The following is a 72,089-nucleotide window of genomic DNA, read 5'->3' on the forward strand; positions in this document are numbered from 1 at the left end:
TATGTTAGGGAAGTAAATTTTTAGCTTGTGTCACTGCTAATTGGTAATTAAGTTACTAGTTAACTAAAATAATTATTGCCAACCACATATTCCCAATAAATTTGCTGATTGGCTATAGTTCTTCTAGCTCCAGTGCTTCGTTTAAACTGTATCATACACACACTGACCCAGAGTCAGTGTAAAATAAAATTGTAGATGTCTAAACAAAGTCTGGCTCCTTTAATCCTGCATGAGAAACCTCAGGATGCAGGTTTATTAGACCTGCTTTCCTACTGGCACACCTCCCACACCTGAGAGTCTGCTTACAGCTCGTACATCATGCAAAGACTGACAGACTCTTGGGGATAATGTAAATGATCAGTGAATTAGGTCAACACTAAACATTTTCTGTCCTTACCTCTATACAGCAGATCAACAAAACCAAAGAGATTTCTGTCTGTGTATCAGAGGCGGAGCCAGACATTTGAAACACCCGGGGCTTAGCCCTAAAGGGTGGTATGCATGTGGGATTATTATTTTAGAAATGAATGAAAGACTGAAAGATTAATTGGCTCTGTTTTGAGTTTTGTTCAAAAAAGAATGACTTCATATAGGGAAAAATATATATCACATATACAGGACACCATAAACTAGTTTTTTAATTAAGCAGCAAGACAGAACAAAATCAGGGCTGTATCAAGACACGAGGACTAAACCCCAATTCAACCAGACCCAGAACTGATCCTGAATTAAAACAGGACTACAACAGTTCAAAATCAGGACTACTGAGGACTTAACCAAGACAGAACCAGAATCAGAACTAGATGATAGTAGCACTAAAAATCATCATAGACCTGGACTACACTTATTTTTTAGTTCTACCAAAGTCCACTATTTAGATTGAGAAAAGTTTATATAATTATTTATCCTTGTTGTGCAAACAAGCCTGCAAAACTTAATATAGAATTTGAAAAATAACAAACCTAAAAAGAAACACTAGGTACGAGATACATGAGGACCTGTGATACGGTGATACTTTTGGTAAACAACCATTTGACTAACATGTGTGTCTCACCTGCTCTTGTTCATCTCTGTTCTGTCCTCATTCTCCCTCTCTCTCTCTGTTCCTCTCTCTCTCTTTGTGCTGACAATCATCAAATATACAGATATTTACAAACTCTTCAGATAAAAACACTTTTTTAATTGTAACATCAAATCAGACTAAATGTTTATTTTTTTTAGATTGATAAATATAAAAAACATATTTGTTAACTTTGAGAGTAAAGAGAGAAACTATCTGTATTTCTTAATTGCAAATGGCACCAAATTGTATTCAAACTTGAGCCACACTTATGGAGCTCCACAATTCTTTTCCTGGTGTTTTGGTTGACATCTCTTGATTTTCCCATTTCAAAGAAACAGGCTCTGTGTTTTGCCTTATATGCATCCACAGCTGTGCCACCAATTTACTCACATGGACTCTACTAACCAATCAGAAGCTTCTTCAGCTCAGAATGGAATCGTCTGGAGTTTTCTTATTAATTAACAATAAACTTAGTGTATATGTACTCCTAAATTTGATGAAAGTGATAAAAAATAGAAGCTCTGTCTCTCTTTATTCTGACATTTAACTAATTCAAAAGATATTTCAATATTTATTTAACCAAAACAAAACAAGTTTACTCTAAATTGATGTTGTACAGTAAAAAAATGTTCTTGTATTTTCCCTAAAGTGTAAATATCTGGTTTAAACTGTGAATATCCTGCTGTGTACTGAAATCCCTCTTGTTTTGCAGAGAAATATACTGAACAACATACAAAGCATAATATGCTGGCAGCATGCTCTTTGTTCATTACGTCCGTCCGTCTGTAATTAGTTGTTTTTAAAAGATTTTTTCGTATTTTTTAATGCATCTCTTAACGTATCTCTTAACTATTTTTTAACGTATTTCTTAACCTGACAGTTAATATTGCATGGATTGTTTGGAAAAATGTGTGGTTGGTAGATGCTTTGGAATTTGATGGATGCATCTTCCTGGAGCTAACAGGCCTAGCCTGGCCCTGTACCGTCCTCCTGGAGTTAACTGGCCTAGACCCGGCTCTACACCATCCTCCAGGAGCTAACTGGCTAAGGTCTGGCCCTGCACCATCCTCCAGGAGCCAATTGGCTTAGGCCTGGCCCTGTGCCATCCTTGTGGAGCTAACAGGCTTAGGACCAGCCTCGCATTATCCTTGTGGAGCTAACTGGCTTAGGTCCGGCCTTGTACCATCTCCCATGAGTTAACTGGCTTAGGCCTGGCCCTGCACCGTCCTTCAGGAGCTAATTGGCTTAGGCCCGGTCCAGCATCTTCCCACAGGAGCAAACTGGCTAAGATCTGGCCCTGCACTGTCCTCCAGGAGTTAACTGGCTTAGGCCTGGCCCAGCGCTATCCTTCTGGAGTTAACTGGCTAAGGTCTGGCCCTGTGCCATTTTCCTGGAGCTAACTGGTTTGCTTCACCCAGAGGTCTGTACTGTTCACTTCTGTTAAGTACTAAAATTGTGGATGATGGCAGTATTTACTATTCTTATATGCCTCTTGGCCTTTTTGGACCCTCGGATAAGCAATTGCTTATGGACACATAGCAGGGGAACCTCTGAAAATGATCTTTATCTGCAAGAGAATTCTGAAAAAGGCACATGCTCTATAATGTTGCAAAAATCAGAGCAGTTACCAACTCAGTTGGATCATGACATTAGTTTCATGCCTGTTTTGCCCAGAGACTTACCTAAACTTCAGTCTATTCTGGCCTTGCATACTTATTTCATTTGCCCATTTAATGGAGGTTTCAGCTCGGGTTCAACATATCAAAGCATTGAACCCAAATCAAAGGTGAAACAGAGGTTGTTGATTGTCTTGCTTTTACTTTTGTCAGGAAATGTGCAACCAAATCCTGGCCCTGAACTGCAATATTCCCAGACTCCTTCTGATTTTAAAATAATGTCTGGTGTCAAATATATTCATCTTAATGTGCGCAGCCTACTACCGAAGATGGACATGGTAAAAATTTGGGTTAAATCTACAGATGCAGATGTTGTTATAATTTCTGAAACTTGGTTAACTAAATCTATTACTAATGAAGACATTAACATATATGGGTACAATGTATATCGCACTGATAGGCCAAAAAAAGGAGTAGCTATTTACAGTGGGGCAAAAAAGTATTTAGTCAGCCACCGATTGTGCAAGTTCCCCCACCTAAAATGATGACAGAGGTCAGTAATGTGCACCAGAGGTACACTTCAACTGTGAGAGACAGAATGTGAAAAAAAAAATCCATGAATCCACATGGTAGGATTTGTAAAGAATTTATTCATAAATCAGGGTGGAAAATAAGTATCTGTCAATAACAAAAATACAACTCAATACTTTGTAACATAACCTTTGTTGGCAATAACAGAGGTCAAACGTTCACTATAGGTCTTTACCAGGTTTGCACACACAGTAGCTGGTATTTTGGCCCATTCCTCCATGCAGATCTTCTCGAGAGCAGTGATGTTTTGGGGCTGTCGCCGAGCAACACGGACTTTCAACTCCCGCCACAGATTTTCTATGGGGTTGAGGTCTGGAGACTGGCTAGGCCACTCCAGGACTTTCAAATGCTTCTTACGGAGCCACTCCTTTGTTGCCCGGGCGGTGTGTTTTGGATCATTGTCATGTTGGAAGACCCAGCCTCGTTTCATCTTCAAAGTTCTCACTGATGGAAGGAGGTTTTGGCTCAAAATGTCACGATACATGGCCCCATTCATTCTGTCCTTAACACGGATCAGTCGTCCTGTCCCCTTGGCAGAAAAACAGCCCCATAGCATGATGTTTCCACCCCCATGCTTCACAGTAGGTATGGTGTTCTTGGGATGCAACTCAGTATTCTTCGTCCTCCAAGCACGAGGAGTTGAGTTTATACCAAAAAGTTCTACTTTGGTTCCATCTGACCACATGACATTCTCCCAATCCTCTGCTGTATCATCCATGTGCTCTCTGGCAAACTTCAGACGGGCCTGGACATGCACTGGCTTCAGCAGCGGAACACGTCTGGCACTGCGGGATTTGATTCCCTGCCGTTGTAGTGTGTTACTGATGGTGACCTTTGTTACTTTGGTCCCAGCTCTCTGCAGGTCATTCACCAGGTCCCCCCGTGTGGTTCTGGGATCTTTGCTCACCGTTCTCATGATCATTTTGACCCCACGGGATGAGATCTTGCGTGGAGCCCCAGATCGAGGGAGATTATCAGTGGTCTTGTATGTCTTCCATTTTCTGATGATTGCTCCCACAGTTGATTTTTTCACACCAAGCTGCTTGCCTATTGTAGATTCACTCTTCCCAGTCTGGTGCAGGTCTACAATACTTTTCCTGGTGTCCTTCGAAAGCTCTTTGGTCTTGGCCATGGCGGAGTTTGGAGTCTGACTGTTTGAGGCTGTGGACAGGTGTCTTTTATACAGATGATGAGTTCAAACAGGTGCCATTCATACAGGTAACGAGTGGGGGACAGAAAAGCTTCTTACAGAAGACGTTACAGGTCTGTGAGAGCCAGAGATTTTCCTTGTTTGAGGTGACCAAATACTTATTTTCCACCCTAATTTACGAATAAATTCTTTACAAATCCTACCATGTGAATTCATGGATTTTTTTTTCACATTCTGTCTCTCACAGTTGAAGTGTACCTCTGGTGCAAATTACTGACCTCTGTCATCATTTTAAGTGGGGGAACTTGCACAATCGGTGGCTGACTAAATACTTTTTTGCCCCACTGTATGTTAAATCAAGATTTAATGCTTCGATTGTTCTGTCCCAATCGATATGCAAACAAATGGAGTTTTTGGCCTTGAATGTAGATATTGCTAATACTCTTTCGATAACCATTGCTGGGTGTTACAGGCCCCCATCTGCTTCAAAAGAGGCATTATCTTCATTAAAGCACCTTTTGGCTAAATTAAATTACACTGAACTACTAATGGCTGGAGATTTGAACTGGGACTGGCTAAATGCAACTTCTGGTGAATTTAAAGAATTTTGCGATTCAATTAATCTTATCCAGCTAGTCTATCTTCCTACCAGGCCAAATCTTAAATGCCCTGAAAAGTCCACATTAATTGATTTGGTTTTAACAAATGTACCTCATAAATTCTCTTCTCTTGGTGTCTTCTGTAATGACCTAAGTGATCACTGTGTTGTTGCTGTTTGTAGAAATGCTAAAATTCCAAAATGTAAGCCACGCATAGTGTGTAAAAGGAATCTTAAACAATTTAATGAACAGGCTTTTCATCATGATTTGTCAGTAGTTGATTGGGAAAAAATCGGACTATTACCAGATGTAGAGCTAGCTTGGACATATTTTAAGGAAAGTTTTATGGAAATTGTTAATAAACATGCCCCCTTACGGAAAGTTAGAATTAAAGGTCGAGAAAATCCCTGGTTTTCGCAGACACTCGCAGATAGCATACACAAGCGTAATAGAGCATGGGACAAGGCGAGACAAACAGATACTTCCACTGATTGGTCTGTTTTCAAACAGCTTAGAAATAAATGCACTTCTCTTATTAAAAAGGCCAAATCTGAATACTTTTTGTCAGTCACCACTGAGAACCTCAATGATCCACAGAAATTTTGGAAAGTAATCAAGTCTTTTTCTGCCAATAAAATGACTCAAACCTTTCCTAAATTTGTTGTAAAAGATTCAGTCTCAATTAATGATAAAACTGAAATTTTGAATTGCTTTAATGAGCACTTTTTATCAGTGGGTTCCTTGTTTGATTCTGCAGAAACTTTTTTAACAAATTCTTGCCCAGAATTCTCTATGTTTTCTGGAGACCGTTTTAACTTTGTACCTTTTAGTGTTTATGAAGTGCATAAAGCTTTAAAGGCTTTGGATCACAGAAAACCTCCTGGTCCAGACTTGATGGAACCTTATTTTTTGAAGCTGGCAGCGGATTTTATTGCAGAACCACTCTCAATTCTATTTAATTTTTCAATTAAAACCAAAGAAATTCCATCGGTTTGGAAATCAGCTTTTGTTTTGCCTTTATTGAAAGGAGGTGATCCATCGGTGTTGACTAATTATAGGCCAATATCAAATTTGTGTGTTTTATCTAAAATCCTGGAATCTCTAGTTTGTGACCAGCTGAAAGAGTTTTTGTACTCTAATGATATTGTCTCCAAATTTCAGTCAGGCTTCAGGAAAAAACACAGTACTAACACTGCCACTATGAAAGTGATAAATGATATTATTGTGGCACTTGATAAGAAATTGTACTGTGCGTCACTCTTTATTGACCTCTCAAAAGCTCTTGACACTGTTGATCATGCTGTCCTAAAAAACAGACTGCTCAGCCTTGGATTGTCAGAACATGCAATAGCGTGGTTCTCAAATTATCTGAATAATAGAACCCAGTGCATTAAACTTGAAGGTCTTTGTTCTAAATTTGTTGCTGTCCACAAGGGGGTGCCACAGGGCTCAGTTTTGGGTCCCCTTCTGTTCCTTTTATATATCAATGACTTGGGTCAAAATGTCTCAGACACAAATTTGCATTTTTATGCTGACGACACAGTTATTTACTGTTATGGATCATCTCTTGCTCAGGCCATTGAAACCCTACAGAAAGCCTTTGTTGCTTTCCAGCATTCACTTATTCAGCTAAAATTAGTTCTCAATGCTGACAAGACTAAGCTAATGTTGTTTTCTAAGTCAAAGAAGGTCCCGGAGCCTATTCCAGTGGTGTCCACCCTTGAAGGAAATTTCATAGAGATAGTTCAGGAATATAAATACCTTGGTGTCTGGATTGATGACTCCTTCACCTTTAAACCACATATAGAGAGACTTGTAAAGAAACTGAGACTTAAACTTCGTTTTTTCTTCCATAATAAACAGTGCTTTTCTTTTGCAGTAAAAAAACGTCTTGTCACTGCAACCTTTTTATCAGTGTTAGATTATGGTGACATTCTGTATATGAACGCTTCTTCTTCATGTCTTCTAATGTTGGACACAATGTATCATGCTTCCTTGAGGTTTATTACCAACTGTAGATATCTGACCCATCACTGTGACTTGTACTTAAGAGTAAAATGGCCTTCTTTGGCCATTAGAAGACAGGGGCATTGGTACACTTTTATTTACAAAGCTATGCTTGGATTGCTGCCTCCTTATATTTGTACTTTGGTCACAAGGACAAATAGTGGTTCTTACTCCTTGCGTTCAAATGATCAGCTGCTGCTGTCTGTTCCCCTTGTCCGCACAGAGTTGGGTAAGAAAGCCTTTGTCCACTCTGCGCCTTTTTCGTGGAACCTGTTACAGAAAGACTGGAAACTGACTGAACTGTTGTCTTTAAATGTTTTTAAAACTAAACTCAAAGGCCTACAGACTGCCTCAATAATGTGTAATTGTTTTGTGTAATTTTTTAACTTTGTTTGTTCATATGTATTTGTTTGGAAATGTGCTGCCTCTTGGCCAGGACTCCCTTGAAAAAGAGGTTTTTGATCTCAACGGGACATTCCTGGTTAAATAAAGGTTAAATTAAAAAAATATATATATATATAAAATAACATTTACCTGAGTTTTTTCTTCGAAAGAAGCCTCTAATGTCCATTCTTATATTTCAGTAGGCTACATAACTGAAACCGATTTAGTCGGGGAGGGTAAGAACTGAAAATATGAAATAAACACACGTAAGCTAAGACTCTAAAAAAATAGCATTTGTTCAGCTTTTCATTTCGCCATTTGTTGATTCACTTGAAGAGCAAGTAACGTAATATTGGTCAAGTGATCAGTTTGACATCAATCTTTCGTGGTACACCGTCATATTTACATTATTTGTACGGTACGAATGATTTGCTTTGGTACCTGGTCAAACTTAAGCTCTCCTTAGTATGGCTGGCTCCGTTTCTCCAACAGCGCACTCACAGGCAGCAGCTGCCCCGCCCTCTCGCTCAGTCGCTTAGTGCCTGAGCTCGGATCATACCAATATCAGGGGGGATTCACGCACAGTCGTAAATTCCCACAGTGTGCACTATGTGCTTCGAATATTGTGTGTACTTTTTGTTTTATACAGTTGTCAGCCAGGCATCTAACTATGAAAAAATTACACTCCAAAATACCCCGGGCTTCTGACAAAACAACCCGGGCTTAAGCCCAGTAAGCCACCCCCAGGCTCCGCCCCTGCTGTGTATGCTTAAATTAGACTTTGCTCTCCTCTCTTTGTTGTGTCCCTGTCTCAACAGCACTATTTTTACAATTAGCTGAATCTGTTATTTGTAAACATATCTTTTATTCAGGTGTAGGAAAAATACGTAAGAGTACGCACTCCAGGACCGCTAAAATGAAGGCGGTGGAGGGGATTGTACTGGAATAATGGCTGATCAAAGGTACCCTACTTAATTTGGACTACTGGACCAGCCACATCAGCCTTTTGTGAGGTCTGTCTAAAAGGGACTTACAAAAATTAAGTGCAGCTTCCTGAGAAGTGGACTATACACACAGAAACACGTGGTCAGTCATACAGTTGTTGAAAACTTGCTGTAATTTTAAACAGATTTGCAACTCTAACTAATGTCTGTCTCTCTGTTAGCCCTGCGAAAGACGTGACCTGTCCAGGCTGACTCTACCTATGACGACTGGGACAGGCTGTAGCCCCCCCACCCTCCCGCTGTGACCCTGAATTAAATAGGCAGAAGACAGTAGATGCATAGACTGACTTTTTTTAAATGGCTCTAGAAATCTGAGGTATTAACTGTTATTGTGTTCTTGGATTTTATGGCATTAATATTAGAGCCAGCAATCTTTCTACAGAATCCCTACTATAAGCCATCTTCCCAGTGTTATGTGTGTCCCACCTAACACTGGGACAGAGGCAGGGTACATTCTGTCATTACTGATTCTAAGATGGTCTTTATAGAAATCCTGTTTGGTTTTTTACATTTTCTGTCCCTTTTACAGTTTGCCAGAGCAGCTCTTCACAGTCACTGTCCACATGGGTCAGTGGGAACAACAAATGCTCTGCTAATGTGTGATTCAGACCAGCAGCATCCAGCAAGGTCCGGACCACTGTTCCTTCTCCCTGCTAGAGTTTTTTGTTTGTCTGTAACTGGAGAATCTGATTTTTGTTGAGGGTTTTTGAAGCTCTCTGTGCTGGAGGAACAGCCTCACACTTGCAGAGGTAAGCCAGTTTGCAGAGGTCATCTAAACACCCTCCCACCCTTGCTTTTATGTGGTAGATTTCAATGACTGCTGTTATACTACAACTTAACACACTCTACAGATCCCTGATTCATTTATGAAGGCTGTTTGAATCAGTCATATTTTAGGTATTACCTTTCAACAAAGACGTTTGGTGGATGTTTCTTTACAGTTCGATAATGGACCACATGCTCAGCATCTTCTTTCTTGTTTATTATTCATACACCGTAGTAGAGAGATAGAGATAACTCTATTGTCATTGCACAGTCATAACTAGTACAATAGCACAACGAATATGGAAACTGACCCATGTCGGCACTACACACAACACAACATAACACAGCACTGTAACTTTGCTTAATAAAGAAAAAGAATGAGTGTGTGTTTTTTACTGCACATTGTCATTATTATTATTTTCATTGTTGTTTGTCCATTCAGTCCTTGTACAACTGTAGCAAGAGCTTGGTCTGTATTGCCAGCAGTATTCGGACTTGTTTCTGTTGGATGTCCACGTTCAGAGCTGCCTTTGTTTGTTGTTTGGGCATAGTCATAGTTTTTTTTTTGTTGTTGTTGTTTTTTTAAGGTGTAGCTAGATGGTGTGGGGCTTCCACTTGGGTGGCCTCAGGATTTCATCTTTGCTTTTTATTAAAAAGCTGGCTGACCATACGTTAAGGAGACTGGTAGAATTGTTATGTACACAGAATTTACTGAATGTGAATTCTAAAAGATGATAAAATGATTACTTCGAGTAAATATCATGACTTGATAATTAAAATATCATGACTGTAATTCATGTTTTGAGCACAGTGTATGAAAGTGGACAAAGTATCAAGTACATGTATTTGTTACACTACAGTACTTCATTGAATGTAATGTGTTTAAGGCTTCTTGTAACATAAGAACTTCCTTTTGAGCTGGCAATTTCTTATACCAAAGGATGCAGCACCGTTCTTCTCAAGGACACCACAGAAGCTTTCAATTGGGCAGCGTGGGATATCCACATATTGCATCTCTTCTCCACCCACCCACAGCCACTCACCTGCGAGGTAATGTAGGCCTGTCCACACCTATCAGACAGATACATATAAAAACTTATAAACTAGTATGAGTTCTCAAAAATATGAACAGGGTACAGAAAACTACCCAACCTCATCAGTGTTAGCCTCTTGTGCTCTCTCTTGTGCTCTCTCTTGTGCGAAGGTGTGGTCATCTGGACTGATCAGGGTGACCAGGTTGTAGCGGTGGTTCCAGTATGAAGAGGCTGGATCGTCTGTCTCCGCTGCATCCAGAGACCTGCAGTGGTCTAATGCCTCTTCCCATGTTTTATTCTCCTTCACCAGAACCAAAAGGTCAAAATAACATGTGAAATACAGTCTGTCATCACAGTTATTGGTTCTCCATTTACCGTTAAACTCCCTAACACAGTCACTGTGGCTTTGGTTCTGCAAGAATAAGAAGAATAGTAGAGTAAAGCGCATTTGGATGGATTTCAGAGAAGGCTTTTTTGGACCTCTTGAGCTTTAAGTGTTAGAAAAATAAACCTAATTCCAAAAAACACGAGTCAGCAACGTGACTGGGTATCTTAGAGAGGCAGAATTTCACAAAGATGAACAGAGTTTTACAAATCTGCAAAAAACTGCAACTCCAAATTTATCATCAACAGTGCATAATATCATCCAAAGATTCTAAAAATCAGGAGAAATCAGTATTTGATAGCAATGTTCTTTGGGTCTTCAGGTGGCATTGCGTTAAATGCAGAAATGATTCTGTCATGGAAACCACTGCATATACGTAGCAACAGTGCTTCTACTGCTTCTATTCACCAGTAACCTTTGAAGCTTCTTAACCTCACACTTCTACATTCAATTCAATGTCCTTCTGTGCAGATGCAAAATTGCACCTTCAACAGCAAAAGCTACTGTGTACCTTGTAGCTCCACTTACCTGCTCAGCGCCAAACTCAGTTCTGTGCACCTGCCTTCTACCACCATTTAAATATGCAATATGCAGCAGCATTCTTTTGGGCACCACAATTCACTGATCACATTAACTTGGTAGACCAAGACGTCAAGTTCACCAGGGAGAATATAAAAAACGAAAGGCTAGCATTCTTAGACTGTGAGATTTTCATCACTAATAGGTGACATTTAAAAGCTGAAACCAATTCTCATTGAGCAGTATTTAAGGTTTGTCTCTCATAGGCTACGTTCACACTGCAGGTCTTAATGCTCAATTCCGATTTTTTTTTTTTTTGTATGGTTGTTCACACTACAAATAAAATGTGACAGCAAACGCGCTCTAGTGTGAACGGTTCATGGCCCTTAAAGTGGCCCACATGCGCAAAAGCAGAAGTCACACACAACGCGCTCTGTTTACGGACGTAAAAATGGCAGCTACAGAGCTAGTAGGAGTTGTTGCAGCAGTCTATCAATTTCTGCACAGTCGTAACCGACAGAATTTATTAGAGAAAGAAGGACACTGAGAAAAAAAAAGAGAACCCGTCATTTAACAATTTAACAATGGCCTTGTTTGGAGCAGTGGCTGCTGCCTCCGTGCAAAGGGCATATATGGATGCTTTCTCGCTTGTCTTCTCCGGCGCTGATAATTGGCGTCTGTCCTGTGTCAGTGACGTAAAAGATGGATTTAATGCGACATGACCATTCAAACAGCAGTCACTTTCTGAAATATCAGATATGTATCGGATTCAGTACCACATACGAAAGTGACCCAGATCGGATTTGAAAATATCGGATTTGTGCTGTTCAAACTGTCATAGCATGATCGGATATGGATCGCATAGGGTCAAAAAAGTCAGATTTGATGCGCTTTCGCCTGCAGTGTGAACATAGCCATAATCCACTGGATCACAAAATAGGTGTCATCAGGACATTACAACAAAATCCAGGGTGTTCTGGATGTGGTGTTCAGAGCTGCCCACCAGCGGGTTGAGGATCGAAGCCAGAAACTTGGAGATGTTATAGGTGACCGAGTTGATCATGCAGACAATCGGTCTTAAAGGTGCACCCTGTTTATGTATTTTTGGTAAACCATACAGGCTTGGTGTAGACTCCCCTGGGTCAGCTGAGACTGAAGAAGTCACTTGGATGAGTGACGAAACGTTTCTCCCACAAAACGCTACGTCCAGATGAACAGAATCAACTTTTGGAACTTCTGTATTTCACAGGGAGAGAAAAGAAAAAGAACTACTGTATTTATTCATATTATTTAATATTGTGAATTCTTGACCCTGATGTGCTATGAATCCCCCAAAATATTTAACATACTTAAAGCAACTTTTTTGTTATTGTTTTTTATTTTTTTATTTTGTTACCTTATGCTGATTACACATGTTAACTTCAGTACTGTTTTAAATGAAGAACGTTTTAATTTTTATGTTGTGATATTTTTTTTAAACACAAGGCCTGACCATTTCTGTCAAGCCAGTGAACTTGCATAAGTGGTTGGGAGACTGAATACAGTATCCTTCGCTATGTCCCATGACAACGTCTATTAAGTATTTTTATTCATCTTTAAATGCCTAAAGATGACTAAAAATGCTTAAGAAGAAAATTAAGGTTGTCATAATTCATGCATGACAGGGTTAACTGAGTTAGAAGTTAGCAGGGAGTTAGCTCGCTAGCTTCCAGCTAAAGGGATTTATGAAACAAATTCAAACGTACAGCTCTGCTATCACTTCGAACATAAATGAAGACAGGAAAGTAAACAGCAGTGATGTTTGTAGGGTTACTGAAGTTGGACTAGCTGGTATATAATGATGTGCTACGTGATCGCTAGCACGACAAAGCCATGTTAGCATAACATAAACAGTAAAGCTGGAGGACGAACGCTAATGAACGGAGGACTTTTTTCAATTCTATAAAAGTTAATATGAGGGTTCCCAATGGTTAGGGGCAAATGTAATCGCGTGGCAGGATCCTGTAAACAGACCAAACATCAGTCAGGAGAACCACCGAGATAATCCATCCACGATACAAGGTTAGTCACACTGCGGCATGGGCTGGGCTGTAGGTACATCGTAAGGGTTTAAAAACTGAGCTTTAAAGTGATTAGCAGTAATAAAAGCCGAGAGAAGCTGACAGTGATCACTGACTGTTTTTAGGGGCTTGTTGAGATTAAATTGAACAAGATACAAAGCATTAAAACATGTTAAAAACACAACAGTCTTATTAAATGCAGACTGGGCCCGGAAGCAGGATTCATAATGTTATCACTTAAAGACCAGACACCGGTCATGGAGGCTAACAACTGCTGCCCAAAGAACATCTGGATTAAGCCATACGGCTTCAAAGTTTTAGTGCTTTACAACAAACGCTCTCAGTCGCTGTTGCCATTGTCAAGCATTAGCCGCATAGACACCAGTAGTTTTCCGTCACTCTCTCGTCCTCGTGTCACGGATTGTTTTCATCTTCAACTAAACTAAGTGCTGGTTGACTATTTGCAACGATGCAACTGTATGACGTCACTACCCAGAGTGCATCTTTGCTTTTAACTTAGCGTATAACAGGTATTTGTACAAATTTAGGTCATATACAATCATAGACTGTACCTTTCCTTTCCATACTGCAGCTCCTCTTGGTTCAGGTCTTGAATCTGTGTGGGGTTAACACAGAAAAAGAGGAATAATCTGATTAAACTTAAGAGTTCCTCATTTAAAGTTAGTTCTTTATTCATACAGTACTGCATGTAGTTACACATTTGTCCCTATTTACAACAAGCAAATATTTAACCATACAGAAAGAAGTTATGTTCTTTACCTCTTACTAGATTTAGTGTGTTTGGTGCTGAACAGGCCATGTTTTAGAACACAAAACAGCTTCGTGCTGTAGCCAAAATCCTGTTGTGAACATGACGGGTGAACCACAGTTGGGGACAGAATAGCGAATGAACTGAAACTCGATATGTGACTGTTAAACTGAGCAGAATTACAGATTTAAATGATAACTCCATTCAGTATCACCGTAATGTCACAGTTTCCCCCCCAATGCAGTTACTTATATATCGTTTTTATAAATGTCAGCTAATCATGATTCATAATTGAAAGAGGTAATATTTTGAGCTCAAATAATGGTTTTCTTATTACCTTCTTCAGAATGAGCACTACAACTTCATTTTATGAAACCAGTGCAAAGTGGACTTAAATCACCATATCTTTAAACAGAGCTGTTTTTCTGGCCATCTGAATGTATTGGCTCTCTTTTAGCTGTGATTTTGTTCTCTCCCAACTCTTAAGGGGAGTATCTGGATCTATACATGTCATCGTGTTTGGTGAGCAGGCCATGCTTTAGAACTGGAAGCAGCTTCCTGTTGTAGCCAAAATCATCAACATGGTGAGTCAACCACAGTTGGGAACAGGTAACAATCACAATATGAAACTCTGGTAATCTGAGCAAAGCTGCAGAGTTAAGTGATAACTGTCACGGGGTGGGAATAATGTGGACCCAAAGAAAAACCTGTACTTTGGCTTTGAGGATGTCCACAAAGGCTGCAGAAGACAAAGTCCATGAATAGAAACAGGTGTTGAGTAAGAATAACAGGTGCTGAGACAGAAAGGCAAAGAGAAAACTGAGGCAGTAAATACACACACGTTTATTTGGGTAGTGGGGAACACATGCGTAAAAAAAACCAAACAGGTGCAACAAATCAATGGAAACAAGCTAAATGAAGTAAAAATAAACACAAAGCACAAGAGCCAACAGAGGGAAGCAGTTCCAATATGTTTCTGAAACGTGCACTGAAATGAACTTAAGCTGTTTGAGCCTTTTGTACCACATATCTTTAAATTGTTATTTTAAAAAAAACATATTACATAACTTATAACAATACATGACATGTGAGTTAGGGTTTTTCTTTCTGCTTAACAAATAATAGATGGGTCCAAAAGCTTTTTATAGGGCACTCAGGTGTCTGTGTGAGGTCAAGATACACACCTGTTTGGATAAATCTTTGACCTATGCATCTCAGACTAGTGGGTTGTCTGTAAAAGACTGAACAAAAAACCAATTGAACTCATTCAACAAACCAGCATCTAAAGCTCACTGACAACCACCCCCTCTCAGTAAACATTGCTTCTATAAAAGTGAACTCTTTAGCCCATTTACACCAGGATTCAAACATGTGGTTAGAAGGGAAATTATGGCATCTGATCACATCTGTGTAAACTATCATAAGTATAAATTTTAAGGAACAGCTGACCAGCTCCCAAGCAGGATTTCAACACCTGTGGGATGGAGTAGTGCATTTGTTTGTTTTTGTATAATATGATATTCTTCAGTGTGTTATGGCTATATGAATTGGGTTTTTTGCTTTTTAATTCAATTCAATTCAATTTTATTTATACAGCACCAAATTACTATAACAGTCACCTCAAGAAACTTTATATTGTAAGGTAGAGCCTACAATAATACATACAGAGAAAAACCCAACAATGATATGACCCCAGTGAGCAAGCACTTTGGCGAAAGTGGGAAGGAAAGGAAGGAGGAACAAATAAACTGGTGATAAATGACAAGAAGTGATCACTGAACATAACAGAAAAAAAACACGAGAATAGATTAAAAAAATAATAAATAATGCGAATGAAAACAACCAACAACCACGAGATATTACAAATTAGTAGAATAAAGGTGGAATCTGGCTTGGCAAATTTAACTATTACTGTTACGACACTGTTCATTCTTGTGCAGTATGTATATTTATTTCTTTGGTTTTATTAAATATAAACATAGGTGACATAGATAAATGAATCACAACATCTATTAGTCATGTTGATTTTAGCGTGTTTTGTACTTCTGTGAAGATATATAAAGTTTTAAAGTTCAGTGTATTAGATTTACAATGAAAACATGAGTGAAAACACAGGATGACAAAACAGCAAAAGAAAATAAGTAAAAACAGAATTCAGTGTCACCAACATCACAAGATATTAAACTCTATAAGAATAATAAAGAAAAAAAAATCTTGATGAATAAAATCCAAACAGAGAGCCAAACTCGGCTATATTCACTGAGAATCCTAAACTCAGATAACCCTGGGACCATGACAAAACAATATGACACTACAAGTGACGCTGATGTTCTTTGAATGAATCTTCTATCCATATGTAATGCACTTAAGGTTGTTTTTGTAAAAGTGAAGCTGCAGTTTGAATTCTTCATCATTTTCTCCCGGGTTTCTATATTTGTCGTATATAGAACTTTGGCTGTCGGCTGTTTTGGGTTGATGACCAATGGATACGTGACTACATGATGCAACCAGCAAAGAGCCCAGACCATCCATAAAAAACTCTAGAGTTAGAAATTGGAATTTAATATTTAACACAAAATGCTCTTGCTGTCATTTGTAATATAAACTTCTTTGAGATCTGGACCTACCTGAATGTGCTACTCGCTGTAGCTTAGGGTCAAAACCAACTTTCTGTACAGCATCTGTACGAGCCAGGAAGAAGTTGACCACTCCATTAGCCAAAAAGCATTGTGGGTAGCCAGGAAGTGAGTGGAATTTCCCCTGAGACTTTCTGTATAGGCAACCACCTTCATTTTCCTTTCCTTCCTCATATATAAGAGTAAAATAAAACTGGTTCTCTTCTACAGCCCCACCAACCTAATACGAATAAAGAAACACAACATCTTGTTACAAAATGGCTAGTGTTTCACTGCAAGCTCCAATATTGTTCAGTCGATGTTCAGGTAGACACTACTTGTCATGCTTGTTTTTGAAAAGCAAATCTAGAAATGAGACTAGTCTTTCAGGTGACCTATGCATCTGTCCAGAAGCTGGTTCCACCAACTTTACTTTATTGTGCCTGGTCATAACTGCTCATCTGATCTTTGTTAATAATAGATGTTACAGTAAACCCAAAAATCTAGAATAAGCTTTGTCTTCATTGATTATAAAGGATCTGCTCCATGCAAGTTATTGTGAAGTTAAGACCCCAAACGTTGGCATGCTACATGGTCCAAAAGGCCTAACTAGATCAGATGTAATAAAGGAAAAAAGGATTACATCAGTCTAACATGTGTATTTTATGGGTGTATTATATTTACCTTTTAATGTTCTATTCAAATTATTTTAAATAAACTGCAAAAGCTTTATGTGAGCTATTTCATTCTCACCACATCCAGTTCAGGGTTCGCCTCCATCACCTCCACAAGCTTCTCTATCTTTGTCTTCTCTGTAAACACAAAATCATCATCCACCCACAGGAAGTACTTGGTGGTTACCTGGGAAACAGCCAGATTTCTGCCTGCAAACCAGCCCTGAGGAAGGAAACATCTTTCACATCTTAATCTTAACATTTTAATCTTTTACACTGGTGTAATGGTGCTCTCAAGTGATCAATACAATAAAAGTCATTGTAAAGCAACACTTGTTTTTTGTTTTATTAGCAAAAAACAAATTTCATCCATCCATCCACCTTCTTCTGCTTATCCGGGGCTGTGTCACGAAAGAAGCAGCCCAAGCCTCCCTCTCCCGAGCCACCTCCTCCATGTGAAGGAGCCCTACTCTACTCTGAGCCCCTCCCGGGTGGCTGAACTCCTTACCCTACCTATCTCAGTGAGAGGCTAGCCACCCTTCAGAGGAAGCCTATTTCTCATTCTTTTACTCACTACCCACTGCTCGCGACCATAGGTGAGGGTAGGGATGTAGATCGACTGGTAAATTGAAAGCTTCGCTTCTACACTCAGCTCACCCTTCACCACAACAGACCAGTACAGCGTCAGCGGAGTGGCACTCCACCCTTTTCCTGCTGAGGATCATGGTCCCAGATTTGGAGGTGCTCATTCCCACCGCTTCACACTCGGCTGTGAACCGTTCCACCATAGGTCAGACTTATTTTAAATTCATACATACAAGAATCTGAATTATATCTGAGATTTATCTGGTTTTGTAGAAAATTCAAACTGACAGTTTGTACCAACATTGCATATTTAGTAAACACAACTGTGGTTCCAATTCTTGGATCTACCACACATACCTGTGCTGGAGGCATGATGTAATGTAAGATGTTTTCTCTATGAATTGGCTCTGGTTCCAAGCTGTCATCTGCAATAATCACTTTTATGTTGTTGTAGAATTTTCGGATGCTGTCCAACAACACCTTCAGTTCTCTGTAGCGCAGGAAAGTCTTTGTGGTGATGGTGACTTGAGAACTAATGTCTAAAAGGCAAAAGAAAGCAAATTATTTTCACTTTTCTTCAGTCAATAGAAAAATTAAACAGCAGAACAGAAAAAGGTCAGAAGAAAAGGATACACACTGATCTTTCCTCTTCTCTCTGTAAGATTTCAGTCATAAGTTTTACCTGCCCACACACCTAGAGCAGGCTGTATCTGGTACTTACAAATAATAAGCATTTCATGACTGAATCTTGGTAAAAAGCGCACTCCTACCTGTCCCCATGTCGTACAGGACTGGTATATGAGGCTGTTTGATGGCAATGGGGAACACCACTTCATGGTTTTCAAACTGGAATGTGGCTATAGAAAAAGTGGAGAAAACAAAAGTAAATTAAGAAAACACTTTTCACTGTTACCTGAATCCGCTTGCATTTAATGTTAAAGATGTTAGAAGTTTACATTCAGAGCAAAGAGAAAGCTCATAAACAAAAGAACATACAGATATCAAAATTTGAAATTGTAGGTCATTTATCATTTCTTAGACATATACCAAGGTCTCCAGTGTTTATATGGTAGATAGTGCTGGTATACGACACTTTGGCCAGCAGGCTGTTGAGGATTACCAGGTTACTGGATTCAATTATCAGTTTGTTCTCACCAGAACCTGTGAATTAATAAAAAAAACAAGAATTTCACAACAGTCTTACAATAACTTGGTTAATATGTTAATGTGTAAGAGCCAATGTAGCAACTTCGTTTTGTGTTGTAATGATCGTATAACACAGTATGACTATCATACATGATGCTCAATTTTTACGTTTCTAAAGCAGTGTGAAAGTTTGCTTAGCCAGATCAGCTTTACCCATATTTGCTTGACGACCACTAGGAAAAGGAAACATTTTTACTGACTCTTCCATGAAACAGGAGAGTTGGGCTAAAAAGAACACATCATCAAATGCCCCATACACCTTAGAATTTAAACTATTTGATTTTTTCACCAGTTTATAAATAAACTTTAGTTCTGACAGTCAATTCTCACCTTTAACTGTCACGTATTGATGTTGTATTTCAGTTGTGAGGATGCCTTTAGACACACTTAAGACCACCTACAACAAAAAGACCTCAATAATGTGAAGCAGAATATTGATACCTATACAATCATCTAAACAATAATAGCTACACTAAGCTGTATATGAAACAGGCTTAAGTTACTCTGATTTTCTTAGGTATTGCAGATGGAACTATGTCTTAACTATATACCCTTACTGGTACAGTGTGCAGATAGTGCAGAACACAGGTTTCACAATCAGGTTTCACAATCAGAAAGCATTTCAATGAAAATCATGTTTGTTATGAAATATTTGATGACAATGGAATGCCTTTGGCTATGGAGGTACAGAAGGTCATCTGCTAATTGGAAGGTTGGTGGGTTGATCCATGGCTGTTCCTGTTTGCATGCCAAATATCCTTGGGCAAAAGACTGACCCCAAGGTGCTCTCCAACTCTCTCGGAGTGTGAACGTTAAAGCATAGCGTTCTTGTGTGAATGGGCAGATTAGGCATGTTTTATAAAGAACTTTGAGTGCTCTAGAAGAGTAGAAGGTGCTACATAAGAAACACTACAAATGCCTATGGGAATATCTACTAATTTGATATAGGTGTCAAGCTAACTGTCAAGCAGCAAAATGAGGAAAATAGCATGGAAACTGATGCTAGTTTTTTTAAATGACACTACTGCTAAATATCCTTTATGATCACTGAGATTGAACTAAAATCACATGACATGTTTATGTTTTTAAGACCAGGGCCCGTATCCCTAAAGATTCTGAGAATCCTCTCAGAGAGCTCCTAACTTAACCTAAAAATTCCTTGCCAGGAGTTTTAGCTTAGAAGTGATTCCAGAACATTTTCAGTGAACTCTGAGCAAGGAATGGATGGAAAATCCTATCTTAGTGAGGAGGTGTGGTTGACCCCGTTGCTAGGTATGAGTCATCATTTCAAAAGCCGTGATTGGTTGATCCTACAAGTTTGATGGAAATGAGCTTTTGGTGATAATGAGCAAAGGATGTACCCTCAAATCAGTAAACATAATTATACACTCTAATCTTATGCTGACTGTAATTGTAAATAATATTTCACATTCAAAAAAATATCTGGAAAATGAATAGTAAGCTGTAGGGGTTATAGCCTAACATTAGAATCTAAAATATGTGAAAACTTAAACTCATTACACCCTGTTCAAATAATGATTCGTGTCTTATTTGCTCATATTAATATCCTAGCTGGCATATTTTGTACTTTCACTCCCACATGGACCCCGTTGAAAACAAGATGGCCTATCTCAAGGGGCTGTCCTTAATGAAGTAGAAATCACAACGTTACAAGTCCAGTGTGGTCTTAATGAGGGTAACACGGCTCAGCTTTTAGCAATGTCTGTGATTGCAGACCCGAGTCATCACTGCTGCATTGTTGCATTTTCCCGGTTGCCAAATACCTCAGGGTTGTGATTACTTTCGTCTCCGGTGTAATAGTGTTGTGGCGTCGAGTTGGTGAAGTAATTGCATCTCTAAGGAGATCCACCACAAACATGATTCCTGCACGATCCAGTCTGTAGCGTCTCAATAATTCCCTGTCATCCAGTGTTTGCAGGACATCTCTCCTGCCTCTTCTGTTGGCCATTTTGTGCAGCTGCTTAGGGGAACTCCTAAGCCACTAAAAGTCCTCTTCCCTGCTCTTAGCAGATCTCGCCTTAGGAGCCCTTTTAAGCGCTAGGAATCTTGAGGAATAGCTTTTATATTAACTGGGATTGTCGTGTCACTTTTAGGGGAAATTCTAAGAAAACGTCATGACTCTGAGAATTTTCTTAGAATTTGGCCGCTAGGAGCCACTTTTTGCACAAAAATTCTTTAGGGTTACGGGCCCTGGTGTGGGCAGGCCTTTTTAGAAAGCTGTTTCTGATTTTGCTGATTATGTATACCAATCTATTTGCTACAAAGGTACCAAGTTATTTGAATAATAGTATGCAATATTTTATGTAGTCCATGCCATAAAATCAATCTTGGCAAACTGAGATTAATATATTAGATTAGCAAGATTAACACCAAGATGGCTGCTGTAAAATAATAATGATATAAAAAAAAAACATGTGTCTTGTCCATAATCATTTTTCCAAATTTATCAATGTAATTTTTTTCTGTCCTTGTTTCACAAAGAGAAGGATCAAGCTAGCTTCAGCTGTAGGATCACAATCGTTGCATTTAATGACATTTAGGGATTTGAAAGTTAAATACATCAGAATCCCCCTTGAAGTATGAACTTTACACTTTCAGCAGCCATCTTGATTAGACCAGGCAACATCTACTATGCTTTACCATCAGTTAGACGTGAAAGCTTGTTTCCACCACTGAAAAAAGTATTAATGAATTGATACTTTTTGGCAACTGACTGGCAAAAATGATACAATTTTGAGTTATCTCAGAATTGTGACTTTTTCTCAGAAGTTAATACGATGAAAATGCCTAACTTGAAATTTTGAGATAATAACACAAAATTTTAAGATGACCAATTTGACTTTAAGACCATCATTCTTACTCATAGATGATCATTTTTTGTTTGTTTTTTGTTTTGTGGTGGAAATAAGCTTCCATAGTGGCATCAGTGTAAGAAATCCCCAACTCATCTGTGATGTCACACCAACCTTGTAGCTCTTTCTTTTTTCTGCATGCAGCCCTAAAGCTGGAAATGAAATCCGTTCTTTTATGAGAAGACACATAATTAACTCAAATTTAGAGTTTACAAAAAGACTAAACTTTGCAAAGCAAGTAGATTAGGTAAGGCAAATGGTTTGGGGTATCCAGATTTATGTTTTCTAAAAAGTGTTTCACACATTCATACAGTGCTTTAGACTCTATAGTTTAAACACTTTACCTCGCATGCATGTTCACTTAAGAACCACCTGGTAATCTAATAAGCATTTTTTTGGGCTGTGGGAAGGAGCCAAAAAAATCATGAGAAAACCTACACAGGCCCAGGGTACAGCAAGGCTGGACTGGGACAAAAAATCGGCCCGGGCATTTTGACTAGAGACCGGCCCACCAGGATAAAGATTGAAAATGTGACGTCATTCAGGGGTAAAACCGCAAAGGATTCTGGGAATTTGTGGCAAGAGGTACTAGCGCACGCAGGCTTTCAATTGAACTCAGTTACCCAGCGATAAGAAGAAACCCAAAAAATGGCAAGAAGCTGTTGTATTATTAACTGCAATAGCTGGTCGCATGACAGCCACGGGAAGCCGACGGGTAAAGAGATCGTTTTATTTTTATCGGATTACGTCGTTGAAGAGAAATTTTTTTAAGCCATGTTTCCGAAGTAAGAGCCGACGGATGGTCTGAATATACCAAATATAACGTCCCAGAACACTCCAGCTCACAGGTTAGTCTGCTCCAAGCATTCCCACAAAGGTCAGAGTTTTGTAGTAGTTAATACGTCATTTTTCTTAACATAATTGGTGATATAGGTTACAAGCAAGTCTGGCGCTGAACAGAAATTGTCGCGCTATGCTCCTTTGTTTATTGTGCATAAATAGTGAATTGTCCTGACACAATATTGCGCTTCGCTTCTGTTATTATGGTACATTGACAAAAACATATACTTTTATTCACAGGATAAAACAGTTGTTTTGTATCACTAATTGCCCAGTACGATTACAGCATACAATATTATTGTCACTGCTACATTTCTGTAATGAACCAGAAATTATTTCCACTACTAATTAATTACCGTTGAGCTCAAAGGACCTATTAATAAACGGTTAACAAATGTGTATTTATGACGACGATTTGTGAGACTGGTAAACTTATGATACGTACGATGGTCTTTCGTTCTACACGGTCATTTCAAGGTCCTGCACCAGTGGCGGCTGGCCCATAGGGGGCGCTCGGGCTCCGCCCCCCCAAATGTGGAGGAGTAAAAATATATATTTTTAAAAAATTCATCAATGATAGTTTTACTATGTGTGTGCCCATATACAGCCAGGCGTATTTTAACATTTTCACCAGCTGACTCATTAAAGTTCAACCAACAAACGGTGTTTTTCTTCTTCTGGGGCGCTCGTCAAAGCGCCCTTGATATGCAGCGAAATAGCCTATCATTAAATGGTTGCCAGGGGAAAATAATAAATATTTGACCTATCAGCGTCGCTGAATTAAATGGTTTGGGGGCGCTTAAAATTGCGCCCCTGCAGAAAACGCGCGAAGATTTGCTGTTCTAGAATTTTACCTCAGTCAGTAGCCTAAGTGAGCTATAAGGTCAGAGAGAGACGATGGCAGCGGTATTGTTAACGGTTGAGGCACAGCCTCCCCCAAATTCGGTTAGATCGCTTCTAACCTACCCTTTTGCCAGAAGGACAATGGCAGAAAAACTGCAAGTTAAAGAGTTGGGACCTGACAAGCCCGAAATTCAACTAACCCAGGCAACGAAGGAGAAGTCAAAAGCATACAACAGGACTTTTTGTCGGAGTTGGTTCCAGCGCAAGTCGTGGCTGACAGGCTGTGCATATTGATTTATATGATGCAGCCGGCTTTATATTGTTGCTTGATTACACCACACAACATTGGATTGATGTAGCCTAAGTAATGAGTAAGTGGACACATTCATTTTTGCTTAAAGGCTACTGGATGCTAATTTCTTTCGCTTTCTACCTGTAACTTATGTAGCTAGAGGAAAGCTTTCTGTTGTGTGTTGCCATCTAGTGGGCATGAGGTATCACTGTATGAGTTAATCACCTAGCAACAAATTAAAATTGTGTTGTTTGATGTACTCATTAAATGGGTCATTTTAGTCGATATCATAAAAATTGCCCCCCCTGAGATTTTTTTCAGGAGCCGCCACTGTCCTGCACCCATCCGTCGGTAAACTGTACCTGGGCTTGTTGCAGTGACCTGAAGTTACTAAACTTCATGAGTGCATGCACTCACTCCAAGAACCGTATGATTATAAATATGAGCGTGGTGAAAGTTGGGCAGCACGCTAACGTCTTTTGTCCACTCTGTGTGCTCGTAAGGGTCTGACCCTTTCACTCCTTTGATTTTTTCCTCGTATCTTTTCTTTGTCTTTTCGTCGAGTCTGTCTTTGTACGGACCGGCATTGCTCTCCTTTTGTTTTGTACATTCCTTTTTTGTGCGGCAAAGAAAAAACAAGAAGGTATTGGAACCGGAGAATGAACGTTTTGCGGTGCTGCAAATGCTTGCATTTGATGCGGTACTTCGATTGTTTTGCCACGAGTTCCCGGCATGCAATGCGTGAAAATCACGTGATTGCTAAACAAGGGGGCGGGTGCATCCGGCCTCCTCGGCTGTAATTGGTCCAGCCCAGAGTCGATCATGACCAATTGGCCAATCCAACACCTTTCATTATATATACCCTTCCTAAAAAAAAAAAAAATCCATCGGCCCATAAAAACAAAAAATCGCCAGCGGCCCACCGGGCAAATGCCCGGTATGCCCGATGGCCAGTCCAGCTATGGGGTACAGTGAACATTCTAGGAGAACATGGAAAACCCCACGATCCTCTATATAGAAATCACTTAAGCCACAGATCAAAGTGAGATTAATTTGATGGTGTGACGTTGTAGCCATGCTAACCACACCTTCCCTAGCTATTTCAGTAGCTGCCAGTGCGAAGAAGAGGTGTGCAGGGTACAGCCACACAAATGCAATAAATATGTGGGGGAGCACAATAAACATGAGCTTCCCATGTTTGATCGTGCACACAGGGATTATTTTGTGCACGATCATTTCATTCAATTTAATAACAGTAAACAGTAACAAAGTGCTCTGTATATTAAGCCCAGTATACCTGGTATGACAGTGGAGGTCAAAGGCTGCACTGTGTAACCCTGGATAGGATACTGCAGAGGAGAGTTAGGCAAGGCAAACAACAGTCTGGACAGTACTGAAGTTGTCCTGTTGAAGAGACGAGGTGTGAGCAGAGGAAAAGACAGATTACCTTCTTGACTTATAACATGAAATACAATTGTTCAATTTCTGTTATTTATATTTGACACACACACACACACACACACACACACACACACACACACACACACACACAGTATACGATTAAATGGTCAAAACCCACAAGTTTTATACTGCTGTTCTATTCATGACATGCTGATGTTTTGGAAAATAAAATTTTCCAGCATTCTATCCACGGCGCTGGTACCTGTTTTTGTTCAGCTGAAACTCCCTAGCTCGTCGCTGCTTTAGCTCCTCACTTTGCTCCTTAGGGAGGTGATCTTTTAGGATATATGAGTCTTGAGGACAGGTGCAGGAACCAGGTAGAGGTCTGGTCACAGATGACCTGGAAACATGGCTGTAGAATAAAGATGCTGAAGAATGGCTGTTATATAGAAGTCCTGTATGGTTACCACTCCATTCTTTAATACATTCAGTGTTTGATTAGTTTGCTGTTCAGTTTCTAAAGACCCAACCTAGGGAAGTTCAACCTGATCTCTTCTCTAACTCCAAATCATAATGTCATCTGCAATCATCCAAATCCATGTAAACTCCTGGCAGGCCTCATCCATCAGACTATCCATCACCATTGCAAACAGTGGAAGGAGCTCAGAGCTCATCCCTGATATATTCCTATCCCAACATTGAACGCTTCAGTCACTCCAATCGCACACCTCACAGGTGTCTGTGGGATTATAATATTATTTTATGCCATGTTAGACCCTTAATTAAAGATTGTGAATTATTATGTAGTTTTAGTTTGCATTATTCTCCTGAATTAGAAGAAGGTGGTAACTATTGCATTTGTTAAACTGATTTGCATTACATTAGACTGCTGATTTATTGTGAATGAATGATATTGTTTTATGATGCATTATACTGCTGAGTTATAAGAAATGCTGTTCGCAGAAAGTCATCGCCTTATTTGTCTGATTAGAAGAGAACAGAATATACTGGAGAGGTTTTCTGCCCCATCTCAGCAGGAGCAGATAAACAGGGAGCCAAGGTCGTAGCTTAGGCGCTGTGTGAGAGAAAAGCATGTGAATGTTTAGGCTTTTATGATAAGGTGGAGGCACCAGAGGCTATAAGAGGTTGATCAATGCTCCACCATTTTGAGATCTGATGCTGTCTGCGTACGGTGTCCATCTCCCACGCGTGTGATCATTAAAATCATCGTTTGACTCAACCCGGCCGGACCAGTGTTGTTATTGTGGTTTTTCCTCTTGTATCCATCCCCAATATTTGAATCCGTAACAGTTTGGGGGCTCGTCCTGTGGTATTGGGGTGGAAGTTGGAGGTTTGGACGGTCCGAGGTTGTCGAACGGACAGGCACGAGCAAGTGGTCTGACGTGAGTGGGCATAAGCCGACTTATACAAAGGTAAGGCACTACCTGTTGAATCTATTTCCAAAGTGTGCCAAATTGGACATGATTAAATTAAAGTCTACTCACTGAAATTACTGGTAGATGTCTGTTTTGATTTTGATGAAAAATCTCATGAGAACTGAAGCTGAAGTAATGATAATGAAACGTTGAAAGTGACAGTACTGAGTATTTAAAGCAGTTGGACTGCTGAGTGAATTTAGTTTGATAGGGAATTGGTCATTTTGTGGGTTAGACTCCCCATTGGTCAGACAGGTTGGACCTGCGTCAGTCATACTCTTGTTTTGGGGTGTTGACTGTTGTTTCAAAGTATTATAAATTATTATAGAACGGCGGTTGGACCGCTAAGAAGCGCAGTGCTCAGAGGTAACGCTTGCCAAGGCCGGGGACGCCTAGGCCTTGTCCTCTTTGAGGGATAGTCAGTTGGTCACTGTGGAGCTTGGGGCACTCCAGAATAACTAGTGGTTGGACCACTTTACTGTTTGGAACGGTGATCTGTGCTTTTTTGAGCAGCAAAGGTTGGACCTTGGGTGTCGGACACTTTTAAATTGAGTTAGGGACTTTAGAGATGAGGCCAGAAACTGTTGGACAGATACTGGTTAATTGATCACAAAAAAGTTGGACTTTTTCGGTTGGACCGTTAACTTAAATTTGTCGAAATTGTGTAGACGGTAAAGCTGCCAGGCCTGAGAGTGATTGTAAATATAGGACGTCTTTGTAATATAAAATAATAGAGCTTTGTGTGAGACTGTGTGTGACGTCAGCGCGCTGCAGCGCTGCCAGCTATTTTTAGACTGTGTGTGAACATGCAAATGAGGTGGCTGCTGTGAAGCGCACAGAGGACTTTTGCTTCCTGTTTAGCGTGTTTTTGAGTTTTATAATTATGATTTGCAAACAATGGTACATGCCTGTAATTAAAACGCTGATTTTGCTGATTATAATATTACAAATAAGGTTTTGAATGACTACGGTGAATGTTTGATGTTTGGCTGGGTTTTGATATAGAAGAGACAAATCGTGCATGATTTAGACCGGCACTTCAGTCGGCAGAGTAAGATTGAGTGATAAATACAGCTGTGATTTGTTTCAGTTTTGTGGTGTGAAGCAGGATTTATAAGATTTTTAAGTGACTCTTGCTTCAGCTCAATAATATAGGCAGTTACATTTGATTTACTTTTAGTTTTATCATAATATAGGGTGTGATCAAGCACGAATTTCAGCACAAGATGTGGTGTAGTAATTTCATTTTACTTAGATAAAAGGCACGCCTATTTCGGGGTCGTGCCGAATTGAAATTTCACCTATAGAGGATCTTCTTTACATGAATTGCATTGGTCACAGTGAGTACGAATAGATGATTAAATACAACGAATTTTCTTGAGGGTGTGTTTCTAGGGATAATTATTACTGGTTTTATACATTCATATTAATGGAGGATTGTGGCGGAGAGTGTGGAGAGAGGACGTGAAGACGGCTTTGCAGCTGCTGGGTGGAGTAGCTGTGTGTGTGACAGGAACTCTGCATGCCCATAGAAGGCAACTGCCTGACTGTGTGAAGTATGCACCGAGAGAGAGTAAAATCTAGGCAGATGAAGCGAATGGATGTTTTCAGAAAAGAAATATTAAGTGGATGTTTTAGTGTGTTAATACAGGTGGATTTCTCTCAACCTGGAAACCTGAGTACAGCGGCAAAAGGATAAACAGAATTGGGACGACAGACAGGCCAGGCTTTGGCTCAAAAGTTTACAGCTTGACCTCATTTTGTCCCCACCCGTAAAAGAAGCTTAAAGGACATCTTCTCCTCCAGTTATCGGTTACCATCACTGGAAATTTTCAGGCAAGTTTTTGGCTGAATTGTTGTTGGCACCATGTGTCCCTGAATCTCACAAGCAAGCTCTAACTCCTGGCTGAAGACATGGAGTGCTGTTATTTAAGGTGGGAAATCAAAATTTGGGAAACAAAATAAAAACACACACAAGCAGAGAAATGTATGAGAAAGGCACGTGTTAGAGGAATGCCTCGTTTGAGAAAAAAATTAAATTAACCCACCTACAAACGCACACACACGCAATGAAGAAACAGCTTACATTCATGAACACGTGAAGATTTTCCAGCAAGGCTAAAGCAGCGAAACTTAACATACACCTGTTGTTAAAGGATAAAGTTTATCCACTACTAACAAATAAACTCTCTGGGTTGCAGGACAACAACTTAACTTAAAAAAAAAAAGACACTGGTCTGACCAACCAGTGATGACACGACAAATTTAGTGGTTAAAAGATTCAAATTGTGACATGTTTTCTGCTGATTGATTAATACAAGTGATTACTGAATGAAAGAAAATTCCTTTTTTTGGGCTCTTAAACATGATCTTAAGAATTTTAACATGTACCTGTGTTGTCCTGTCAGCTTGGTGGGTTATGAGTGGATTATATGGTAAGAAAAAACAAAAAAAGGGGGAGAGAAGGCTGACACAGGGCCTGGCCCCGTTGTTTCTCCCCTCTCTGACTAACGCAGCCAACACAACATCATTTTCCTGTTCGTCTGTTTTTGTTTTGTTTTTGTTTTTTCTCTTTATGCTTGATTACTACAGGCTGCTTTGTCGGCCTGGAAAGCCGAGGACTCCTGCTCTCCCCTCTACCATCTTTGCTCTCCCCTCTACCATCTTTGATGTGACCCTGACCAAATGCTACAGCAGCTGGACACACAACAACAACCTGAAAATGTCAACAGCGCTGCAGGAAAACGATCTCATGCAGCAGAGACGGAGAGCGTTAAATCCAAGGCCCGTTTCACTACACGGGGGAGATTTCAGACAGCTTCAGCTGACAGAGCTGTGACGAGACGCCCATTAAGCCCGGATGAAAAGTGAGGCTGAGCAAAAGACCTTAACAACTCTGCATTAAAACTGTGCAGGACAGTGACAGACCAACACGGATGATCGGGCAGCAAAAAGGGCGTGCCAGAGACAGGAGGAGTAACTGAGGTCAGGAGGCACCTCAGAATGAACAAAAGCACCAGGAGAAAATAAGCTGAAGGCACAGGTGTCGGGGCTCGGCCAGGAGCTGACCTCTGAGAAGAGCCGAACAGCAGAGATGCAGAAGGCCGTGGAGCAAAGCAAGGAAAACATCAATGGACTTCAATCTGACGTGTACGGAAAAGACTCTGAGGTTTCTGCCCTCAGTAAGAGCTCAAGGCATCAGAGCAGAAACTGAGCATGGCTCAGGAGGAGCTGGCTGATAATCGAACCCATCAGTCAGGCTTGGAGTCCCAGACACAGGGCTTGAAATCAGGCTGGAGCTTGCTGGAGCAGGAGGTCGCCAAACCTGACGAAAAAGCTCCAACAGCAGGAGCAAGCCCTGAAGGAGCTACAGAAGCAAAAGGGTCAAGTTAAGGAGGAGCGGAACAAGGAGAAGATGCAGGACACTGGAGAAAAGGACTGCCTCAATTGGGGCCAGAACCAGTATGGACTGAACTTTGAGCAGCAACAATGGTCACAAACAGACTGAAAAGGAGGAGGGCAGGACCCCAGGGCAGGGTTTACCCAGAACACCAGAACAGGAAAGTGATGAACACAAACACACAAACACACACATCTACATGCACTGACTCAGAATGAAGTGAAACACACACACAAACACACACATCTACATACACTGACTCAGAATGAAGAGAAACACACATATGCACATATGCACTCGTTGATTGAGTGAGAAATGACACACACACACACACACAAATCGAAATGCTGATTCAATTCACTGAGAAGTGATCCACACACACACACATGCACACGCTTGTGCAATGAAGAGTGATACACACACGCTGATGCAATGAAGAATGCTTTGCTAACAAATGCTGCACACAAACATCCAAATACGGAATCTGTTACAACAACAAGAAGCCATTGATTGTTTATTGCTTAAATGCAGTTCATGTCACCCAGAAGGCATTTGTGTAGATTTGGGGGACAAGGTCCAAGGCAGTTTGGTTATGAAAACAATGTCTGTGCGTGACGTCTGTTTGTGGCTTAAGGCCTCGACTGAATTGTTTCCAGTGCCTTCACACAAGCTGATAGGAAGCATTGTGGTTACAGAGTGAACATGATGAATTACCGTTTGTGAGTTTTATTTCGGTTTAGCGCCGCATTGTTGTGATTGAGATTTAATTGAGGAAGAACACACTGAAGAAAAAAAAAAGAAAAAAAAAAAGGGCAGCCTTGGATTTACGTAAGCATCTAGCCCGTGTGGAAAAAACTCAAAATGTTAGAAAATATTCCAGTGTAGAAAACAAGCACTGCTCCCCCAGTGTTAGCCATGTTAATCTTTAAAACGACTCGGTTATTTTTAAACAATATTAACAGCTGTCAAAAGTGTTAATTTAACACTCAACAGTGTTGTATTTAACACTCAGAGGTGTGGACCCATATAGACACTCTCTAGTGTTAATTTAACACTGGAGATTTTGCTGTATATGGGACATTGATCACATGAGAAGTCCTGAGCCTAAAAGGATTGCAGCGAGTCAATCCAGTCCAAAAAACAAGGAACTGTTTTCCTTTAAAATGATGACGTCATCTTGCTGGTGAGGGAGGCTCGAATAGGTTGCGCATGAGACTCCATTATCAGCAATATCTGGTATGAATGTGTGTGGATGTATGCATGTGACTGGACTGTGATGGACTGACGACTAAAAGTTTTAACGGACTTGATACTGAGACAAAAACGGTGCCGACTTTAGGATTAGTAAATGTCCACAAACAAGAGAAGGGTGGATGTTTTGTCTTGCTTTGTTTTGTTTTTACAGGAGCAGAAGGATGACAGAGACTAATGGGGGAGGCTGTAGCTTCACATGAGTGTGAACTGCAGACTGAACCCTTTGGTTGCTAATTTTGAGTTTCTGATGTTTGCATTAAGAAAATTGTGTTTTAGTAGCTGTGTTTTAATTAAGGTATCACATTATATTGTTGGGAATGTTAAATGCTAAAGTGAAGAAAAGGTTTGATTTCACTCATGACTGAGCATGTTATTATTAACCATAGCGGGCCACTGTAAAGAGTCAATTAACTTTTATGGAGACTGATAACTGTTCTGTCCTGAGCTTTTGTTTTTACAGCACCCACTTGACCACACCAACAGTTTCTCGCCACCAACAGGGGGTACTTGCAAAGAATAGGGAGGAATATCATCAAAACTGGGAAAGGTAAGCCCCGAAGGGGGTGATAACACCATAACTTTCACTTATGGTCAAATTCTCAAAATTTGACCCCAAACTTGAAAAATTCTTCAAACATTTAGAGACAGAGTGGATAAACATAATGTCGCAAACCACATGCGGATGGAGCATTGGAATCGATAAGATGGTGAAATAACACGCAGGAAAAATATTGACCATGTTGATTATGTTTTTTCCAGTGTGCAGAGATTGGCTAATCTGACCAGGAAATGTTATAAAATGGATTGTCGGAACAGTCAGCGTTAAAGTCACCTTTGACAGTCCAGACCAAGGTTATTATCGTTAACGAAAACTAACGAAATAACGAAAACTAGAAGTGAAAAAACATTTTTGTTAACGGAAATAAAAAGAAAAACAAAAAAGGAAAACTAACTAAAACTGTAATGAGTGTTCACAAAACTAACTAAAATTAACTGAATTTATAGCAAAAATGTGTTTAGTTTTCATTGATGTGTGCGTGTCATACAAGAGTCAAGGGTGAAGATGAAGTTTAGTTTCCAGATTTTTTTCTTGCTGTCTCATTATGCCAGCAGGTGGCAGCACGTTAGTCGAGTTGTCTGTGTTGCTGCTCCGTCCACGCGCAGAATCATGTCAGGAAAAGTCGGGAGAAAGCGCCAGAGTCCAATTTGGGATTACTTTGAGTATGACTGTGCTTTGCTTAAAGCAAGTGTCTTGTAGTGGAAAGAGACAAATTGAGGGGCAAATGAGGGACATTTCTAAAGGGAAAAATCCCACAAACCTTAAAGTGCACTTGAAAAGTTCACACCAGAAGGCTAACCTAGCTTACCTTGAGAAGGTAAGGGAGCACACTCAACCCTCATCCCCAGAAAACAGAAGCTAACCCCAGGCAAGGCAGCGTGATGCATCCCGAGACAACAGGACGGGGATATCTACATGACTGTGTGAGTCAATTGCCTTCAAAAAGTTTATCAATTCATTTGAACCAAAATTACGAACACCCGGTGCTGCAAGAGTTAATAGTCTCAATACCCAAGGATAAGCAGAAGAGCATGACTGATATGATGAAACTGGGATTTTGTTAGACTTAATTTTTGCAAACACAACCAAAACTAAACTGAAACTAAGGATTTTCAAAAAATAAATAAATAAATAAAGACTAAACTAAACTAGCAAACAATTTGTAAAAACTAATTACAACTGATATAAAATTTAAAATCTGAAGTCGAAACTAAATAAAAATAAAAACTAATGAAAATTGCAAAACTATTAAAACCCTGGTCCAGACTAAGATGGCGTTGGACATCTTCAGGGCGGAAAAGGGTTGGTGTGACCAAGGTGTGGTTTGGCTTGTTGTATGTATATTTCAAGATCATATGGCTCTGGATGGACCAGTTACCAGGGCATGGAAGGAGGACAGACTCATTAAATGAGGAGAAGGAATTTTCTGGAATTGGAGATCCTCGGGGTGAGTGGTTGACTAAAAGCATGCATAAAATATAAGCTATTTTTTGTTATTGATTGGTAATAGATTGATAATTGGCCACATTTACAGCTGTATTGACTTGTTGTGGACGTAGTCTACTTCATGTTTAAGCACTCTAATTAACAGATTGAAAATAGTGACATTAAAGAAAGAATATGCAGCGCCACCCTGTCAGACGCCAGTGACGGTGGGGCTCAGTGATGAATCGGGTGAGCTGCATTCATGGCTGATTCAAAACTAAGATCCCCCTGCTGTGGTCAGTGAGGGGAGAACAGGGGGAAATAAAGTTTAAAAGAGGCATTTATAAACGTTTATGTGTCAAGTTTATAAACGGGATAAAAAGGGGGTGTTTTACTGTTATTTCAGCATCAGCATTATCGTTACATCAGAATCATATAACAAGCATTGCATTAAACATTTCTTGAAGCTTCTGACATTATATTAACATTTGTGTTCCAGTGATTGTTATAACCTCAGGTTAATCTTCTATTTACAGGTGTCGGGATAATCATATGATCTTTCATTGCAGGTGTAACCATGATCATCTTTATACATATTGTAGTTTGTTGCTCATTATAGAGTTGTGCTCAAGTTAATGAGGGTTAAAAGCTACAGTCAACGCGATGTTTGGCTGATCTATGGCGTGGAGTGACTTCGAGCATAGAAGGCCGCACGCGCTTACATAACACTGATATCATGCTTTTCTTTGTGATCTTTTATTCAGTTGTGTCTTTTGCTAAGTTTTAAGTAGTGGCAGTTAATTAAACGACATTCATTTAATATTACATATCTGATTCAGAGCTTTACACACAGATCAACTTAACAATCTGCAAAACCTTGTAGCTGCAATGTTGTGTCTCCATAAGGGACAGTTGGCTCCAGGAGATAAGTGGGAGTCAGTGCCTGTCCTCGAGAAGGAGAGCATGTTCCTTTGCCGTGTCTAAAATAGTCAACAGGTCCATATTGAAGTGAATTTCATATTATTACAGGTTTTGTTTCTTGGCAATTCTAAGGACGCAGGCTCTGGGCGGAGCCAGAAGTTGAACAGATCTAACATGACAATTAAATGGATTTCATTCCCTGGCACAGGATGACAGGACTGGAGCAACGACACTGGGTAGGAGAAAGTCTGATACTTTCTAAGATATGAGGTCACTAACCTTTTCTTTTAATTTTCTAGCTCCGTTGATTTGACACATGGGAATGTGTCAAAAAAGGGGGGGAAGTTGAGTTTTAACATCAAACAAGGGTTATATGAACATTTTTATGACTTCATTTGTGTTTTAATAACTTAGGTATGGTAGAACTTAAGCTAATAGTGACCCAAGAGGTTTCTGGAGTTTTTTAGAGAACCAGTGAGAAGCATAAATCATTATTTCCATGTTTAAGCGTTAATCATTGAAATGAACTGAATAGCGTTTAGATGATAAAATGCCTGTGTTCATGAGAAGCTGAGTACCACACTGGAGAGGAAACTGTGGGACAGTAGGCGGAAGCAAACACATGATTTTTGTGAAAACGGGGGGCAAATGTTAGAATTAAAAATGGCTAATTTGTTTTTGATGTCTTTTGTTAAAATGAGTGGTTTTAATCATTTTCAGACACACCTTGCAAATGTGCTTATAATGAGTTGGCACTCGGTCTTTTGAAGGTCATAAGCTTCGTTCAGCGTGATGGTCCGGACTGATAAAGTGTAGGAAATGCCTTGAGTGCAGAGGGCATAATGCAAACACGCTTACACACACACAGGATATGATTAGAATAAGTCCCTGGGACATTCTGAATATTCTAAACCAATACTGAATCACTAGAAGGTCAGTAGATAACAACATTAGATTATTGGGGCTAGGAAGAGAGGTGTTTTGGTTTTCTGTCTCTTACAGAGAAAGGAACAGACACCAGACGAGGTCACAGATATACGAGGATCCTTCGCAGCAGAGACAGACACAGTGACTGCCGAGACACCAACTGGGTTAAGTGTCATGGCGTTTTGGGCTCCAATTAGTCACCTCAAAGGATGGATCCCATAAACACAGCAATAACCATGAAGGGGTTGGTGGAACACCAGGGACACCAGACCAACGAGGTTCGAGAGGCTCTTGGTCAAAAGGGGGACACGTTCGTGTTCCTTTTTCTGGAGGACACACAGGACCCGAGGATACACAGATCGTTGTTTGAAATCGGGGCAGAATAATCCCCTGATCTGTGCAACGACTGAAGGGTTGTCTAACCCCTGAGGTTGAAGAAAGAAGAGCAGAGGATCACCCAACTGGACGACACTGGTAGCTGCAGCAATAAAATAAAGACTAAAAGCTCCTTGGACAGAGGCTCTAGTCTGAGTACATCTGAAGGGTATAAGGTAGCACCAAATAAAGCTGTGGGAGAACTGGGGAGTGTCATATGTGCCTGCTATTGTTGTAATAATAGTTTTTCTTGCATCTGAACTGCGCAAACACAGAGGTCATCTCACATATGGTTCACCCAACGGGGGGACAAAGGACCTGAGGAGTGAGAAGAAATGAACCCGGCCACACTGGATTGCAGGGTGTTGGTGAGCTCTTTATTCTAAAGAGCTCATCAGGGGGAGTGTTAGATTATAATATTATTTTATGCCATGTTAGACCCTTAATTAAAGATTGTGAATTATTATGTAGTTTTAGTTTGCATTATTCTCCTGAATTAGAAGAAGGTGGTAACTATTGCATTTGTTAAACTGATTTGCATTACATTAGACTGCTGATTTATTGTGGATGAATGATATTGTTTTATGATGCATTATACTGCTGAGTTATAAGAAATACTGTTCGCAGAAAGTCATCGCCTTATTTGTCTGATTAGAAGAGAACAGAATATACTGGAGAGGTTTTCTGCCCCATCTCAGCAGGAGCAGATAAACAGGGAGCCAAGGTCGTAGCTTAGGCGCCGTGTGAGAGAAAAGCATGTGAATGTTTAGGCTTTTATGATAAGGTGGGGGCCACTAGAGACTATAAGAGGTTGATCAATGCTCCACCATTTTGAGATCTGATGCTGTCTGCATACAGTGTCCATCTCCCACGCGTGTGATCATTAAAATCATCGTTTGACTCAACCCGGCCGGACCAGTGTTGTTATTGTGGTTTTTCCTCTTGTATCCATCCCCAATATTTGAATCCGTAACATGTCCCACTGTCTTCATACACATGCTTCTCTGTCCTCATTAAATACAAAACTTTCTCTCTCAGCATCCTATCATGTTTTCTTTCACATCATAAAAGACACAGTGCAACTCTTTGACAGATTGACCTCCTATATAATTCTCCATCATCAACCATGCAAATACTTTTTGAGGCACTTGATATAGTTTGCAGGTATATTTGAATGGACATGCAAGACAAAGCAGGTTATAAAAAATGTGTTTCATGGTATTGATATTGACTACCTGTGCCTGCCTGTCATTGCTTTCATTATTGTTGAAACTACTAATATGAATATGAAAAAGGATGGTATTTCTTTGATCATTCTAAACAATTTATTTTAGAAATACTGCTAAAAAATATCAAATGTTACATAGAATGAATTAGAAGCAGGCAGAATTCATATCCACACACAGAGAGTTGGTTTCCAAAAGTTGATTCTGTTCATCTGGACGTAGCGTTTTGTGGGAGAAACATTTTGTCACTCATCCAAGTGACTTCTTCAGTCTCAGCTGACTGCAGGTTGGGGAAACCTGCAGTTTAGTTACCTGGATGATTGAGCATGCATCAAGACAGAGAGTTTGTTATACCTTCGTTCTGGTGTAGTGGGAGTGATGTTGGGTGGCTCTCCACGATATTTACTAAAATCTATGAAGTAGAACGCCATCAGGATCATCAGGCAAACAGCAAAAAGCAGCTGAAATCTGTTGAAAAACATCTGTGGAGACAGACATACACAAAAGCACTAATGTTATAGAAAGTTAGCTGTCAGGACATTTTATGATCTAAAAAATGTAACTGCTAAACGCATTAAATCAGCAGAGATAGCAGTGAGTGATGATTTTATGAATGATCCTAAAACTATGAAGGATGTGCCAGAAATTAAATTTGTGGATGTGGTGACAGAGTGTCAAAGAGTTTTAGAGATTATTTTAAAGTTGGATTATTTCTCTACCACTACCTCTCTGCTGAATCACACTTGTTATTACAGTTTTTTCTGAATGCTTAAACCCTAACTGTGATTCTTATAGCACAATTTCTAAAACTATTAATACTTATAGCAAAACCACTCACTGAGTTTGCAAAACTAAAAGCACAAACACTGCTTTACACTCAAATACCAAATGATCAACGCACTCCTAGCAAAACCATACACATTTAAGGCCATTATTTACACTATTTTGCCAACTGTCTGGCACACTGCCACATGTGAAAACTTTTTTAGATAATTAGTTCACTTTGCAATCAGCCTAAGCACTATAATACAGGTAAGCTGTGTGTGTGGAGTACAATGGAGGGAGCAGAAAGAGTGAGAAGTAGAGGAGGCCGAGGAAGAGGACGTGGAGGTGAAGAAGTAAGACGAAGAGGACGACAAGGACAAGGAGGAGCAAGAGGAGGACGAGGAGGGGGGAGAGGAAGGGTAAGAAGAGTAAGAAATAAAATTGCTGATGACATCAGAGCTACAATAGTGGAATACTGAGGGAAGCTGGCCAACGGGTTCAACCTAACTTGAGCCGCTACACTGTAGCAAGCATCATAAGGACATTTTGAAATGAGAGTCGGTTAGTACAGTCACTTCGCGATTTGTAGCACTGCCATATGCCAATGAGGAACACACCAATACCATTGATGTAAAAATACTGAAATTGTTACTTTACAGAATTGCTAGATGACCAGATGCTGGGGCAGAGGAAGCATGTTCACTGCAGACCAAGTAACCCATATAGTCATTATGGCGATTGCAAATAATCCTATACTTGGAAATAAACACTTGTGTTTGTTTTGATGTGTGTGAATAAACACCAGTACTTGAAGTTTGGATCCCTCTATGCTTATGGATCTATGACAGAAGTATGAGCTCAAACTGACATGGCCTACCTTGTGCACAGAGAAAGCAAAAGCCAGATGTGTTTTGTATTCATACCATCAGTGTGCAGTTGGTGCATTGTGTGCTTATTAATATGATGGCTTGTGTTAACTATTGAATACAAAAATACCATTTTTACAAAGGTGTGGAGAGTTAAGCAAGGGTTATTCGCTTTTACAAGAAAACTACAATGTTTTGCTGATTGGGTGAAGAGTTTTCTTATTTGTGTGAAGAGTTTTGCAAAAATAGCCAATAGTTACGAAAAATGTGCTCAAGCCATCAGAAAAAACTGTAACCTCTGTCTCTCTTCTACAGCATGTCCTTTATCCTGTTTCCCTTTTCTCACCTGTGGAGTAGAGAAATTATTTTACTGCTATTGGTAAATAATCATCATTATTACCATTGCATTAATAATAGAATCTGCAGCATTGATATTGTATTCAGAGGTTTAAACAGTGTGTGTGTTTTAGAGAGAATAAGTTGCAGGCTGACAGGAAGTTGCAGAGAGTTTGCAGAAGGGGAAGCAGAAGTGAAAGCAGAGTCTAAGTTATTCTGAGCAGGTTAGATGAGGCTATTTGAATTACTAGGTTATTCAAATTGTCTGTTATACTTTTATATTCGTTTACTAAGCTCTTAGTAGAGGTTCTTGATTAAAACATTTATTCAACATAGTACATGTAGTTTCAGTTAGGTTATTACACATAAGGATGAGCCTCTGGTCTGGTAAAAGGTCAGAAGTGCAACGGGTGAGATGAGAGAGCATGTAGGGTCAACACATACACACACATTAGTAGACTCATTTATAGGTGAGAAGTTGGTCATGTTTGTCTCTGGAAAGAGGAACAGCGTCTGGCAGGATGTGGGGCTCGTGTTCCAGACGAGACGAAGACAACGTTCTTTTAAACTGTGTTAAAAGTCATTGTGGTTTTGAGCTGATCTATGTATAAAATGTATCTGTGACGTATGAAGGGGCGTCATTAATTCAAACCCTGATGCTATAAAAATCTGTGTATGCTTTGACTAAGTCGAAGATTAATTCCTGTCTGCGTACAGATTATTCTTCCCACGCGTGTATTCATTAAAATCAATTGTTTGACCAAGATCTTCTGGACCATGGTTGTTTGTACTCTCCTTCCTCAATTTTTGAACCTTAACACACCCCAACCGGTCGCAGCAGCTGGCCCCGCCCCTCCCTGAGCCTGGTTCTGTTGCAGGTTTCTTCCTGTTCAAAGGGAGTTTTTCCTTCCCACTGTCGCCAAAGTGCTTGCTCATATGGGGTCATATGATTGTTGGGTTTTTTCTCTGTATGTATTATTGTAGGGCCTACCTTACAAGGTAAAGCACCTTGAGGCGATTGTTGTTGTGATTTGGCGCTGTATGAATAAAACTGAAGTGAACTGAAGCTTGCCTATTTAATAATATGATGCCTTCAACTGTCAATTTATGCATACTTGTTATTTTGCAACTATTTAGTTGTAAGTTTTCCTTGAATGTTTTGAAAAGTGCCTATAAAAATAAATAAAATGTATTATTATTATTATTATTATTATTATTATTATTATTGTATTGGACTCAAAGCACATGCTTTCAGTGCAGTAGCTTTCTTTTAGTGCAGTATTTGATTGCTCCTTGGCAGAATCCTCTACCTCTAATTCGAATGAGTCTTTTCTAAGTAAAGGGTACATCTGACTTAGAATAAGTACTTATTACATTACTTAGCCATGAGTGTAAGTAAACTACACTAAAAGTTCTGTCAACTTGCAACAATATCAGTAACAGAAGCAATTGTAATGGGTTCCAGTTAAAGCCAGAAAAACTGGTTTAAGATGTGACTGCTTTTGTCTATAGTGTAAGGCATCCCCTCCTTTTATAAACAGGAAGGACAATCAGTGAGAAAGACAGAGAAAGCTCCTCTGCCTGGCTCCTCAGAGAAACCCAAAATAAGGGTGAAGAACACGTGAACACAAGTATTTTCAAATTCTGCTAATTGTGTGGATGTAAAATCTGATATATAAAAATCATATAATATTGAATTCAACACAATTCATTTAAAAACAATGATGAGACATTGACAAACAAACATATTCCTCTCCACTGGGGACGGACAATGTAACGTAATCTCAAAGCCTAATGTTGAGGTACTGTCTAAAAAATAGCAGTCAACAAATACTATTTCCATTTCTGACTACAAGGTCAATACACATAAAACTATTCTTGTTTCATCATATACAGATTAGGAATGTTTTTCACAAAATCAGAATATGCATACTAGCAGCTGCCTCTTCTCTCACTCACAAAATGCCTGTTATGGAGGAACAGAAGCCTGAGAAACGTTGAAAACAATGTGTTTGTGCTTTTCACAACAAGACTTACGAGAGTACCTCATGTTCAGCCACTACGATGAGGTAATGTGATTGCGGAGATAAACTTTAGCACCAATTTCTTCCCAGTAAAGTAAAAGTTGGCTTATAATACACAGCTTTCCTGAAAAGCAGCAGCGTTTGTCTTTCAAAAAGCAAATCCAGATATGTCAAATATCCACTAATACTTATTTTAAGACAGAGCCTGAGGGGAGTCCTGTTGCCACCTGCATGCGCACCTCAGTCAAATAGCCTTTACAGTTAAAGCGTGAACACGGTTCTCCACTATGACAAACTTCCGCCTTGTGAAAGATACAGAATTAATACAGACCTTTCCCAATGGCAGCAGGGTGTGGCTTCGTGTTTGATTCTCCAAGCCTGACCAAAGGTAATTTCAATCATGTATCGGGAAAAGCAAATCCAAACATGTTAAATGTCGAGCAACACTTGTTTGAAGACAGACGACAAAGCCCTTGGGGGAGTGTCTTTCCTACCTGCCTGCACACCTCTATCAAATACCCTCGGTGCTAAGGTGTAATGTACAGCCTACCTGCACCACAGACTTCCCCTTGTTGCACTGTAAAAAGAGTTCTAAAAAGAGACTATCAAAAAGCACCAGTAGACTGTAAAATCCAAAATAATACAGGTCCAAATGACTTTTACAGAAAGACAAGCAGAGATGCCATCACCCCATAAACTCATACACACACAGCGTCAACAAAACAGCTTCCTCCATGATTTATCAGTTCAAAATAAATAGGACCAGATTAAAACATACTATTTATACTGCCCATCTGCACTCTACATGGTAAATTCACCTTCCTGCGTTTCTTCCTGACTGAAGAACTGTAACATATTATTACTTCATTTGTTAAATGGTAAATGGCCTGCATTTGTATAGCGCTTTACTCAGTCCCTAAGGACCCCAAAGCGCTTTATTCAGTCATTCACACACTGGTGATGGCAGCTACATTGTAGCCACAGCTGCCCTGGGGCGCACTGACAGAGGCGAGGCTGCCGGACACTGGCGCCACCGGGCCCTCTGACCACCACCAGTGGGCAAACACGGGGTTAGTATCTTGCCCAAGGATATTTGGCATGCAGCCAGGAGGCAGCCTGGGATCGAACCACCGACCTTCTGGTTAGTGGCCGACCTGCTCTGCCACCTGAGCTACAGACACCCCTGTTAAATAAATATCTACTGTATTACCAAAGATTAGCTGACAATGACAAGTGGTGAAAGACTTTTTCAAAGCATTCCTTTAGTACAGTACAACAGTACACACTAAAGTTAGCACATAAAACTGTATTAATGGAAAAATTCTGCTTAAAATACCAAAAATAAAAATGGATTAATACTGCTTGGGCTCATTTTAAATACTTATATTCTGTTTAATGTCCAGCATCCGAGCATATGTTTGCAGTGGCTGTCCTGTGAGGACCACATAGCTATGATAAAACAAACAAACCAAAAAGACAATTGTTCACAAGCTGAGAAGCAGAACTATCATAAATATATTAAAACACATTAATTTAAAAAAAACAGCTGAATTAAAAGCATTGAGCTGTATGTGACATGGATAATAACCTACAGGGGGTTTGAAATATGAATGGAAAATGAAGGTGAAGCGTTGGCAAAACAGCTGGTTAAAAGTAGTACGAAATCAGACTGATAGAGACATGTACATGCTTGATACAGACGGGCTAATTGTGGAGAACCAGAGAGACCTGAAATCAGCAGGTACAATTGTGTCAAAGTAAGCAACGAGTCATGCATTCAACCACAATGGAATGTGTGCATTCTCACCACCAACGAGACTCCATGAAAAAAGAATGTTGAGCAACATTTAGACCAGCCTGTGAAATACTGGGAGAATATAGTCTGTTTTTGGATGCCTTAAACATGATATTTGGTGGTCAAAAGGCACTGCATATTACCTCACCATGCCAACAGTGAAGTTTAGAGAACATCATGATGTGGGGCTGTTTTTCAGCACAGGGCACTGACATGCTTTATATAACTGAAGGAAACATGAATGGAAAAAGATACCAAGACATTCTGATAGAAATTCGCCGTCCTCTACCAGGTTGATAAAGATACAACAAGGGTAGATGTTTTAGCAAGACAGCGATTTCAAACACACAGCTGAGGAAACTCTCAGGTGGTTTCAAAGAAAGAAAATAAAGCTGTTAGAATGGCTCAGCCAAACACCTGACCTGAATCCAGCTGATGATCTATGGCAGCGGTCTCCAACCTTTTTTGCGCCACGGACCGGTTTATGCCCGACAATATTTTCACGGACCGGCCTTTAAGGTGTCGCAGATAAATACAACAAAATAAAACTAGTACCGGTACCGAAAAAAAAGAAGATTTATTCATAACACACGTGAAAAGACCCAGGAAAACCGAGTTAACGATAAAAACGATGACAAAATAACGCTGAAAACCGATAAAAACCCTGAAAACCATACATTTCACACCTGAGCCTCAACTCTCGCGGCCCGGTACCAAACGACTCACGGACCGGTACCGGTCCGAGGCCCGGGGGTTGGGGACCGCTGATCTATGGCAAGAACTAAAGGTCAGAATTTACAACATTTTATCAGTGTGTTGTTGCAAGCACCACCTTCTTTGCTGTGTCATGCTGAGGTGCAGGCATGGCAGGCAAGGAAGCAAACAGACTGAACACACTCATTGCCACCCTGGAGGAGGTGATCAGGGACAGAATGCTGGCAAGACTTCTGGCAATCATTGACAATGATTGCCACCCGCTCCATAGCACACTGGACAATCTGAAGAGCAGTTTTGGCAACAGGTTCCTTCACCGTCGCTGTCTGAGGAAATGTTAGAGGAAGTTGTTCCTTCTGCTGCTATCAGACTCTTTAATTCATCCACTTGGGTCAGATCCACACATGCGGAACAGAACACGTCTCAACCTGTGGAGACGTGTTCTGACACCCTGTCACTTTCGTACTCCACGACATATATTTTCACAGCTACTTGTATATTTATATTGATATTTGTATTTATACCTATTATCTATTTATCTTAATATTTATCTATCAGTATCTCTGTTTCTATACTCATTTTATAGTGTAGTGCCCATAGTGCCCTATGGAGAATAGAATAATTCTATTCTAATTCTAAGACCGAATTAAACTTAAATGAATTGAAACGACAGGTGCAGCGTTTTCAGTTTACGTTTTTGAGGTTTTTGATTTCTTGTGTTATATTTTGAGATAATGTTAAGTTCTTTGATTATTGTTAGTTTGCCTCAAGTTGTAGTCTAGGTCTAGCACCAGCTGTGGAGAAGTGAGGAAGATGAAGTAGATGAAATTAATGTGGTAAGAAAATAGATGGAGGGGCATAATTAGGAGGGGAGAGATTTAAAGATTCAGGTAAGATGAACAGCTACTTTGACAATGAGCCACAGCTAAAGTGTAATAATTTAATTACTGTCACATGCTGAAGTGCAACTAAGCAACCCAATCAATAATCATATTGATATTAAATATGTTTTAGCATCCACTGTCTATACTTTAGGACACATATTCTAGTCATTAATCTGTGTTAGTCAGGTTAAGATAGAGATATGATTGATGTGTGGACTTTCAGCTTTAATTCAAAGGGTTTAAGAAAAGGAACTATTTGTTACTTTACTTGTTAACTATTTAGAAATTACAGCTATATCTATAAATGTTGCTGTCTCTCACCTTCTCTCTACAGAGAGCAGAGGTTTAAAAGTTTATGTTTGTTCAGTGTAGTCGCTGTGGCTGATTCATAATGCAGGAGAACTACTCGTCGCTGTAGTATTGAGTAACTCATGTTGGTGAACGCCCGGCTCTGCAAACGTGTGTTTCTCCTGGTGCTTACTCGGGAATTAATGTTAACTTTGGATTTAGGATGGCTAAGCCCCTGAGCGTGAGTGTTGGCAGTTTGAAGTGGAGTGTGTGTGAAAGGAAGGAATTCCAAGCAAGGAGCTGTCGACCCCTAACACCCCCACATTCCCACCCCCACCACACACACACACACACACACACCACCACCACCACCTGTATGTAGTTCACCCGGTGTTGTTTAAAAAAGAACTGTATTCCTCAGTCTGCTCCTGAGTCCGTCCCTGACTATTGTAATAGTCAGGCCGACTATTACAATACAGTTTTCATGGAAAACTTGTGATCTGGCTTTGACACAAGCTCCAAATAAACTTTTTATAGACAAACTGCTCAGGACCACAATGAGCAACAAAAAATCAAAGGCATTGATGACATCTCCAAACTCCTAATCTGTTCCTGAGCTGATCAAACATTTGTGCAATGCGCTGGAAAAAGGCCAGTCTATAAATGTCAAACTCCGCAGTCCACAGAACCAACCTAGAACTGTAGAAGTAGACACCGCAGGATGCCTAAAAAGCTATTGTGTCAAAAGAACTAAGCTATTTTGGGACCTAAACAACATTAGGCAGATGGTTATACAGTGGTGATTTATTGCTGATACAATGGAAAACAAAAATATTAGTTTAAAGAATGCAAATGACCTCATTTCAGCCCTTTTATTTAACACTTTTACTAACATTTACTAACAATATATACCAATATATACTATTGAATTCAGTTCTTTGCATTCTTTCGGCCGCGAGGAAAAACTGGGCTCAAAGTGGTCTAACTCAAAAAATGATCTTTATTTTGCATTCAGGGAGCTGTTAGGCGCTATCATGCACCCACAGCTCTGAAAAGACGAATTCTCATTTTTTTTATTAGTTCAAGTTTTTATTAGTTCAAAACTTGAGTAAAAATGTAATCTATTAATGGAATTCAGTAATCTCCCTTTTTTATATAGAGCATTTAATTATTCATGCCATTACTGGATAAAATTGCCGAACGAGACTTACAGAAAAACTCTGCTTTAATGTTCTGCAGTTTAACAATCCAATCTCCGCTTCACTGGTCGTGCTCTCAAAGCCCACATAGAGCTCTTTTAATGAGTTACTGGTAATAAAGTTCAGTAATAGGTTAACATTTAATTGAAAAATGCAGAGCAGCTGTTCAGTGCAAGACATGATTTATGTGCCTGAGTCAGTCAGTATGTCTTTCAGGGTGCTGACTCGGGAAATGACCTGAAACAGCACCTGTGCTGCACTACTTGTGTTGATACTGAGTTGAATAATCCACTAGAACTATTATAACGCACATGCACTCTGGTGAAATGGAAGTGGCCAAGTCCCAGCTACCCACAGCTCCAGCACTCCTTTCTCAGTGTTCTTGCTGCTCCCAGTTAGCGGGGTTCAGCGTTTATAGCCACTAGGACCTTTGACGGAGATAGCGGATAAGAAAGGGTTATTGCAGCAGTTAGCCACAGTGGTGATGTGCCATGAAGCCTCTTCCTTGGGGCTGGGACTGGCAATTTCTGTGGTTTAGCTTTACAGCTCTGTGCTGCTTGACTCAGCCCTCCTCTCTGGCTGTTCTTGCCTCTCTTACCTTGTCCTCCTCTGTGTCCCGGTATGAAAATTAACAGTAATGGTATTTTGTGTCAGTCCACCATTGTAGAAATTCATTTCACCGAAACAATAACCTGGCGCACAGTGTGACGTCAAAAAATGCGCACACCTTTGACGCTGCGTTTTCTGTCTGATATTGTCCCTTTCAAGGTCTTGAAGGAAAGCTATAACTTACTTTTTGTAGCTGCTTGTGGGGTCTCGCTTTAAGGCTTCGTAGGTATTGTTGTCACTGAGGAGAGTAGTGATCTTTGTATGGTAATCTGTTGTGTTTAGGACCACAGTGCACCTTCCCTTATCAGCTGGTAAAATAGTAATGTTGTGGTCTTTGCTCAGGGAAGCGACGGCCTTCTGTAATGTGAGGTTAGACGGAGGGACTTTGGCACTGGAGAGGGTGGCCGAGACTCTCATCCTGATTTGCTCTGCTTCTGTCTGTGTTAATTCATTAAGCCGTATGGCGGTTTCTGTGGCTGTGATGAGGCCCACTATGGGCAACTGTTGCGGAGAAATGGCAAAATTGTTCATATTGCCTTCATATTAAATATTTTTTTGTTTTTTTTAAAGAACCTATTTTAACATCACACTATACAACAACAAAGAAATCCTCCCTAACAAAAAAGTAACCTTAAGGGCCAAATTGCATTATATTTCTACATGTTAATATAAAGGCCTCAAGTAAGGGTGACGTGGGCTGCAAGTGGCCCCTGGTCCCCTGGTTTGGGACCCCTGATCTAAGGTATACTTTCAGCGGCAGGGCAACAATATAAGAGCAGCCCCACCAAAGCTGGAGAAAAAGCAATACTGGAAGAGTATATGGGAGAAGGACGCAACCCATAACCATAACGGCGTTACTTTTTTCAGTAACGAGTAATGTAACTAATTACTATTCCTATCGTTACAACGCCGTTACAGTTACTAACAAGAAAATGCGGTCCGTTACTATTTTTCAACAAACAGACGGTTGAAGCTGTGTTCAGCTTACCGCATCTTATATCAGTTGCACAGAAGTTGTGACTACGTAAGTAATCTGGACACTACAGCTTTAAGCAGCTGCGCGCTCCCGCGGACGGTGATCACGATCATTGTCTAGCACAACAGCTGGAGCTAAGGGGGCAAAACAATCGCATGAGTGCTGCTGTTTGACTGAGGAAGAATAAAGGAGTTGTGGGAAGCCAATCACATGACCACTTAAAGACAAAGCAACAAAGTGATATATACCAGTTTATAAATTGTGTTGATAGGCCACGTAAAACCAGAGTCATTATAAACAATATATACGCGGCGTTTTTTCCTCAATAGTTTCGCCACGTTTACTGTCTAAGGACAGCAGCGAGACCTCTCTGCTTATGAGCAAAAAAACAAAACAAAAACATTTGTCACCTAAAACAACGTTTTAGGAGTGATGGCGAGAGAGAGAGAGAGAGAGAGAGAGAGAAAGAGAGAGCAGAAAAGGAGAGAGAGCGAGTTTTGAGATGTGAGATATTTGTGACGTTTAGCGTGTTTGGAGTGTGTAGTTAATGTGTTGTCTTGTGTCGTTAGTGTGTTGTGGATAGTTTTGTGTTGTGTCAGAACAATGAGGCGACTGCTGTCTCCAGGTAGAAAACAGGAGTGATACAGCTGCTGCTGTCAGACCTGCAGGTATCAGGCTGTGATGTTCTCCTTTATAGTGGACAGAAATGATTTTTTGGAGTTGCACAAATAATTTGTGTGGCATCTTATTGAAGAACAGCTGATTGTTCTGTAAATAGTTTGAAATCAAGGTAAAAGGTAAATGGATGCAAAACTTGTGCATAGGATTTTAAAATTGACAACTTATATTTGCATTTAAAGTTATGAAATATGATCATTAAACATGTTTGTGGTTGTTACAGTAAAAATATAACATTTTCTACTCTGATTGTATGTTTTTTGTCTGATTTTAGATCAATTGTGTTAATACAGTATGTCAAAATGAAAACATAACAGTAAATTCAGACATGTGAGGTTGTGCTGAAAAGGATGATGCCAAACAAGGCAAAGTAAATAGTTTTTAAAGGTAAAATGTGGAGGGAAAATCAAAAGTAGTTAAAAATGGCCAATTATACCCTGGACCCCAGAGGGTTAAACTTTTTTTTTTAAGTAACGCAATAGTTACTTTTCAAGTAATTAATTACTTTTAGAATATTGTAACTCAGTTACTTTTTTCAAGAAGTAACTAGTAACTAGTAACTATAATTAATTACTCTACATGACCAGCACAGCGTCCTGAAACCTGGCATAACGTGGTGGAAGTTGAACAGACGAAGGAAGACTGAGGACTTAAATACAAACATGAGGTGATCAGGGGAAGTGGAGACACATGAGAACACAGCTGACTAGATTGAAACATAATGACAATACAGGGGAGAGTAACACTAACTACAATGAACAAAGAACACCAGACTCTTCCAAAATAAAACAGGAAACACAGAGACATAGACATGGCACGAACTTGACAACAAGAGCCACACAGACATGAAACATGACAGGTAGACGCACGGACCAGGGAGAGATGACAAAAGGGACTAAGAAACCAAGGACTAAACTGCAAACTAGAAATCAACTAGATGCGTTAAACTACAACATGTGAATACAAAAATATGCATTAGAACTCAAACACTGGGCCACACAACCCAGTACCGTGACAGTAGAAAGACATATAACAACAAGTCCATTTAACATTTAGTCTCCTTTATTGCTCAGGGACCTTGTTGTAGTAAAGCTATCCTGCAGCTTGCTACAAGTATGGATTATGTACATAGGAAGATGTTTACAGTTTTCTTTCTGTTATCATAAGGAGAAAAAGATATTTCTGAAAAATTATGTGCAATACATAATACGGACAACAAAAAATGTAATTGCGAAAAATGTCATCTGCTGCACACACAAGGGAGAGCAAGTGGTAAATTACACTAAACCACTAAGGGAAAGTTGACAGAGAGGGCTGGCTCCCAATTTACAGTTTTTTCTGAATGCTTAAACCCTAACTGTGATTCTTATAGCACAATTTCTAAAACTGATGTAAGAGCCAATTAAAGGTTAATTTTATTGGTACTGGTAAAATGATTAGAGGACAAATATATATGTTTGATGTTAAGAGTATAATTCTAGTTGATTTTAAAATACTGTTTGTTAAATGTATAGAATAGAGAAGTGCAACATTCTAAAGCGCTTTTTAGTATTTTGGGCTTCCGGCGCACTGTAGTTACGTAGTTGAGGAGTTGGATAAGCTGGAAGCGACACAGTTTTTTGACCGAGTCTTGCCATGTAAACTAAAAGTGTCAATAAACATATTGTTTGCAAGAAGGATACTTGGACTTGCTCGCGTTTCAATGCATGTTGCCGGACTGACTCCTAACGGCGGTACAGAAGAGTGAAATAGGGACGGAGTGCCGCCGCTACATAAGTCAAAAAACTAGCTTCACCGACATGTGGAGGATCGGCTGCACGGCGCTCGGACGGAAGGGAGCAGCCTAACGGAAAGTAAGAGGCACTGCTTAAGGATGCTGGCACCAAACCGGATAATTCTTTGGATTATTCTGTAGAAGAAGGTAACAAACTCTCTTATTACTTCGTGCAGTAAGAAGAATAATACGTTTTTCGGAGGCTTGTTAAGTCTGGTGGAAAACGAAAGTGAAACTTAACTGCGTGCTATCGTCAAACCCGATCTCTTTTTTCTTTCTTTGTCTGTGGGACTGCATGTTGTAAAACAAGATTTGATGCGGTCTATGCGGAGTTTTTGGCATGTTATGAAGATGGTTTACACTATGTCTATTAAAGATTCTAAGCAGAAGACAAATAGTGCATGCTACTTGAGCCAATAAACCCCTGCAACTTATAAGATGGTGGAGGAAAGAGAGGTGGGAAGAACATGCAAGTTAACAGAGAAAGCTTTGGAAGAAAAATTACACAGATGGATTGCCTTAAGAAGACGAACATTAGGAACAATCACAGGCAAAATAAAGGAGATAAAGATAATGATGAGTGATGCTCAGAACCTTCAAAATGTGAATGAAGTAATGGAAAGTGACTTTGCATTGGCTCTGAATGAGTTTCACGGTCACAACAACCAGGTTAAGAGCCTTTTGTCTGAAGAAGAAAAAATATTTGACCAGGACAATTGGTTTGAGCCCAAAATGACATCTATAAGAGAGTTTATGCAAACAACAAAGAAATGGATCGCAGAGGATCATAAGCATATGAATCCAAATGAAGCTGAGCAGCAGGAGCACGTTACAGATGACTTGGAAGAAGCTGTTAACCCAGATGACAGCGCATCACAGGTTGGAGCTAGAAAGGATGCAGTTCATAGCTCGCGTGGGTCCCAAGTCAGCCGAGCATCTACAACATCTAGAGTTTCCTCCACTCGTGCTAAACAGGAGGCAGAACACGCAGCCTTGCTGGAACGAGCCGCAGCATTGAAGAAAAGGCAAGAACTTGAGTTGGAGTTGGCCAGGATTAGGCAACATCTTGAGCTGGAAACAGCAAGAGTCAAAGCGGAAAAGGAAGAGTTAGAGTTGGAGACTGCATTGGCGGAAAGTCAAGCAAAATTAAAGGTGCTCAAAGAATATGAAAGATCTGAAGATGGTCTGAGCAGTTATGTGTCAATACAAAGATCGCAAGGTCGAGAAGTTAAAAAGGAAAGAGTTGGCATAATGCTCCCACAACAAGCTGATGTGAGTAGTCACGCTAATTCACAAGTGCAAAACTCACAGGTACCACTACTGTCTCATTCAGTCTCCACTCATGGGCTTAATGCTCACGTTGACAGAAGTGATGATCTATTGTCAGTCATGCAGAAACAGAATGTAATCACTGAGTTACTTGTGAAACAGCAGCAGTTGGCTCAGTTGCCATCAAAGGACATTCCTGTTTTTAAAGGTGATGCACTACAGTATAAGGCCTTCATAAGAGCCTTCGAACATGCAATAGAGCAAAAGACTGATAACGATCAAGATAAGCTGTATTTTTTGGAACAGTTCACTGCTGGCGAACCACAGGAGCTAATTCGCAGTTGTGTACACATGACTCCTAGCAAAGGTTACCGTGAGGCCAGACGGTTGCTACATAAGCACTATGGAGATGAGCTAAGGATCGCAAGCGCATTCATTGAGAAAGCACTCAAATGGCCGCAAGTGAAAAATGACGATGCAAAGGCATTAAATGCCTATGCTATGTTCCTGACTGGCTGTCGCAACACCATGGAGGATGTTGAATTTTTGGAAGAGATGGATAATCCAACCAATCTACGCACAGTGATATCCAAGCTGCCCTACAAAACCAGAGAACGTTGGCGCGTAGAAGCATTTGAACTCCAAGAAAAGAGGGGCAAAAGAGCAAGATTTGCAGATTTGGTGAACTTTATAGACCGCCAGGCTAAAATAGCTATGGATCCACTCTTTGGTAATATCCCAGACAACCGTGCAGCGACAAGTGGAAAGACTGACCAAAAGGAAAAATATCCAGCAAAGAAGGAGTTTCGAGGAAGCAGTTTTGCCACCAACATTTCCGCCGAGAACAAAAGACTGCAAAAAACAAACGTTAAAACTGAAAATTCAATCAAGACAGCAAGTGCCTTTGAGAAGCCATGTTTGTATTGTCAGCAGCCTCACACTCTTGCTTCTTGTGGAAAGATCAAGAATCAACCACACAAAGAACGTGTGGATTTCTTAAAGTCAAAGGGACTCTGTTTTGGATGTTTGGTTTATGGGCATCTCAGCAAGTTCTGCAAGCGCAGAATGGAATGTAAAGAGTGTTCACTAAAGCACCCAGACATTCTGCACATGGGGAAAAAAGGAAAGTTCTGTGGAAGCAGAAAGGAAGGATGTTACTGATGGTAATGAGGCACCTTGTGCTCAAGTTCCTGTCAGTCAAGAGACTTGTGGGCTTACAGGGGCCGGAGAAGAGGAGTGTGTGCTCTCTATAGTACCAGTCAAGATCAAATCTAAAATGAGTGATAAATATATAGAGACATATGCCTTTTTGGACCCGGGAAGCACGGCAACATTCTGCACGGAAGATCTACAAAGGAAACTGAATGTTACAGGAAAGCCTACACGGATACTTCTAAGTACCATGAGTCAAGAAAAACCAGGAGAACAGAAACTCATGAGCAGTTTTGTTATATCAGACCTGGAAGTGTGTGGGTTGGAAGATTCCAAGTTCGTTGACTTACCCAAGGTGTTCACTCACACTAGTATACCTGTGAGTAGTGGAAACATACCCAAGCAGTCAGACATCCAGAAGTGGCCTTATCTACATGAAGTGAGACTACCGGAGATAGAGGCTAATGTAGACCTGCTTATAGGAGCCAACTGTGCAAAAGCAATGGAGCCATGGCGTGTCATTAATGGACAAAATGGAGGTCCTTATGCAGTGAAGACCACCATTGGTTGGGTTGTGAATGGACCCATAAGAAAAGAACTAAATGACTCAGAAAACAAAGAACCACATTTCTCAGTGAGCCGAATCTCCTTAGTGGAAGTTGAGAAGCTACTGGTCCAACAGTATAACATCGATTTTTCAGAACGTAATTATGATGACAAAGAGGAAATGTCACAAGAAGACAAACAGTTTCTACGAGCAGTAGAAAAGACAACGACCTTCAAAAATGGACACTATAACATTGGATTGCCACTTAAGAATGAGAATCTTCAAATGCCAAACAACCATTGTGTTGCGGAGCAGCGGATAGCATGTTTGTTCAGGAAGTTTAAGAAGAATCCTCAGTTTTTTGAAGATTATAAGTGCTTCATGGAAAACATCATCACCAAGGGCTATGCAGTTCCAGTGCCAGACCACCAGTTGAGCCGTGACGACAACAGAGTGTTCTATATACCACACCATGGGGTGTACCACCCGAAGAAGAGAAAGTTACGGGTCGTGTTCGACTGTACGGCTTCATACCAGGATATGTCTCTAAACAAGGAGTTACTGCAGGGACCGGATCTGACTAACACACTGGTGGGTGTTCTTTTAAGATTCCGTGAAGAGCCGGTAGCGCTGATGGCAGACATTGAATCAATGTTTTACCAAGTCAACGTACCAGAAAGAGATGCTGATCTTCTTCGTTTTCTCTGGTGGCCATATGGCAAGCTGGAGGAGCCCATGAAGGAATATAGGATGATGGTGCACCTCTTTGGAGCTACTTCCTCACCAAGTGTCGCCTCATATGCGCTAAGAAGAACGGCAGAAGATCACAAGGAAGAAGCATCTCCAGAAGCTGTTCAGACAGTTCTGTGCAACTTCTACGTAGATGACTGTCTTAAAAGTGTAGCTACAGAAGAGGCTGCAGTGAAATTAGTCAGTGATCTTCGTGCTCTGTGTACCAGTGGAGGGTTTACATTAACAAAATGGACAAGTAACAGTAGGAAAGTGTTGATGTCAATTCCTGAAGAACACAGAGCCAACGAGGTGAAAGATCTGGATCTTAGGCATGACACTTTGCCAGTTGAGAGAACTCTAGGTGTACAGTGGAACACAGAAACAGATAACTTCACTTACACTATAAGGTTGCAAGACAAGCCAATGACACGAAGAGGCATTTTGTCAGTCATTAATTCAATTTATGACCCTCTTGGCTTTCTAGCACCAGTCATCTTGCCTGCAAAGCTTTTGTTGAAAGATCTCTGTAAAGAGCAGCATGGTTGGGACAAGGAGATCAATGAAAAGCATGCAAAAATTTGGAAAAAATGGAAAGAAGACATTGTACTCCTCTCCAACTTCCATGTGAGTAGATGCCTAAAGCCTACAGGTTTCGGATGCACTGTTGTTGCGCAGTTGCACCATTTTTCCGATGCTTCAGATTACGCATATGGAACTGTCTCTTACCTGTTGATGGAAAATAGACAAGGCAAGAGACATTGTGCCTTTCTCATTGGGAAATCCAGAGTTTCTCCGCTCAAGCAAGTCACAATTCCTAGGCTTGAGCTGACTGCAGCAGTGATTTCAGTGAGGATGGACAGATTACTGAGACAAGAACTTCAAGTTCCTCTGCAACAATCAGTCTTTGGACGGACAGCACAACTGTGCTTAGATACATTGATAGTGAAACATCTCGCTTCAAAACATTTGTTGCAAATAGAGTTTCACTGATTCGAGAAGCAACCAAGCCATCGCAATGGAAGTATGTGACATCGGCAGAAAATCCTGCAGATCAAGCAAGCAGAGGCTTAAAGGCAAAAGATCTGTTGGAAGGAGGTTCATGGATTCACGGGCCGAACTATCTTCTAGACGAAAACGAATGGCCAGAACAGCCAGTGAGAAAGAAGGAAAACCTTCAAAATGATCCAGAAGTCAAGACTTCAGCAACGGTTAATATACTGACAGTTGAGGAAGGCATGGAACCAATGAAACGTGTGATAGACTACTATTCGGACTGGAATAAACTGAAAAGAGCAGTAGCCTGGATAATGAAGCTAAGGAAGGTGCTGTGGATGTTAAAAGAAGAAAGAAAACAGTACTCAAAAATAGTCCAGGAAAATGAAAATGATCCTGAAAAGCAAAGGTTAAAGTTGCAAGGGCACATGAGGACATTTAAATCTGCAATGGGAAAGAAAGCGCTTGCTTTGGAGGATCTTGAGGCTGCCGAATCAGTAATTGTTCGTTTCAGCCAGAAACAACATCATGGAGAGGAGATCAAAATCCTACAGGAGGGAGGACAGCTCAGTTGTAGCAGCCAGCTGTTCAAATTAGACCCAGTTCTTCGGGATGGGATGCTGAGAGTTGGCGGCAGACTCAATAAATCAGGCTTGCCAGAAAATGCTAAACAACCAGCAATTCTTTCTAAACACAGCAAAATCTCTGAAATCATTTTGAGAGACATCCATCAACGAACTGGTCACTGTGGTCGCAATTATGTGCTGGCGCAATTGCGATGCAGATATTGGATTCCTCAAGCCAATTCGGCAATTAGAAAGATAATCAACAAATGTCAAACTTGCCGTAGGATTTCTGGAAGGGTTGGTGAGCAGAAGATGGCAGACTTACCTGAAGACCGTCTTCTACCAGACAAACCTCCGTTTACAAACACTGGTGTCGACTACTTTGGCCCATTTGATGTCAAGCGGGGCCGGGGTACTGTCAAAAGATATGGTGTCATGTTTACCTGCCTCACTCTCAGAGCTGTGCATATTGAAGTTGCAGACAGTCTTGACACAGACTCCTGTATCAACGCGATTCGACGTTTCATCTGCAGAAGAGGTCAAGTTACCATCATGAGGTCAGATAACGGCACAAACTTTGTGGCAGCGGAAAGGGAGTTGAGGGAAGCCATTCAAAGACTGGATAACGACAAAATAGAAAGAGTCCTACAACCAAAAGGTATAAAGTGGATTTTTAACAGCCCGGCTGCTTCACATCAAGGTGGAGTTTGGGAGAGACAAATTCGAACAGTGCGTCGAATTCTCAGCGCTCTCTTGAAGGAACAAGTGCCAAATGAAGATTGTCTTCATACAATAATGTGTGAGGTTGAAAGCATCATTAATGGCAGACCTCTCACAAGCGTCTCAGAAGACATAAATGACGTTGAAGCTTTAACGCCGAGCCATCTGTTGCTGCTTAAGTCACAGCCCCTCATGCCTCCAGGTGTCTTCAACAAAAATGATGCATACACCAGAAAAAGATGGAGACAGGTTCAATATCTAGCAGATTTGTTTTGGACCAGATGGACTCGTGAATATCTTCCACTTCTGCAGGAGCGCCAGAAGTGGCTGAAACCAAGAAGAAACTTCGTGGTCGGAGATCTTGTGCTGCTGGTGGACAGTTCTTCTCCACGCAACGCCTGGCTCATGGGGAGAGTGGTTGAGACGCTGCCAGACTCAAGTGGAACAGTCCGAAGATTGAAAGTAAAAACTAAAAGCAACATCCTGGAAAGACCTGTTAACAAGTTGTGTCTTCTGGAGGAGGCTTCATCCGAGCGATGAAGAGAAAGAATGTTTGTTCATGGACATTACAATTAGGTTGGCTCTTAATGATTAATGTGTAAGTTAGTAATTGTTTAGTTCTCTCGCCTAACCAATTAGGGGCTGGATGATGTAAGAGCCAATTAAAGGTTAATTTTATTGGTACTGGTAAAATGATTAGAGGACAAATATATATGTTTGATGTTAAGAGTATAATTCTAGTTGATTTTAAAATACTGTTTGTTAAATGTATAGAATAGAGAAGTGCAACATTCTAAAGCGCTTTTTAGTATTTTGGGCTTCCGGCGCACTGTAGTTACGTAGTTGAGGAGTTGGATAAGCTGGAAGCGACACAGTTTTTTGACCGAGTCTTGCCATGTAAACTAAAAGTGTCAATAAACATATTGTTTGCAAGAAGGATACTTGGACTTGCTCGCGTTTCAATGCATGTTGCCGGACTGACTCCTAACGGCGGTACAGAAGAGTGAAATAGGGACGGAGTGCCGCCGCTACAACTATTAATACTTATAGCAAAACCACTCACTGAGTTTGCAAAACTAAAAGCACAAACACTGCTTTACACTCAAATACCAAATGATCAACGCACTCCTAGCAAAACCATACACATTTAAGGCCATTATTTACACTATTTTGCCAACTGTCTGGCACACTGCCACATGTGAAAACTTTTTTAGATAATTAGTTCACTTTGCAATCAGCCTAAGCACTATAATACAGGTAAGCTGTGTGTGCGGAGTACAATGGAGGGAGCAGAAAGAGTGAGAAGTAGAGGAGGCCGAGGAAGAGGACGTGGAGGTGAAGAAGTAGGACGAAGAGGACGACAAGGACAAGGAGGAGCAAGAGGAGGACGAGGAGGGGGGAGAGGAAGGGTAAGAAGAGTAAGAAATAAAATTGCTGATGACATCAGAGCTACAATAGTGGACCATGTAATCAACCATGGAATGACCCTGAGGGAAGCTGGCCAACGGGTTCAACCTAACTTGAGCTGCTACACTGTGGCAAGCATCATAAGGACATTTTGAAATGAGAGTTGGTTAGTACAGTCACTTTGCACTAAGATTTGTAAAAAAAAAAAAAAAAAGGCCTATATTTATATAGAAGAAGAAGGTGTACTTTATTGGTCCCCGTGGGGAAAATCCCTCTCTGCATTTAACCCATTCACTCAGTGAAGCAGTGGGCAGCCATTGGGCGCCCGGGGAGCAGTGTGTAGGGACGGTACCTTGCTCAGGGGTACCTCAGGGTAGCTGTTCAGGGGAATCGAACCCCCGACCTTCCGATCATGGGGCCACCACTCTACCTACTGAGCTATCCCTTTACTAGTCCCTAAGGACCCCAAAGCGCTTTGCATATCCAGTCATCCACCCATTCACACATACATTCACACACTGGTGATGGCAGCTACATTGTAGCCACAGCTGCCCTGGGGCGCACTGACAGAGGCGAGGCTGCCGGACACTGGCGCCACCGGGCCCTCTGACCACCACCAGTAGGCAACGGGTGAAGTGTCTTGCCCAAGGACACAACGACCGAGACTGTCCAAGCCAGGGCACTGCCATATGCCAATGAGGAACACAACAATACCATAGATGTAAAATTCCAGAAGATATTTCCCCCAGTGCTTGGACTAGAGGACATCGCATGTGATGTAGACAAAACTTTGTGACCGGACCCAGAGAGACGACATGAAGTAGACTGATTTCTTTTTTTCCTCAGTGAAATTACTATTTTGTTTTCACTTGGAAATGAACACTTGTGTTTGTTTTGATGTGTGTGAATAAACACCAGTATTTGAAGTTTGGATCCGTCTATGCTTATGGATCTATGACAGAAGTATGAGCTCAAACTGACATAGCCTACCTTGTGCACAGAGAAAGCAAAAGCCAGATGTGTTTTGTATTCATACCATCAGTGTGCAGTTGGTGCATTGTGTGCTTAGTAGATGATGGCTTGTGTGTACTGTTTGATACGGAAACACCATTTTTACGAAGGTGTGAAGGGTTAATCTAGCTGTGTTCACTTTTGCAAGAGAACTACAATGTTTTGATAATTGGGTGACAGGTTTTCTTATTTGTGTGAAGAGTTTTGCAAAAATAGCCAATAGTTACAAAAAATGTGCTTAAGCAATCAGAAAAAACTGTAAAGTCGATGACGCTCAACCACCAGAAAAAGTAAAATATTTCAGAAAAGATACGACAGTTTGACCATCTGAACATAATGTTCTCTTTCACTCTCCCTCTCTTGTGCTCGCTCTTGCAGATTCTCTCTAGAGCATCAGTCCTGGTCCCTAGAGTAGGAGTAGCTAAGCAACAATGGCCAGCCTAGCCTTCAGAGCAGCCAAGCAAACCCCAACTTACACCTGTCCCAGAGGACCTGCAGTCTGAACCTGCGCCTGTGGGGCCCAGGGGGGGCTTTTCTTTACTTTGCATTGTCTTCTATCCTTTTTGGTTTTTTACCGTGTTGTCACTTTCATTCTCTGTAATTTGGTTTCAATGATAACAAAGCAAGCCTTTCAAAACATTTCTACAGAATATTGAAATTCTTTTATGCAACCATTCGGTTTTATACAACATCACAGATTCTTATTATGGGGTCCAGGGTCATATTAGGGACAGGCCTGAATTGTACTCATCAGTTCAAAGCAGTTTTATCCTTCTGTAGCAAGAGGTCATTCATAGGCTGCTGCAGGCAGATATGGATAAAGAAAGATGTTAAAGCTTTACTTACTTAGATTACTATGTCAGTATACAAAATTTTGTTTCCTCTGTTAAACCTATCCAAAGCCCGTCAACCGGGCAGAGAGTAGTGTGCAGCCAGCCAAGGAAGCAGCAAAAACATCTTTTTCCATTGCTAAAAATAATTTACAAAAACAGATGTAAAATGATATATAGAAAATGCAGCAGAGGGTTGACAAAACAGGTTAAAATCCTTATAAGACCATAACCCACTTTTATTAGATTTTTAGCAACACTAAAAATCTAATCAAAGTGCACTTAAAAGTTGCAGGAGAAGCTAGAGTTCCCACAATTGAAGTGGCCTTATTTTACACGCTCAGGACGCTGATCTTCTAAAGTGGGGTCCATCTGTTTCGGTCAGGAAGGGGGAGTGAGGGGATTTCATCCACACAAGCCGTGCTGAAAGCAGATGATCCAACTGCTGAATGTTGATTGGTTGACAAGTGGGCCGAAATAGAGCAGTCGGAGACAACAGAGTTCACAGGGAATGGTGGTATAGTCATCACATCTCCTGATCCCTTCCACCAGAGCCACCTAGTGGTCTTTGGTGAGACTAACCCTGATTGGTTAATGGTGGACTCCTTTAGGGGCATGAACTAATGCAGGGTAAATCATTTTAGTTTCAGAATGGGCTGTCCATTAGAAAAAAAAAACTAAAAACACAAGCCTTAAGATAAAAAAAACATGCAATATAGCACAACTACAAAAGACTAAAAACCATAAAAGATTAACAAACTGACCACTACCAGGGTGTTTGCTCTCTTCCTGATTTCCTATTTTTTTTCTATGTTTGTCACACTTAAATGTTTCAGATCATCAAACAAATTGGTAACACGTTATAACACGACCGGTGAATAAGGCACAAGTACTTATGTGCATTCTGAGGGCAACAAGTCAGGTTTTTGCAAGAAACAATGAAACACGTACACTGTAAATACCCTTTCTGATATTATAGATTAGATTAGATTAGATTAGATGAAACTTTATTAATCCCTCGGGTGGGTTTCTCCGGGAAATTCAGTTTCCAGTAGCAAAGCACCAAAAGAAGTTGCATGTTACAGATACATTAAGGGGAATGAGAGTAAGGATATAAGCATAAATACACCATATATACACATATAGATACAGAATATACAATATGGATAAATAGGATTGCTCATTTGAGTGAGTATATTGCACAGTGATTATTGCACAGTCAAATATAAGAAAGAGACAAAAAACGAAAAACAAATATTGCAAATATTGCACCGTGTAGAAAAGCCCCTACAACTCAGTTGTTCCCGCCCTCCCTTGTCCCCCTGTTTCTCCTCCCTCTCCCCTCCAGTGAGGAGTTAAACAGTCTGGTGGCGTGTGGGACAAAGGAGTTTTTAAGTCTGTTGGTTTTTGACTTTGGGAGAAGCAACCTGTCACTGAATAGGCTCCTCTGATTGTTTACGACCGTGTGCAGAGGATGCCCAGCATTGTCCATAATGTCCAGCAGTTTTTTTAGTGTCCTTTTCTCTGCCACTGTCACCAGAGTGTCCAGCTTCATGCCGACCACAGAGCTAGCCTTCCTGATTAGTTTCTCCAGTCTGGATGAGTCCTTCTTTGCTGTGCTGCTCCCCCAGCACACCACAGTATAGAAAAGTACTCCAGCAACCACTGACTGGTAAAACATCCTCAGGAGCTTCCTGCAGATGTTAAAAGACCTCAGCCTCCTGAGGAAGTACAGTCGGCTTTGACCTTTTTTATACAGGTTCTGCGTGTTGCATGACCAGTCCAGTTTGTTGTCCACCCACAGGTACTTGTATGTGTTGACCACCTCCACCTCCTCTCCCTCTATCTGAACTGGCAGTGGACCTGGTCTGGACCTCCCGAAATCCACAACCAGTTCCTTGGTCTTTGAAGTGTTGAGTTGCAGGTGGTTTGTGTGACTCCATGTGACAAAGTTCCTCACCAGACTTCTGTACTCCTCTTCCTGATCATCCCAGATACACCCCATGATGGCTGTGTCGTCTGCAAACTTCTGAATGTGGCATAATTCAGAGTTATAGCAGAAGTCAGAGGTGTACAGGGTGAAGAGAAGAGGGGACAGCACAGTTCCCTGTGGTGCTCCTGTGCTGCTGACCACAGTGTCCGACGTGATGTCCTTCAGCCTGACGTACTGTGGCCTGTCGGTGAGATAGTCGGAGATCCAAGCGACCAGGCAGGGGCCCACCTGCATCCTGTTTAGTTTCTCTTGGAGCAGACAGGGCTGGATTGTATTAAAGGCACTGGAAAAGTCAAGAAACAGGATCCTGACCGTGCCTTTTCCCTTGTCCAGGTGTGAGTGGGCTCTGTGTAGGAGGTACAGGATGGCATCCTCCACACCGACATCTGCCTTGTAGGCGAACTGTAGTGGGTCCTGGGCATGTTGTACCTGTGGTCGGAGGAGGTTGAGGAGTCACCTGCAAGACCCATCCATCCATTCGCTTACTCATCCCAGCTGTTATAGGGCGAGAGGCGGAGTACAACCTGGACAGGTCGCCAGTCTGTTGCAGGGCTAACACACAGAGTTTGCGTGGGTTCCCTCTGGGTACTCTGGCTTCCTCCCACCATCCAAAGACATGCAGTTTGTGGGGATAGGTTCATTGATTAATCCAAATTGCCCATAGGTGTGAAAACCTGCGAGACCCGCAAAACAATTACGCTATTGCACCCATGAATAAGGCACAAATAGCCTGTAATTTTGTGTACCTGGTTGGGGTTTTACAGGAAACAATAAAATATTGACATAATTACACCCTAATACCCTGTAATTACATGTAATTTTGTGTAACAAGTTTTGTACTGGAAACAAACTTGGTATGTATAAGTTACTTTGCTCACAAAGTAAAAGATATTTTCCAAACTGAAAAACAACAACTTGTGAATTCCATGCTGGTTCTGAACATAAGAATTGTTTTGTATGGTAATGTATTGTTAAAGCTATTTGTTTCATGTTCTTCTTTTTTAAAGTTTAATGAAAATAGCTGCTCTGCATGACCTTAAAAAGGTGCTTCAAGCTCATAAACCTTTCAATGTGGCTAAATTACAACAATGGTTAACTGTCAATAGCTACAAGGAGAATTAAAATGTAAATGAAAAAATGAAGGGTGAGTATTGACAAAATAACTCGTTGAACTTATTATATTCAGACATTCTCACAGATCCTAATCTGAAAGCGCTTTTGATCCACCTGCTCAATTTTCCTTTTATGGACATGGTCAGAGCTCCCAGCCCCTTTTGCAACTTTCCTTGATAATGTGCTGCATGAATTATGAACAATTTTGAACGAGCACCATCTTCTCTACATCACATTTGTTAGCTGATGTGGTTAGCAAGAGGAAACTCATCTCTGACGATGCAAAATCACTGAAGCTTGGTTATTTGCTGATGTATTTCCATATGAACCACAGGTCATAACTAATCCTAGAACAGTAAAAGAAAGCCAGCAGTAACTTGAATTGCACACTCAATTTACAGTCAAAGACCTGTGATTTATCCACGACGCGCCTGCGCACACTGCCAGAAAAAAGGTGCTGGACTGCTGGCTCCAGTAAGTGTTAATGACCTCAGACCTCAGGCAACAGACATAGCCTACCTGTTTTTGAGTTTGGATTGTGAGCATCTGTTTTTTTTTATGGTTTTATCTTTAAACACACTGTAGATTTATAAGACTAGGGAGTAAAGCTTTAAAGTTGCAAATTCGCTGGTGTGCCTGGGACAACTTCCCCGTTCTGCATGACCCAATTTCAGCTTACCTTTAGCTGTCTGACAGATGGCATTAACATTTGCCTCTAGAACAAAAGAGTTCATGGCTGATCCAAAATCTTTTATGGAGTTTATTACATTTACTGATTAGTGTGCTTTTGAGGCTTTACCCTCTTAATTCCTGCTGCAGTAGTAATGGTGTACTTAGTTTTTCACAAGGGTATATAGAGTTATGTGACAACGTTATTTACACAAGGCATACAATACTGAGAGACCCTATTTTAGGCTGTGGAAAACCTCATAGCACCCTGTGGTGTTACCATGTGGTTCAGGTAGCGCTGCTCATAAAGACAAAAATAACTGCAAAGTAATTCAATTCAATTACTTTCAATTTTATTTATATAGCACCAAAATCACACAACAGTCGCCCCAAGGCGCTTTATATTATAAGGTAGACCCCACAATAATACATACAGAGAAAAACCCAACAATCATATGACCCCCTATCAATCCCGCCCCCCGTTTGGCAAATCTGATCACGCCGCCATTTTCCTCATGCCAAAATACAAACAAAGGCTGAAACAGGAAGTTCCGGTTCAGAGGAAGGTCGCGCGCTGGACGGACCAATCGGTGGCCGCGTTACAGGACGCACTCGATGACGCAGACTGGGGCATGTTCAGGAACAGCTCCGACGATGACGTCAACGTGTTTACGGAAGCGGTTGTGGGATTCATCGGGAAACTAGCGGATGATACCGTGGAGACAAAGACTATCACAACGTTTCCCAACCAGAAGCCGTGGGTGGATAAAACCATCCGCGACGCTCTGAGATCCCGCACCGCTGCCTACAACACGGGACTCATGACGGGGGACATGGACCCGTACAAAGCCGCGTCATATAACGTGCGGAGGGCGGTGAAAGAGGCGAAGCAGCGCTACGGGAGGAAACTAGAGTCACAACTCCAACAGAGTGACTCTAGGAGCCTGTGGCGGGGACTAAGGACAATAACGGACTATAAAGCACCAACAACCGGTATGACGAACGCGGCCGTGACTCTGGCAGACGAGCTGAACACTTTCTATGCTCGCTTCGAGGCTGCAGCTAAGGACTCCAACAATGCTAGTGTTAGCGGCGCTAACGGCTGCAGACAGGAAGATGCTGCCAGCACCAGAAACGTGCTCGTCATCTCCGAGCATGAAGTAAGGAGAGCCTTCAAGAGAGTGAACACCAGGAAAGCAGCAGGACCAGACGGCATCCCAGGTCGTATCCTAAGAGACTGCGCATACCAGCTAGCTCCTGTGTTCACTGAGATATTCAACATCTCTCTATCTCAGTCGGTGATCCCCACATGCTTCAAAGAGTCCATCATTGTTCCTGTCCCGAAGAAACCCCACCCTGCTTCTCTCAATGACTATCGCCCTGTAGCCCTCACCTCAGTAGTGATGAAGTGCTTTGAACGGCTGGTCAGAGACTTCATCATTTCTTCACTACCAGACACACTGGACCCACTACAGTTCGCTTACCGTCCAAATCGTTCCACAGACGATGCCATCTCTCATCTCCTCCACACATCACTCACTCACTTGGACACTAGAAGGGGGAATTATGTTAAAATGCTCTTCATAGACTACAGCTCTGCATTTAACACCATAATTCCCTCCACACTCACCACCAAGCTGGAGCATCTGGGACTCAGCTCATCTATGTGTCAGTGGATCTCCAACTTCCTAACTGGCAGACCACAGGCAGTAAGGATGGGCGGACATGTCTCAGCCTCCACCACTCTCAGCACTGGAGCCCCCCAGGGGTGTGTTCTGAGCCCCCTGCTGTACTCTTTGTACACATATGACTGTGTGGCCACTACCAGCTCCACCACCATCATCAAGTTTGCTGACGACACCGTCGTGGTGGGCCTGATCTCTGATAACAACGAGACGGCCTACCTGAAGGAGATTAGGAATCTGGAGAACTGGTGCCAGAGGAACAACCTCCTTCTAAACGTCAGTAAGACAAAGGAGCTGATAGTGGACTTCAGCACAAAGCAGGAGAGGAACTACCAGACCCCCGTCATCAACGAGTGCCCAGTGGAGAGAGTGGACAGCTTCAAATATCTCGGAGTTCACATCACGCAGGACCTGTCATGGTCCTGTCACATCAACACCGTGGTGAAAAAGGCCCGACAGCGTCTCTACCACCTCAGACGCTTGAGAGACTTCCAACTGCCCTCCAAGGTGCTCAGGAACTTTTACTCGTGCACCATAGAGAGCATCCTGGCGGGAAACATCTTAACCTGGTTCGGGAACAGCACCATGCAGGACAGACGAGCTCTACAGAGGGTTGTGCGGTCAGCTGAGCGCACCATCCGCTCCAAGCTCCCTGACCTGCACTCAATCTACAGCAGGCGGTGCTGGACCAAGGCCAGGAAGATCGTGAAGGACCTCAGCCATCCCAACAACGGACTGTTCTCTCTGTTGAGGTCAGGAAAGCGATTCCGCTCCCTGAAGACCAACACAGAGAGACTGAGGAGGAGCTTCTTCCCGCAGGCGATACGGTCTCTCAATCACACCACCACACAGTACTGACCCACACATACAGTTCTTACACACACACTGGACTTTCTGGACTTTGTTTTTGCACAACACTGGTCACTATATTCTTCATTTCCGGTTAATACTTGTACAGCTGCTGTTATTGTGTATATATTATTTAGATTTAGATTTCTTCATACATTCTTATATAGTTCTATATTGTGTATTTTGTTGTACAGTTATTTTATTTTCAACTTATTTTCAACACAGTAGACACTATGTGATAACTGTTTATATGAGATTCTTCTGGCTTACACCAACCTAACACCACAAACATGTCCATCAGGATTTCTTTCACATTTCATGAATGAGAGTAAGAATATTCACACAACTTCTGACTGGTAGTGTGCAGTATGTGTCATTTCCCCATAGTCTTTCACTTTAGGAAAGTTACTGTGCATGTATGTGTATGTTGGCTTGTGTGTGTTTTCTTCAGTAATAGCTATCTTGTGTCTGGGTCTATGTCCCTCTTTCTCTCTGATTGTCTGATTCTGTTTACCTGTGTTTCATTTGTTTCCCCTTCCCCTGATGTCTAGGTTTCTGCATAGATAGCTTCTGTCATGGCATCTGTCATCACCATCTTATCCTTGCCTGTGTTTGGATTATTCTAGATTTAATTTGCCTCTTTTTGCCTGTCCGTGAAGTCTGCTTTGGAAATATTATTTATTTTAAGTACACCACTTAATTAAATGTGTTAAGGGCTTCTGTAACAGAGAAAATTCCTTTTCTGCTGGCAGTTTCTTATGGCAAAGGGTTCAGTGCCGTTCTTCTGGAAGACGCCACAGAAGCCATCAGTCGGGCAGTTTGGGAGATCCTCATACTGCACTTGTTCTCCACCCACCCACAGCCACTCACCAGCCAGGTTACACAGGCCTGTCCACACCTGCCAACAGTAAGCAAAGAGATACATATAAATACCGTATAAATACAGTCTCTCACCAACACAAATGTGTGCATGAAACTGTCCAACCTCATCAGTGGTAGCCTCTTGTGCACTCTGTCGTGCAGTGGTGTGGTCATCTGGAGTGATGAGGGAGGACAGGTCATAGCTGTGGATCCAGTATGAAGAGGCTGGATCATCTGTGTCCATTGTATCCAGGGACCTGCCTTGTTCTAATGCGTCCTCCCAAGTCTTATTCTCCTTCACCAGAATCAGGTTTTCATCGTAACATAGCACGATTATCATCACAATTCTTGTTTCCCCATTTTCCTCTGTTTGTGTACACACAGTTTCCATTTTGATCTGGTTCTGCAAGAAGTGCAAGAAGCACAATAGAGAAACAAAGACTGGGATAGATTTCAGAAATATTTCAAAGGTAAATAAAACTAGATTTGGTGTCAAATCATTTACCCAGTACAGCGTTTATGTCTCTAACAAAAAACCTCTTTGCTGAAGTTGCAGCTAAAACGGCTAAAACAGCTGGTTTGGGCCATCATTAAAACTCTAGTATAGTCAACACTGTGGTTGAAAATACTGCTGCATATTGTAAATCTGACCCTCTGTCAGCACTAATGTCTCAAATGGATTTCAGATCAAAGTGCAAAAGACTTTTGCATAATTACTAGTAAGTCTGATCTTGTAACATCTGAGGAGTCAAAAATAGAGTGTCAGACTTTCACTATATGTTACCATTGTGATCCCACATGGTGAAGATGGCTATTTCACCTCCTCTGGACCATTTCCATGGACTTGATGCATCCTCTCGGTACAAACCAATCCATCCAAAGCCTTGAAAAACTTCACTCTCTTTTGCATTTCTGATTTGGACCAAGTCAGTGCGGTGCTTCCTGCAGAACGCTTGTGCACTTGCCCAGTTTCTCTTGTAAGAGTCAGTATAGTACGTGAAGTCCAGCAGATGTGCACACACGGGGAAAAGAATGAGCAGGAGGGCAACATTCTCCCTCATTGTGTTTTTGACAGAAGAAAACTGGAACAAAAAAGCCTGCACAGCCAGGACACAGAGGAACAGCTTTATAGCGGGACAGAGCACAGTCACTGAGTCCACATACTGCTCTACTGATAAATGCTGAGAACAATTTTGATCAATAAACTCTTCAGTAGAGACAATTAAAGTGCACAGATGTAGGATTTTGTGTCTGTTTATAGAAATCAATAAAACATTTAGAATTTCAGAAACATAAATAAAATTTTAGAAATAAAATGTTTTAATTATTAAAACAGAAAAAAGAAAAGAAGACAAAGCAATAGAAATAATAATTTAAATGAATCACTGTAATGACATTTACAAAAAAAATGAGTTAAGTTCAGATCTGCCAGTGAGATAGGTTTTCTTTTTTGGGGAAGCAGCTATTTCCTCTGTGAACCATCCATTCACTTCTACTTATGCTTTTTCAGGGTTGCGGAGGGCACTGGAGCATATCCCAGCGAAAGCAGGATCCACCCTGTCCACTGATCCAGTCTGTCGTAGGGCTAACACATAAACAACCATTCACACCCCTGGGCAATTTAGTGTTTCCAGTTAACCTATTCTCCCACTAACTGCATAACTGTGGACTGTGGGAGGAAGCCAGAGTAGCTGAAGAGAACCCACGCAAACACAGGGGGAAAGCCAAACGTCATACAGAACAACCCAGGAGTGATGGTGGAACTGAAGTCAGGACATTCTTGATGTGAGGCAACAGTGCTAACCACCGTGCCACCATGCTGCCTTCTCTGTCAACTGCTGTTTGAAAAATGTAGAGGTAAGAACTCTTCAGGAATCAAGCCGTTTCAGAGACTACAGTTTAATTAATCATGGTTTTCAATCACTCATATGAAAACAGGCCTTAACCCAGTTGATCTCTGTCACTTGAGCTGTGTTTATTGTCACTAACTGGTTGTTACACATTTTCCTCAAGGCATCTTCAGCTATATATCTTACTACTGTTAGCTGTGGGTTAGTGCAAAACATTACAACAAAATCAAAGCATAAAATGTTAAGAAAAAACAACAAAGAAAAACATTTATATCATTGGATAAAAAAAACCCCATTTTTAAACGACCTGCCTTTTTAAAAGGTTTGAATATCTTTAACTGCCATGAGAGACATGACTGTTTATATTGCTTGCTCGGTTTGAGGTAGCACAATGGAAGCACTGGAAGACTGCAGTGTGGACTTCTTCTTCGTACAGAAGATTCCACTGTAACATTTAGCTGAGCATTCCCCAGAAGTAGAAGGGAAATGTTACTGTAAATTAGATATACAGTAACATTAAGTTACGTTGAAACCAAGCACACCATTGTTTTTCTTGTGACATTACCAATAAGTTTGATGTGTCACATCGCCCTCTTCCTATTGAAAAAACAAAAGTTGTATCCAAGATGGCCGACTTCTAAATGGCCACCATGGTCACCACCCATCTTGAGGAGTTTGCCCCTCACATATACTAATGTGCCACAAACAGGACTTTAATATCACCAACCATTCCCATTTTATTACGGTGTATCCATATAAATGGCCCACCCTGTATAATGACCAAAAAGGAGCTATTCTATTGTATTCTAAAGGTAGTCCTGCAAACTGAATAATGGGATGTGCTTAAGTTTTTCAAAGGACTGCACTGAGTCACATGACTGTATAATTCAAGTATGCCTCATATTTATGAGACGTGATGAGCAAATCAGCTGATCTAAATCCAGAGCACTTTGTCCTAGATTTTTAGGAAACCTGAATGAATGAGCTTACAGCACATGGCTACAGAAATCCAGTTCACATTAGGCTATGCATACATAAATGGCACAGAGCTCATATTTCTTACTGTGCAGTCATGAACATTTAGATATTTTGCTGACATCAGCAGGGTTGCTTGCAAACTGAATACATTTAGCCTGCATGTAGCTATGTGTACATAAAATTTTTTGGGAGTTAAGTTGCTTGTTGATTGAGCTATGGGCTTTACTTTTTATACACAAAATTGGGATCTTACATAAATATATTGGGTGGCTGTGGCTGAGGTAGCACAACTCACCTGATAATCAGAAGGTTGGTAGTTTAATCCCTGGCTGCTCCAGTCTGCACGCCAAATATTAGGTAAGATACTAACCCCAAGTTGCCACTAAGATGCATCAATCAGAGTCCTAAGCATAGGAAACGTGCTTGTGTGAATGATGCACTGAATGAATGAGCAGAAAAGAGCTATGTGATTACCATATCTGTATAATGCTAAGTAAACATTGGTCATTTTTTTCTTGAAAACTGAATTCTTTAGTTTTACTGAGACACTTTCTACTGTTCTGGAATATGCCACTGATATACAATGACTAAAATGCTCTAGTCTGGACTTATTATTGGAAATACACTGCATAAACTGAAACCTGTTTCTGTGTTAACTGTTTCATTTAGAGATTTCTTATAAATTTACTGAGAATTTCTATGCATAGATCGGTATCAGTGTTTTATTCACAGCACATTAGGCTTACAGTAATGCAGAAAGCTGATCAGAAATATATATATATATGATTATATCTGCTTTTATTTCTTTCCAAGCAGAAAAGGATCCAGAAACATTGTAATGTCCATATATGAGCCGTGATCCCTCCTGATCCAGTCCAACTGAGTCAGGAGTTGGCACCAGTCCGTGGCCCTCTGATGATGTGGATCCTAGCTTCCTCATCCAGTTCCTCCACAATTCTCTCCTGTTTCACAGACAGGATGGTGTAGCTAACTGGGAAACTGCAGGTTAAAGGAAACATTAAAAGAGACGTGTGTGTAGTTTAACTCGTGTTTTAACTGGAAACCCTCAAGCCCAAAGCTAGCTGAACAGTTAGCAACCTTTAAGGTGCATCGCAGTTAGGTTAAGGGGTTCAAACCTATTTTGTTGTAGAGCCCCAAATAGGTTTGGGGGCTCTACACCACCACAGTCAATTTTAAATTATCTATCTATCTATCTATCTAACGTATGATAAAGACAAACTTGAAATGCAGCCTTTCAGGTTAAAATTTATTGCATCAACGGGGACAATTGACAGGCATGCAGTGAGTGAGACATGTTCTCATTATTCCAAATCAATCATGGTTTCTTGGTTTATTTTCCTGTAAAGTTTATATTATAATTATATATATATTTTTTCTATTAAATGCACCTACTGGACTGGAGGAAGCAATTAGAACAGGTACATCCAAGCCATTTTACATGATGGGCCAAAAACAGCCCACTTTGATTTTAAGTGGGCTGGACCAGTGAAACTCATCTTTCTGTCAGTGTAAAGAAGCTTAAATACACTTTTAATCCTCACGATATCTTAATAAATAAATACTGTTGTAGAAAATAAAAGGAATTTCTCAGCATGACATTCTGGGCTTAAATTATAAGAAGTAAATATGAACAGTTCCACACTATCCTGTAAATATAAAATAAAAAGTATCATAGGTTTTTTTTATTTATTCAGACAAAACTTTTTTCTCCTTTCTATATTTTTTATATTTCTATAGCAGATAATGGAAAAAACATAAACGTTCCCATCATTCCTTTGTAAAATCTATTACATTTATGTACCTAAAACAGCTAAATGTTTATCAGTAAACATAAAGTTGTAAAATTACAGTCAAAAGTTCAAAAGGTATGCCCTCCTTTTCCAAAACTCTCCAGTGAAGTCAGATCAAAGCCTTTACCAGGCCAGTTGTGGCCCCTGCACCTTATGTTTGATACCCCTACATTAGAACATTAAAGGTTTAGAGATTACTGAACCTTTTATTGAAATGTAACTAAAAATGTTGTATTTATTTATTAACATGTACTGCAAAGGGCTTGCAGCAGGACTAACACAACTACATTTTTTCGTGTTGTCATAACACAAAAAACACAACACTCTCTCACCTGCCCTTTAACACTAAACTAAGAGGGCATCATGTCACATGTTTAGGGCAGGGTGATTTTGTTCTGCCATTAAGACATAGTGGACAGCTGTCAGGCTATCCATCCGATCCCCTTAACTACGACGTTTCACATATATCACTATAAATCTGAAGCTATAAAACAACGACCGTGATTTCTCGTCAGTAGCAAAAGTCATCATCTGCAGTTAGAGACTAAATATTTTCATAGTGTGTTTCTTTCTTGTCCATAAATCAAAGCACAACATTGTTTTTAAACGGGTTAAAAACAAATAAAAACTGAATGCGGTGACTTCTCCCTAAAATTAAATGCATTCACAGAGCTACAGTTTCAACAAGTAACATTTGTTATGCTGCCTGTGCATTATTTATAATTCTGTTTTATTGTGTTATAAATAAATTTAAGTGCACTCAGTTTTTTTAACAAGTCTGATGACCAACTCTGCTAAACAGACTGTATCTTTAATAAAGTGTAACATTTACATTTTTAAGCTGAATTTGCAGACCCGCACATTTACACTTACTGTGAACACATCCCGATGAACTGCTCTGCATTCCCATCACGGGGTCTGTAAGTCTGCTTGTTAAACCTCACCTTTCCCCTTTCTCTGAGGAGTGCTGAACACATGGACTGTTTTTAGTCTAAGCACTCAAACACTCCTGTCATTCACTCTTTAAGCGACCTGTGAAGGATACAGATGCCGACCACAAAAGCTCCTATAGACAAGCCTGTCAGCAGGTTGCGGGTTCGGATCTGGGCTGCATTTTTCTTCCAGAAATCGAGATTCTTTCGGTGGCGGATGAGTTGTTCCTCCGCCGCTGTTAGTCTGGGTTTATCAGCTCCTTCCTTAGACATGACTTCTTTGAATTGTTCGCTGCTCAAAGGAAAGTGTCGCGTAACCCGGAACGGCACTTCTTCTTCCTTGTATTGTTTATTGGCGATTGGCAAACAGCAACATGGTGCATTACCGCCACCCACTGGTGTGGAGTGTGCAATG

The 72,089-nt window shown here is 40.7% G+C and overlaps 2 protein-coding genes and 3 long non-coding RNA genes across 11 annotated transcripts; 3 read left to right on the top strand and 2 right to left on the bottom strand.

Annotated features, from left to right (window-relative positions):
- Positions 1-11,937: 11,937 nt before the first annotated feature.
- LOC120736906 (beta-1,4 N-acetylgalactosaminyltransferase 2-like) lies at positions 11,938-41,418 on the bottom strand. 7 transcript variants are annotated; one of them, XM_040037285.1, is made up of 13 exons: positions 41,121-41,333; positions 37,153-37,280; positions 25,538-25,687; positions 25,172-25,278; positions 22,014-22,069; positions 19,357-19,423; positions 18,868-18,981; positions 18,591-18,677; positions 18,178-18,359; positions 17,315-17,458; positions 16,574-16,802; positions 13,750-13,793; positions 11,938-12,353 (listed from the first exon to the last, which is right to left on the bottom strand). In XM_040037285.1, exons 2-13 carry the CDS (start codon positions 37,278-37,280, stop codon positions 12,318-12,320), a joined length of 1,344 nt encoding a protein of 447 aa, XP_039893219.1. In that variant the 5' UTR covers positions 41,121-41,333; the 3' UTR covers positions 11,938-12,317. The 7 variants fall into 7 exon arrangements, with proteins under 7 accessions (XP_039893219.1, XP_039893218.1, XP_039893216.1 ...); XM_040037284.1 differs by lacking the exon at positions 11,938-12,353 and having other exon boundaries at positions 13,436-13,793; positions 41,121-41,418; XM_040037282.1 differs by lacking the exons at positions 11,938-12,353; positions 13,750-13,793 and adding an exon at positions 15,574-16,486 and having other exon boundaries at positions 25,538-25,675; positions 41,121-41,309.
- Positions 26,483-28,939, top strand: LOC120736909. Its single transcript, XR_005696637.1, has 2 exons — positions 26,483-27,890; positions 28,107-28,939. It is a non-coding gene; the product is annotated as an uncharacterized LOC120736909 (long non-coding RNA).
- LOC120736910 lies at positions 30,354-47,206 on the top strand. Its single transcript, XR_005696638.1, has 3 exons — positions 30,354-30,521; positions 40,568-40,572; positions 47,197-47,206. It is a non-coding gene; the product is annotated as an uncharacterized LOC120736910 (long non-coding RNA).
- On the top strand, positions 31,652-35,492 carry LOC120736908. Its single transcript, XR_005696636.1, has 2 exons — positions 31,652-32,217; positions 33,196-35,492. It is a non-coding gene; the product is annotated as an uncharacterized LOC120736908 (long non-coding RNA).
- Positions 47,207-69,635: 22,429 nt separating the features above from the next.
- LOC120736932 (cytochrome c oxidase assembly factor 3 homolog, mitochondrial) lies at positions 69,636-72,008 on the bottom strand. The gene is made up of 2 exons (XM_040037318.1): positions 71,788-72,008; positions 69,636-69,922 (listed from the first exon to the last, which is right to left on the bottom strand). Exons 1-2 carry the CDS (start codon positions 71,945-71,947, stop codon positions 69,816-69,818), a joined length of 267 nt encoding a protein of 88 aa, XP_039893252.1. The 5' UTR covers positions 71,948-72,008; the 3' UTR covers positions 69,636-69,815.
- Positions 72,009-72,089: the final 81 nt, after the last annotated feature.

Source organism: Simochromis diagramma, unplaced genomic scaffold (assembly GCF_900408965.1).
Source record: "Simochromis diagramma unplaced genomic scaffold, fSimDia1.1 OVJJ01000516.1, whole genome shotgun sequence".
NCBI classification, from domain to species: Eukaryota; Metazoa; Chordata; class Actinopteri; order Cichliformes; family Cichlidae; genus Simochromis; species Simochromis diagramma.

Bases quoted from the DNA above. Each gene is read 5' to 3' on its own strand.
- LOC120736906 (XM_040037279.1), bottom strand. From the start codon at position 37,280: ATGTTTTTCAACAGATTTCAGCTGCTTTTTGCTGTTTGCCTGATGATC. The intron at 16,803-17,314 runs GTGAGAATGAAA...TATTCGTATTAG, and splicing joins CGAACCCTGAACTGGATGTG to GTTGGTGGGGCTGTAGAAGA. The intron at 16,487-16,573 runs GTAGGTCCAGAT...TTCTAACTCTAG, and splicing joins ACAGCGAGTAGCACATTCAG to AGTTTTTTATGGATGGTCTG.
- LOC120736932 (XM_040037318.1), bottom strand. From the start codon at position 71,947: ATGTCTAAGGAAGGAGCTGATAAACCCAGACTAACAGCGGCGGAGGAA. The intron at 69,923-71,787 runs GTATCCTTCACA...GCAGTTTCCCAG, and splicing joins AGCTTTTGTGGTCGGCATCT to TTAGCTACACCATCCTGTCT.